Here is a 71657-nt window from a genome sequence, read left to right as displayed (position 1 = left end):
CATGAGGAGAACTCAGGAAGATGGGCTGCTCTGTGTGTGTGTGTGTGTGTGTGTGTGTGTGTGTGTGTGTGTATGTGTGTGTATGTGTGTGTGTGTGAGTGTGTGCTGGGCTGGGGGCAGTGCCTGCTGACGGTGACTTAGGGGGAGGGACAGTGGCCAGAGCCTCTCCTGGCCATCACCCTTGGGACAGTCCCTCCTGGAATGTGCCCAAACCCTGGTCAGGAATAGCCAGGGCTAAACCAGTAGCAACAGAACTCGCCGGAACTTAGTCCTACAGTTGTTCAGTCCTTCCAGGAGCACCTGAGCCTTTGTGGCCCCATTTGAGGTTTTCTTGGCAGAGATCCAGGAGTGGTTGGCCATTTCCTTCTCCAGTTCATTTTACAGATGAGGAAACTGAGGCAAACAGGCTGAAATGACTTGCCCAGAGCCACACAGCTACAAAAGTCTGAGTCTTGGGGGCCCCTAGGTTCCAATCTGGTCTCAGACACTTTCTAGCTGGGTGACCCTAGATAAGTCATTTAACCCCCATTGCCTAACCCTTGCCACTCTTCTGCTTTGGAGCCAATACACAGCACGGATTCTAAGACAGATGGCCAGTGGTTAAAAAAAAAAAACAAAAAAGACTCATAAACAGCAAGTGGTACTTTGTGGATAAAATCTAGAGTTGGAAGACCTGAGTTCAAATATGTCCTTAGATACTTTGCCAGGTGATCTTGGGCAAATCATTTTACCTCTGTCTCTGGGTTTCCTCAGCTAGAAAATGGGACTGGTAACAGCACCTTGTGAGGATCAAGAGGGCGAATATTTGTCACGTTCTTACCAACAGGAATGCATGCTCTACATGGGGGCTCTTGTGACTAGGACTATCAGCAGCGGAGACCCTGCAGGAAATGACTCTTGTGGGGCTCATGTCAAGATTCTCCTTTTCCTCCCAGATTTGATTTCCCCCCTTTGATCCTTTGTTTAAATGGGTGGGAATGGAGACACCGAGGCACCCTCCAGCTCTTTTTCTCATTTTGATCCTTTCGCCCAGCCTCATCCTCGTCCTAATCTTTGGCCTGACCAGTCAGTGGTGAGGTCCGACCGCAGAGAGAGCTGATTCCGGGACAACGCCCACGTCGGGGACACGCCATTTTCTCTCCGTTAAAATCCAATCTGTTTCCTTCGTGGCGGCGCTATTGGACATTCTCCCTGTCTAGTGGACCCCAATTTTGTACTCAAAGATGTCATTCATGACCTCACTCACTCCTCCTTCCCTACCATGATTCTCCTTGGACACACCACATTCTAGCCCAACTGGCCACCTTCCATCTCCCATCTCCATTCCTTTGCTGGTGCCTGCGATTCTCTCTCTTCCTCTCTATCTTTTAGAGAGAACTTCTCGCTTCTCTTAAAGGTGCAATCAAGAACTTCCTACTGTAGAACACTCTTTCCTGCTCCATTTTGGAAGCAAGTACCCTTTCCTTGGAAAATATTTTGTATATTTTCTATATGTATCTGCTCTTTTCTCTTCCTCTCCTCCTCCCCAAAAAAAGAATGTAAACTTTATTTTTTTTAAACCCTCACCTTCTGTCGTAGCATCAATACCGTGTATTGGTTCTAAGGCAGAAGAGCAGTAAGGGCTGGGCAATGGGGGTCAAGTGACTTGCCCAGGGACACACAGCTGGGAAGTGTCTGAGGCCAGATTTGAACGCAGGACCTCCCATCTCTAGTCCTGGCTCTCCATCCACTGAGCCACCCAGCTTCCTCTTTATTATTAACATTTTAGGAAAAGTTACTGGGGCTCAGAAAAATGAATAGGGCAGCCAGATGGCACGGTTGATAGAGAAGTGGACCTGGAGTCAATTCAAATCCAGCCTCAGACATACTGGTTGTGTGAACCTGGGGAAGACACTTCACCTTGTTTGCCTCAGTTTCCTCGTCTGTAAAATGAGCCAGAGAAGGAAATGGCCAACCGCTTGAGTATCTTTGCCAAGAAAACCTCAAATAGAGTCACAAAGAGTCAGACTTGACTGAAAAATGACTAAAAAGAGATTAATTTGTTTCCTATAAAGCAAAGCATGCATACAAGGTAGGATCTGAATCCAAGTCTCTTCCTGACTCCTTCGATGTTTTAAAATGGACAAACCCCTCCTGGAAAAGGCCCAGATGGTGGCAGTGTGGGGTTTGGGCTGAAGGGCTCCACTTTATTAAACTGGATCCACTAAGCATCAGGATGCCAAACGCCGAAGGATCTCTCTCTCCTAGGTGGATCCACGCCCCTCTTTTTTCTTGAGGGTTTGTATCTGCCCTATTTTCCAGTCTGCTTCCAAGGAAGAGAAGCTCTTGTCGGGACTTGAAGCCGAAACCCGAAGAAATGACAGCATCGGCCTTTTCTCCCTCGGAGTTGTGTGTCTGTGCGAGCAGGACACCTCCCCGAGATCTGCGTTGTGGCGGAGAGAATGAGGCAAGGCTCGAGCCGGCTCAGCACTGCTCAGCATCCCAACGGACGGACGGACGGACGGATGGATGGATGGATGGATGGATGGATGGAGCAGAAGAACCGACGAGCTCGCAGGAAATGGGAAGCCGAGCTCCAGGATTTCGGGGGCCTCGTCGAGCTCAGTCGGGGGGCCCATAAATCTGCCAGCCTTTGGCTGCAAACCAGACTCCCAAACTCAGTCATCCTCGACTCTTCCCTCCCTCCCTGAGCCCGTCTCCGGGCAGCGGGTCCATTCGGGCCTTTCTCCCTCCATTCCGTCTCTTCCAGCAGAACCCCCTCGAGACGCCCTCCAGCCACCATGGCCCCGGCCTTCGTGACCTCCCCCCAATGGCCTTCAGCGGGTCCTTTACGTCCATTCTCTGCTGTCACTTCTCCTTCCTCCTGAAGACTGCAAAGATTTTATATCCATGCAATATCATGAATATTATATATAAAGATAGAATCAATAACAGATAATAGCATAGAACATTATTAAGATAATCATTAATATAAATGTGTTACTTATTATATGAATATTATGATATATTCATTATATAATTAAGTATATACACATATATGGCATATAATTATGTTAAAACATACAATAATTATATAATTAATAAAATGATAGCATAATATAAATAGTAATAATGAATGTATAGCATGTATATAATAATTATGTGGTTACTTAATTATATAATGAATATATGTTGTGTATATATTATATAATTCATATAGCATTAATGTGCAAATCATATAATACATGACTCACATGATTTATGCTGTATATATAATATAACCTGCATATCATTAATATGCAAACAACAACATGCTTATCCATACGACACATGCTGCATGTGTTGCATAATTTGCATATCATTAATATACAAATCATAGAACATATAATGATTCCTATATTTGTTCCACGTGCCATATAGTTTACATATCATTAATATGCAAATCATAGAACACACAATGATCCCTATAATATATTGCATGTGCCGTATAATTTGCATATCATTAACATGCAAATTGTAGAATGCATAATGATTCATACGGCGCATGTTGCACACATCATATACTTTGCATGTCACTGATATGCAAATTATATGATATATAATGATCCCTGCAATGGGTGTTGTATGCGTCATATAATTTGCATATCATTCATAGGTAAATTATGGAACATGTAGTGATCCCTGTGATATGCGTTGCATGCATCATATATTTTGCATGTCATTAATATGCAATTCACAGCATGTATAACGATTTCTATGATACATGTGGTGTGCTGTGTAATTTGCATATCATTAACGTGCAGATTATAGAATGCATAATGATTCATGCGGTGCATGTTGCACACATCACATAATTTGCATACCATTTATATGCAAATCACATGATATATAATGATCCCTGAGGTGCATCGTGTATGTGCCATATAATTTGCATATCATCAATATGTAAATTATGAAGCACATAATGATCCCTGTGATATTTGTTGTATGCATAATATAATTTGCATGTCATTAATATGCAAACCACAGCATACATGGCTATTTCTATGATATATGCTGTATGTATTATATAATTTGCATATCACCAATATGCAAATCACACAATATAGTGATTCCTATGACACATGCTGCATGCATTGTATAATTTGCATGTCATTAATATGCAAATTACAGAAGACATAATGATTCGTGCGGTGCATGTTGCATGCAATATATAATTTGCATTTTGGTTTCATGCAAATTATATAGCACACATCATAGGAACCATTACTCATCATGTGCCCCATAATTTACATATTAATGACATGCAAATAGTTATGTATGCTGTGATCTGCATATTAATGACATGCAGATTATATGATGCATGCAACATGTGTCATATGAGTCATTATGCATTCTGTAATTTGCATGTTAATGACATGCAATTTACATGGCACATAGCATATATTATAGGAATCGTGTATTCTATGATTTGCATATTAGTGATATGTAAATTACATGACACATGCAACAAATATCATAGGAATCATATGTTCTATGATTTGTACATTAATGATATGCAAATTATACGATACATGCAGCATTATTTGCATATTAATGATATGAAAATTATAGAATATATGATGACTCATACGATATATGCTGCATGCATTACATAATATGCATGTCATTGACATGCAAATTATATGATATGTAATGATACCTGTGATGCACGCTATATGCATTACATAATTTGCGTGTCATTAATATGCAAATTATAGCATACATACTGGTTCCTATGACATATGCTAAACATGTGTAATTTGCATATCTCTGATATGCAAATTGTGTAATATAATGATTCCCATGGCATGTCACGTGCATCATGTTATTTGCATAGCATTAATATGCAGATTATAGAATAGATAATGATTCACATGATATATGTTGCATGCGTTATATAATTTGCACTTCATTAATATGCAAATTATAGTATATAGTGATCCCCATGACATATGCTGTGTGCATTATATAATTTGCATATTGATGATATGCAAATTACACAGTATATAATATTCATGTGATATATGTTGTATATGGTGTGTAATTTATATTATCATTAATATGCAATTATAGAATAATGATTCGTAAAAAATAAACAATATAATGGATAATTATATATGCATTTTTTACTCGTTACCTTCCATCTTAGAATTAATACTGTGTATTGTTCCAAGGCAGGAGAGCAGGTAAGGGTAGGCAATGAGGTTAAGTGACTTGCCCAGGGTCACATGGCTAGCAAGTGTCTGAGGTCAAATTTGAACCCAGGACCTCCTGTCTGTATACCTAGCCTGGCTCTCCATCCAAGGGGCCACCCAGCTGCCCCCAGAATCATGTTTTTTAAGAATAATAACAATAAAATGAACCACACAAGATCGCAAAGGAAACGGGTTATATTGAAATAAAATTGTCAAAACTTTTTTTAAAACCACCCATTTATAGACTGCAGGGAAGGAGCCCATCATACAGGGAGCCCAAAGAGTCCTGGCACGAGGTCTGGCTCCCATCCTGCCCATGTGGCCATCATGCCCGCTCCGGGCCTCGGTTGCTGTATCTGTAAAATACGGGAGTCGGATTAGAAACATTCTGAAAGAGCCTCCATTGAGTGACTCGATAACGATTCCCACCAACATCTTTCTCCCGAGGAAAGTTAAAAGCAAGTTTGAAATAAAACCCTCGAGAGGCTAAGCCAGCCGGCCCTCCCCCAGCGGAGAGCTCTAAATCTTAGATGAGGGGTGCCCCTCGCGGCCTGCCAGGCGTTGTGTTACAGGAGCAAGAGAAGGGGTGGAAGAACAGGACTAAGACAAGAGACATCTTGGGCGGTTCAGAAGCTGCTTCTTTCAACCTTTCACTTTACAGATGAGGAAACTGAGGCCTGGGGAAATAAAGTGACTTCCGGGATCCCGAAAAGCCCTCTAGTCCCACTCCTTCATTTTACAGATAAGGAAACCGAGGTCTAGGAAGGTCGAGGTTATGTATTCATTGGAGGTGGAATCAGAACCCAAATCCTTTGGTTCCAGAGCCAGAGTATCCCCCCTGAAATGGGACAAAGAAAAGCAGAGTCACCCCCCCTCCCCCATCGTGCCACCTCTGGCCTCCCTTCTTGGGTGTTACCTCCCACGTTCCTCCTCTTTGTTTGAGGCTCGTCTCAGTGCCACTTCCCCAAAGGAGTGAGAAGCCTCCTGGGATCCCCCTGGTTGTTAGTGTTCTCCCCCCCTCAAAGGAGCTTTCGCTTGTTCACCTCAGGACCCTGTTTAGGCTTCCACTTCCCTTACCCCAGAATGGAAAGCAGGCTAGACTTGGGACTCTGAAGACCTGGGTTCAAATCTAGACTAATCCTTATCTGTATGAGGGAAGAGGGAGCTAGGTTGTATAGTAAATAGAGCCCTGAGCTTTGAGTCAGAAAGATCTGAATTAAAATCTGGTCTCAGATAATGACAAACTATAGGACCTTGGGCAAGTCACTTAACCTCTACTTGCCTCAGTTCCTCTTTTGTAGAATGGGGACACACTGGAGAGGGAAATGGCAAACCACTCCAGTATCTTTGCCATGGGAAGGAATGGGTCACGTACAATCAGGCAGCACTACAACCTGTGAGTGTTGCAGTCGATTAGCTTACCTCTATGGGCCTCAGTTTCCTTATTTGTAAAGTGGGGAGATTAGATTAGGTCCCCTTCCTGAACCTCTCGGTAAAATGGAAACCCCTTGAGGACAGGGAGGTGCCCTCCTCGTGTCTCTAGAACTAGAAGCCCAACGTGTCCCTGTGCTCCTAATAGACCTTTCTGGAAATGACTCCTGTAAGGGCACCGAGCCGATCGCAGAGACTATGAACCTGTGCCAAAACAGATGGGAAGGCCAATGAGCCCACCTCTCCGCTCCCACCCACCCAATACATCCAACGAGCATTAATCGAGGGTCCTCGCCAAGCGATAGATAGGCACGCCAAGATGAAAACCAGAAAACTCTTTGTTCTTCAGACATTTTCCTGGGGTCTCTGGGAGGGTTCTTTTGATGGAGACATTTTGTTTTTATTCTCTTCCTACTCTATAAACTAGAGGCTAATAGGTGACACAGAGCATAGGCTAATGCTGGGCTGAGAGTCAGGAGGAAAGGACCCGAGTTCAAATCTTGCCTCAGATAGCTTTGAGACCTTGAGCAAATCACTCAACCTCTGTCTGCCTCGATCCCCTCATCCGTAGAACAAGGATGATGTGAGCACCAGACTCTCAGTGTTATCTTGAAGATCTAATGACCTAATTCTGGAAAAACATTTCTATTCTATGAAAATGCTGGCTATTACGATGGCTTTCTGGACCCTCGAGGAAGGGGAAAGGGGAGAGACCCTTCTGCCCCTCTCTCTTGCTGAGCACGTTCATTTGGGCTCCTCCTCCAGAAGGAAGAGGGGCCAGCTTCATAGATAAGACAAATAATGCGCAGGAGTGGCTCCTTTTCCAAGTAGATTTACAAAGTGCTTTCCACAGAGCAAAGCGGGGAAATGTCTCACCTCTATTGCAAAGGTGAGGAAGTGGAAGGTACGAAGGCTTAAACGACCCGTTCGTGAACCTACGACTAACGGCATGGGTCTCCCACCCACATCCCTTCTCTCCACTGAAGCAGGTAGCCTTTCCTTTGTAGTAGGACAGGAAGAGATCTTCAATGTCTCCAGTCATCCATTACAAAGTTCTTCTTTGGCGATGGGTAGATAGGTCAGGTTTTAAAGCCAGAGGGCTCCAGAAGAGGAACGAGTGTCCTCCCTTCATTTCCCCAGAGTCATCGCGCCACCTGGTGTTCAGAAAGCCCCCGAGCCGCTGACTGCGTGAGGAATGGCCGGATGATGGCATCTCCCAGTCTGAGAGCCAAGGGGAATGGGAGATTCCTACGATTAGAACTGCCCTCATTTTGCAGATGAGGAAACTGAGGCCCGTGGAGGTGGGGTGTCTTTCCCAAGGCACGGGCTACCTTAGGACTCTTCTGGGGGGTTGGTAAGGTAGGAATAGAGGAGGGGGCATCTCTGGATTGGACAGGGCTGGGGAGGGTGGGTGAGGGGCAAGGGAGAAGAACTGCTGCCAAAATGAGCTTTCTACCCACGGGGGCAATACTTTGACTGTGTAGGGGTTACCAGGGGCACGAGGACCTCTTTTTTTGTCCTTATGGCCGGGGAGAGCTACCCGCCTCTCTCTCCTTTCATGGAACGCCCTATCCAAGGCAGAGCAGCACAGACAGCTGACTGCCTCTAAGCTGGAATTCTAAGGATTTCCTAAAGAGATCCTCCCCTGCGCTCCCCTCAGACTCTTCTTCTTGGCGTTGGAGGGTGACTCTGAGCTCTGGAGGCTGAGTGAAGGGAGGCTGTAAGGCAGGAGGTGATAGCCTGGATGGGACAATCTCACTCTCTTGTCTTCTTTCCATGGAGGCAGGAACTTGTGAGAGCTCCAGAGTCAGCTGGTGTGTTCCTGTCTGGGCACCGGAGCAGAGGGGCATCAGCTAGCTACCTGGGCAGATTGGAGGCAGATTGGCCAAGAGGGAGAGAGCCACCCACCGAGAGGGAGAAGAGCTCATCTGGCACAATCAGGTTACTCTCAATAGAGGCAAAGTCCCAGTGGGGCTGGAATAGTCATTAGTTTCTCAGTTGATTATTATAAATCTGTGATTCTTTATTAATCTTCTCTTTTCCTTTTAAAAAAATGGCAAGCCCTCCTCTTCTTAGTATCAGTTCTAAAACAGGAGAGCATCAAGGGCTAGGCAATGGGGCTAGGCAAAGTGACTGGTCTAGAGTCACACAGCTAGGAAGTATCTGAGGTCAGATTTGAACCAAGATCTTCCAGATTCCAGGCCTGGTGTTCTATCTGCTATATTCCCTAACTGCCTGCAACATTTCCCTTTCTGGGTGAGAATAAAACTGCCTGTTCCAAAATGGATTCATGTTGGTACTGGAATTGTTCCTCAAGAATTTGAGGGGTGGTGGGGGACAAGAAGTCCCAGATTCAAATTCAGCCTCAGACATTTCCTAGCTGAGTGACCCTGGGCAAGTCACTTAACTCCCACTGCCTAGCTTTTCTTACCAGACAGGAGGTAACAGTTAAAAAAAAAAAAGAATTTGAGGGATGGGCTGGCAGAATTGAAGCATGGGATGCCTGGTTCCCCCACTGAGGAGACCGAAAACTCAGGAGAAATAAGCTCAGGGCAAACCCAGGAAGGAAAGGATTGAGAAAGGTCCCTCAGACTTCTGGGCTCTGCCTAGCTGTGGTCTAGAGCAGGGGTTCCCAAACTTTTTTGGCCTCCTGCCCCCTTTCCAGAAAAAATATGACTTAGTCCCCTGGAAATTATTTTTTTTTAAAATTTTAATAGCAATTAATAGGAAAGATAAATGCACCTGTGGCCATCACCGCCTCCCTGAATTGCTGCAGCACCCACCAGGGGGCGGTGGCGCCCACTTTGGGAATCCCTGAGCTAGAGGATGTTTATTAAGGTGTACCCCCTGCCTAGGGTAGCATTTTCTGGGCATGCTCTACTGGAGACTTTAAAAATCATTAACCCTTCACCGCAGGCTCCTCCAACCTCCGGAAGGCTCGCTGCTTGGAAGAAGAGATTAAGGCCTCGGCAGAAAGACTCAGGGTGGGGGGCGCCAGAAGCAGGAGGAATGAGCTCTCTGAGAATCAGGCAGTAAGCAGTTATTAAGCACCAGGCGTGAGGAAGGCAGGACCTTTGGGAAGAAAGCTTCTGCCCATGAGCACAAACGGGGACCACCAGCCACCAGCCAGACTGACTCAGGGGCCTTTAGGTGGTCTGCGGGGGGGACCGCTTTGTGTTTTTCCTGGTCTGGTTCTGTCTTTTCTTGCATGGACTCCCCAGCTACCCTCCGCCAGTGGTGGTGAGAGGGATGGAGAGTCTGGAATAGAAGACTTCCAGCCCAGGGAATGCTCAGTGGTCAGCGCCTTCCAGAGTAGTTTAGTGAGTGCGAACGAGATTTAGCTCTCTAGGTCATACATCCAATACGTAAGCAAGGCAGGATTTGAACCCAGGACCTCCGGCTCCAAATTCAGTAGGCTTTCCACAGGCCCGTCAGTCTTGTACTATTTTAGTTGAAGGTAAAATGAGGGCTTTAGAAATATCTTAGAGCTTTTTTCAGACCGCTTGCTGGGGATCACGTGGGCCCCGTGCGCGGAGGGAGGCTCCCTGATCCAGGGTGAAACTGAGCCAAAAGCGATCCACAAACAGGAGAGGAGAATGGGGGGACCAGAAGGGGAGCTCCCCACGGGAGCTGGAACAGGACGTAGAAACACGGCGGATATGTTGGTGGTCACAAGATGGGTTCCAGAAAACCTCTCCTCGTCATAAAATGGAAAACTTGGGAGAGGGAGGTTTAGGGAGGAAAATGGGGGACATCCCCCCCCGGGTTTGCCTTATCGTTCTAGAGTTTCTGAGGTCAACACAGAACCCCCAGCCTGCTCTGCTTCCAAACTGAGCTGACTGAGAAACTGAGGAAAGAACCTTTTCCATGCGCTTTCCGTGGCGGAGGGTCTCGGGGGCCGGGAGGCTCTCCGCTCAGACGGCGCCCTGCCCTTCTCCGGCTTTGGCCTGAGTCACAGAAAGCTCTTTAGCGTTCTGGGTCACCCCTTTCTGGGAAAACACCCAGAAACCATCACATGAGGGAGGACTCAAAGTCCTCCCGCTTGCTTTGGAAGCTTTGCAGGAATGGGCGGGTTTCCTTCTTTTTGAGGCTCCTTCAGGATAAAAACAACAAGAGGCTCAGTGCTAGAGGGGCCTCAGAGGCCAGCCAGACCAAGCCCTTCACTTTATAGCCGAGGTAGCCAAGGTCCAGTGAAGTCGATTCCGCAGTCAGTAAGAGCTAGTGTCAGGATTCGAATCGGATTCTCCGACTCCAAATTTACCGCTCTTTCGATTGGACCACTTTGTTTTTAGAATATTTTCCTTTTAAAAACATCATTGTTGGGGCAGCGAGGCAGTTTGGTGGATAGAGAGCCAGGTCTGGAGATGGGAGGTCCCAGGTTCAAAGCTGGCCTCAGATACTTTCTAGCTGTGTGACCCTGGGCAAGTCATTTCAGCCCCATTGCCCAGCCCTTACTTCTCTTCTGCCCTGGAGCCAATACACAGTATTGATTCTAAGATGGAAGGCAAAGATGAAAAAAACATTCTTGCTAGAGTCCTCCTTAATAGTCTAATCTTTTTTTCCCCTGGAAGATGGCCACATACCTTAGAGCCATGTTGGTGAACCTGTGGCACACGTGCCGCAGTGGGCTAGAGGGGGCTGCCCCTCCCCCTCTCCACGCCAACATCCAAGAGGGAGGCTCTTCTGGAGTCCCCCCTCTGTGCCCTGCCCCAGTGCAGAGAGCTGATGCTCGCATCATGGCTTCCAAGGCTTACTTAGCTCCCACCCTCTCTGCTCAGCCCACCCCAATCCCAGCCTTTTCAACATTCTCTTTCTTCCTGGCTATTTCCTTTAGCTTCCTGAGGCTAAATTCTTTGAATGCTTCAAAACGACTAAAAACGCTCTTTCCCCCCCTTGGTTATCTGATATTTCAGTCACTTTTCTTCCTTTAGCCTTCACGGTCTCCCCGAAATGTTGAGGAGGCTCATGGGAAAGGATGTCGTCCATCCTAAAAGGCTACATTCCAGAAGAGACTCAATACAAAGGATTCCGTATTCTGGATGGAGGACAACCATTGATTCATGAGATTCAATATATTGATGAGATTCAGTGTAAAAAAAATGTATAAAACACCTCGTTCACAAGCACTGGTGATACTCTTTCAACAGCGAGTGGCTCAGCGGGTAGAGTGAGATCTGAGTTCAAATATGACCTCAGACATCCACTAGCTAGGTGACCCTGGGCAAGTCACTTAACCTCTGTGTGCCTTAATCCACCAGAGAAGGAAATGGCAAATCACTCTGATATCCGTGCCAAGAAAACCCACGGCAGCGGTGGCAGGCGATGGTCCGTGGGGGGTCACAGAGGCGGACACAACGGAACAGCAGCTTTAGAGTCAGCCCTGAAAACATCTGAGGCTGCAAAAGGCCAAGGGAGGTGGCGCTCTCTGGAGCAATCAAGTCATGCCTTTTCCTGATTATCTCCCACATGGGTCTACACGGTCCGTATCAGCAGGGCTATGGATGTTCGAGGTAGGTTTTATCCAGGTTTCTCGACCCCAGATCCAGCTTTTTAACCAGGAATATCGGGGTGTTAAGTTCGAGATGTTGTAAAACTGCCCGTCTTCTGCTTCTCTCTCTAATTTCCCTCCCACATCTCCCAGCAGCATCTCGCCAGGGGGCTCCTGAGCCCACCCACTCCAATCTGCTCCCTCTGCAGGCTTCCTGAATTCTGAGTTCGTCTGCTGCGCTGGCTTTTCAGGACTCCACTCAGGTGGGCTCCTTTAGGCAAGGTGCCCTTCCTCCAACGGACCCCCCGGGAGCCGTCAGCAGAGGCATGTGCCTCCTCCTGACCCCCGGGGAGCTCCCCTGAGCAGTGGGCAGGTGCTACGAGGACGGGGGGCTTTCCTGGCAGGAAATAATCCGTGAGGAGCTACTGCTGCCTTTTAACTCGAGGAGCCTCTGCTCAGGGAGGTCTTTAAGCAAAAGCTAGAAGCTGGCTCAGGAAAGTTAAGATGGGGTTCTTTTGCAGGTGTGTTATTGGAAATTTGGGGGTCCTTGAACTCCATTTCCCATGAGCCCACTGGCTTCCCGTCTTGCGTGATGACGTAGACAGGAGGCTAAAATGGAGCGGCTGGCCTTCTTCCTTCTCTTTGCTCTCGGTCCAGCAGCATGGGAGGAGGTCACAGAGCGCTTTCTTTTGCTCCTGGTCCACCCTGGAAGTGGCAGGTAATGGCGAGCCTTTTGAGCAGCCTAAGCCAGCATGGCACGTGGCTTTATTTTCTATTGGCTACTAATAAATCTTCTAAAACCATAATATTTTTAAAGCTATCCTTTTTATATTCATTTTATTTCTTTCACAGGTGGGGTTGGTTTGGATGGGCACAAGATCCCTTTGATGATAAAATTCTGGAGTCCCAGCTTCAGATTTATTATCTGAAGAGCAGATAGGATTTAGTGGCTTTTATAATACCACCCTGCTTTTAACAACAACTACAACAACACGACAGACAACAGACAACAGACAACAACAACAACCTTTTACCTTCCATTTTAGAATCAATACTAAGTTTTGGTTCCAAGGCAGAAAAGTGGTAAAGGCTAGGCATCCGGGGGTAAGTGACTTGTCCAAGGTCACATAGTTAGGAAATATCTGAGTCACATTTGAACCCAGGACCTCCTGTCTCCAGTCCTAGCACTCTATCACCTGAACCACCTAGCTGCCTCCCCACCATGTTGCTTTGAGGGTATGGGATAAGGCAGAGGAACACAGGGACCATCTCTAAGATAAGAGAGGAAAACCAGTTCAATTTAAGTCTGCCTTTCATCAGTGGGATGTGGGCTGGGTGGGAATCTCCACGGCAAAGGAATGAGCTTTATTGAGAGAGGGATGGAAAGGCTCCAGAGGTTTCCAGGAAGGCTTTTTATCCTGATTAGTTACTAAGGAAGGGGTCGTTTGGGGAGGCAGTCGTTGCCCCGCCATTCCCAAAGAGCCGATGTCGCTCACTTTATTTCCTGCGTAGCCTCCAAAGGAAGGAAAGTCCCCGTGGCTGTGCTTGCCGGCCAGTCGCAGAACTCCAGAACTCCTGCCTGTATCCTTAGAGCAACCTATGCTTATCTATAAACCAACCTGTCTGCACGGCAGCCCTCGACAAGCGGCAACTTTCTTTCCTAATGTGACAAAGTACAGGCAGCTTCCCAGCCCCCACGAGTGACCCATAAAGAGACGTGGACAAATGGAACCCCAACTAGCAATCTCTTCCTTTCTTGGAAAAGATAAGTCGCTCTTTTGGGGCCCCGGATTTGAATTAAAGCATGAGAGCCTCTGCCACAGGATGAGGAAACTGGGACCTGGAGACTCCCAGAGGCACAGAGCAGACTGGCATCCCAGCTGGCCACTCTGTCCACTGAGCGACCTGGCTGCCCCTGCATTCCAGAGCTGGGCTGTCGTTCTACCCTTACTGCTTCATTTTACAAATGAGGAAACAGAGGCACAAATCACCCAAGGAGGAAGTAACAAAGCTAGATTTGAATGCAGGTTCCCTGCCTCACAGTCTAGGGCACTTGACACGGTCCCACGCTGAACTGTGCCTCCTTTTTCTTCTGTAGCTTCCACGGTGCCCAGCATGGAGCTTGGCCCAGAGCAGAGGCTCAGGAGTAACCACGTATTGAATTTATTCTTGGGGAAAGGCCAGAAATGTGCCCTTCTAAAGTTAGCGGGAGCCCAAGTCAACGCAGGCTGGCGGTTCTGGGGATGGTGTGACTTTTAACTTGCCATCGACCTTTGCGTGATATTTACTCTCCCTCGTGCTCAAGAGGAGAATTTTTTTCCAAACTCCCAACGAATTCCTCGTCTGGGGAAACGTCCTTCTTGTTGATCCACACGTCCTTTACGATCTTTAGCGAGTTCAGTGAAAGGCGGCTCTCACATAGAGAGGGGCCCGAGGAGGGCAGGCCGGGCACACATCGGTGGGCTTAGATTGTCCTCTTCTGGTGAAACCGAGAGAGGCATCAGGCACGGTGGAAGCTTTGCTGCCCGAGAGGGTGGGCTCCGGTCTCAGCCCCACCATACAATCTGTCTGACCCGGAGCAAGTCATTTCCTGCCTGGGCCTCAGTTTCTTCATCTGTAAAAGAGTAGGATTTGACCAGACAACCTCTAGTTCCAGTCCAGCTCTAAATCTAGGAGCCTCTGCGTGAAATTGCTTCCCATCTCAGGGAGGAGGGAGAGGGAGAGGGAGAACTTGAAACCCAAAATGTCAGAGAACGAATGTTTAAAATGATTTTTGTCTATTACTGGCAAAACCTCCCATAATACTCATACTATTATTGATAGAGTGTTTGGAAGTTTTTGAAGCCCTTCATGTAAGTTAACTCATTTGATCCTCCCAACAGCCCTGGGACGTGGTTACTCTTATTATCTCTATTTTACAGATGAGGAAACTGAGACTGAGAAAGTGATCTCTCCAGGTTCACAAAGCAGTTAATAAGTGTCTAAGGCAGGTTTTGAACCCAGGTCTTCTGGCTTTAAGCCCTATGCTCTATCTCCTGCGCCACCTAACTATTTGGATAACAAATTGATGGTAGCACGGAGAAGGAATGACATCAGACGAAGCTCCTTGAGGGCAGGGATTTTGTCTTCATTTTGTCTTTGTACCTCCAGTACCAAGTACAATGCCGTGTGTAATGGGGCGATAGTGGGGAAAATGACATTTTCTCATCACTTTACGAAGGGCTTTCCTTATAAATATCTGGTAAGGTGTATCGAGAAGGATTGCCTGCCTCCTTTTCCCATCTTGCAGATGAGGAAACTGAGGCTCAGAGAGGTTTCACAACACCAAGTCCAGTGTACTGGAGAAACATTCACCTAACTGTGCCTCTTAGCTTTATACTTAATCTTCAGAGAGCCTGTTTGGACCTCACGTGGACTCTGGCCAAAGCCAAGAGGGGCTTAGAAGGAAGGGTACGAGGACGTATTAGGCTTATGTGAAGAGGGGCTTTGCCTCCTCCAATACTCTTGATTTGATTGAAGCCTGTGCTTATGCTGCTAACTGGATAAAGGAAAGACTTCATGCTACAATCACTGGGCAATTGGCAGCTGAATTGGGCGTGTAAGAGATGCCAAAGGAACAGAATGGCAACCTTTTGTTTTTCTATTTCAATATTTAAGCTCATATTTCTTTAAACCTTGTGCTTTTGACTAGCACAGACTTCTCCATCTCTGTCTCTGTATCTCTCTCTGAAACGCCATCTCTACCTGTCTTTGTCTCTGTTTCTGTGTGTGTCTGTGTCTCTGTCTTTTTCTATTTCTGTCTCCATTTCTAAGTCTCTGTCTGTCTCTCTCTGAAACCCCATTTCTCCCTGTCTGTTTTTCTGTGTCTCTCTGTCTGTCTCTGAAACGCCATCTCTCCCTGTCTTTGTCTATCTCTGTTTTTGTGTCTCTCTGTCTCTTCCATTTCTGTCTCCATCCCTTTGTCTCAGTCTGTCTGTATCTGAAACCCCATCTCTTTCTGTCTTTGTCTCTGTTTTTGTATGTCTCTTTCTATTTGTCGCCATCTCTGTCTGTCTCTGAAACTCCATTTTCCCCTATCTTGGTCTATTTGTTTTTGTGTGTCTCTCTATCTCTTTCTATTTCTGTCTCCATCTCTTCATCTCTGCCTGTCCCTGAAACCCCATCTTTCCCTGTCTTTGTTTATCTCTGTTTTTGTGTCTCTTTGTCTCTTTCTATTTCTGTCTCCATCTCTCTGTCTGTCTGTCTGTCTGTCTGTGAAACCCCATCTCTTCCTGTCTTTGTCTGTCTCTTGTCTCTGTCCATCTGTCTCTGTCTCTGTTTCTGTCTCTGTCTGAAACCTCACCTCTCCCTGTCTTTGTCTCGGTTTTTGTGTGTCTCTTCCTACTTCTGTCTCTGTCTATCTCTGAAACCCCATCTCTCCTTGTCTTTGTCTCTCTGTCTCTGTATGTCTGTCTCTTTTACTGTCTTGCTCTTTCTTCCTCCATCTTTTCCTCCTTAGACTTTCTCATCCATTTCGTGCTTATGGTCAGGCTCCAGGGAATCCTCTTGAGTAGAGAGCTCTGTTGGCATTGTACTGGGGCTAAAGATTCATTTGCAGAGGGGACATTCCACACCGACCCTGTTCCATACACTTGCCCGCATTTCCCCCCAAAGATCCCCCCGGTGGTCCCTTGGTATTTTCCATTACAAACTCCTCATCTAGCCATAAGCATAATTCCAATACTTCACTTAGAAAGAGGCCCCGGAGGGCATCTGCTGGTTTCTGCTTTTTTAAGCCCGCCAGGGGTCGCCCTATCACTCCATTAACTTGATGTGGGACCAGGAGGGAAGAACTGCAAACATTTCTTGAGGCTGGCAGTGCTGGCTCTGAAAGGGGGCAGTTAGCCTTCTCCCAACAGGTCACTTGGGGTTTGGGCCACTCCGCGTTGCCCGCCCTTTACAACTTCTTGAGAATCTTTCTGCCCAATTGTCTGCAAACTCATCACCCATTTCTGATCGGCCATTGCTCGCCCCCAAAGAAGAAGAATATTTAAAATTGACAGAGCACTTCATGGTTTGCAAAGCGATTTACCAACATTATCTCATCAACTCGATCACATTTTACAGATAAGGAAACTGAGGCAGGCAGAGGTGAAGTGATTTGCTTAAATTTATCCAGTAGGTAAGTGTTGGTGGCTGGATCTGAACTCAAGTTTTCTTGCCTCCGAGTCAGTCCCGCAGATTATCCACTGGACCGCCCAGCTGTTATGCTCATAAAAGGAACCGGGATGGCGATGGGGCGAAGGTCTGCGTGATCGTTCCCCACATCGACCAACCTCCCGTGGGGAGCTCTGCTTGGGGGGTTTCCTGCTGGAAGGAAGCCTCGGACGCATTTTCCTTCACCCTGTCCTTCAGCCAGACAAGAATCAGGATGGGGCTGGATGCTGCGAGAGAAAAGAAATCCAAGCTCTGATCCTCACCCTGGAGGAGGCATCGGTTTAGCTGGAGAGATGCTAAGCCCAAAGGAACAGGAGGGCCGCTGAACATGACAGAGACGACCAGCACGTGCAGGAGCAAGGGAGGCTGGAGAGTGAATGGTTTTACACTTCGGAGAAAAAAGATTAGAATGTGGGTTGGGATAGTCTAGGACCGCGATGGAGGGGACTTAAACAGCACCAGAGTGCACACAGTGTGGGGCTTAGTGTCAGGAAGACCAGCCTTAGACACTTACTAGCTGTGTGACCCTGGGCAAGTCACTTAGCCTGTTTGCCTCAGTTTCTTCATTTGTAAAATGAGCTGGAGAAGAGGGCCAACACCAAGAAAACCCCAAATGGGACCACAAAGAGTTGGACGCGACTGAATAACAACAATAATGTAGGAGGTGAGAGTTTAAGCATGAGAAGGATTGAGATAGATGGATTGAAGGAACGTCATGTTGAGCAACAATACTAACAAAAACTCGAATGAGGAATGAACATGGTGTGTGTGGGGGTGAGGGAAGCAGGCGAGAGTGGCAAATAGGGACAGGAGGATGTGTAAAGCTGGAAGGGATGGCAGCGGTCACCAAGCCCAACCCATTCACTTCATTTATTTATTCATCAATTAATTAATTTATTTATTCGCTTATTTATTTATTTATTTATTTATTTATTTATTTATTTATTTNCGGTCACCAAGCCCAACCCATTCACTTCATTTATCTATTCATCAATTTATTTATTTATTTATTCGCCTATTTATTTATTTGTTCATTCATTCATTCATCTATCTATCTCTCCATTTATTTGTTTGTTTGTTTTGATAACAAATTTCCACCTAAGTTTCCCAAAGGAATCTGATCCATATTGTCTCCCTCCCTTCTTTTCCCCTTCCTGGAGCTGACAAGTAATTCAATCTGGGTTATCCATGGATGATCACGCAAAACATACCATTCATTCTACAGAAGAGGAAACTTAGACCCAGAAAAATCAAACAACTTACATAAGGTAAGTAGCAAGAGCTAGGATTCGAACCCAGGTCTTCTAACTGCAAATCAGAATGTTCTTTCCACTTTCCTGGGCAGAGAGGTATAGTTCCAGTTCTAAGAAGCCTTAGAATCATAAAATGAATTGGAACACTATGATTTTTTATTTCTAAAATTTTGTCCTCTCTTGTCTTTAGAGCACTTCTGTTTTCTGATATATCCCTACCGGTTTTCTTTCCCAGAGAGCCATCGCTTCTAATAAAGAAGAGAGAAAAAATGAGTCTAGCAAAACCAATCAATACAACAACCAAGACTGGTGCTATTTGTAGGATTCCATGCCCGAAACACCCCATCTCTGTTAAGAAATGGTGTCCCATGTAGCTCTTGTTTTTGTTTTTTTTAGCCCTTGCTTTCTGTTTTAGTAACCACTCTAAGACAGAAGGGCAAGCAAGGGCTAGGCAAACAGGGATAAGTGACTTGCCCAGGGTCACACAGCTGGGAAGTGTCTGAGGCCGGATTTGAACCCAAGACCTCTCATCTCTGGGCCTGACTCTCTATCCACTGAGCTACCCAGCTGCCCCTTCTTCTGGATTTTTTAAAGGTGAGACCTTTCTCATTCAGGATGTATCTCCTTGGAGCTGATGGTGGTTTGCGGTGTGAGCCATTGATAGCTGCGTTGGAATGGTTGAGCCTTTAAGCCAGGAGCCTCTGGAATGCCGTGGATCTGATTCCAACAGGATATGGTCTCACCTCAAAAGGTGTGCGATTAACTAATTAGAGGATGAGAAGATGGGTCGCATCTCGCCCCCCAGGGGAGCCAGGAGTGGGACTTACTTTTTTTTTTTTAGTTTCTTTATTTTTAAGTCTTTTCCCAGGGGAACATGATTTATGTTGCCTCCCTCCCTTCCTCCTTCCTTCCTCCCTCCCAGAGCTGACAAGCCACTCCTCTGGGTTACACATGGGTTATCACTCAAAACAAGCGATCAATCCTATGTTTTCTTCTGCATTTCTACTCCCACAGTTCTTTATCCAGATGTGGCTAGCATGCTTTGTCCCAAGTTCCTCGGGACTGTCTTGGGTTGTTGCGTTGCTACTAGTAGTAAAGTCTATTACATTTGAGGTTTGGGGCTTCTTTCTGACCCAACCATGGCTGGGCTCGTCCTCACATTCTCTTGTGCAAGCTGCCAGTTTCACTCCTTCTGAGCCTGGCATTGGCCCATCAGGGCTTTCTCCTGCTCCCCTCAGGGGCCATTGTCCATCCCTGTGGGTCACTCGGTGGTTCCCATGGATGCCCCTGGCAGAGCAGACTGGGCCCTGATGGACAAAGACCAGGGAGTGATGCCTCCCCTTTCCCTTTGGGATGGGATGACCATTCATGGATGAATTGTGACGGACCCCACATCTTATTCCATGATCTCATCTGCCAAACTCAAAGCCACCCCTCTTCTCACTGGGACTATTGCACTGGCCTCTGTCTCCAGTCTGGCCATTCTCATCCGTCCTCCACTCAGCTGCTGAAGTTATTGCCCTAAAACTCAAATCTGACCGGGTTATCTTCTACTCAATTAACTCCAAAGGCTTCTTATTGACTCTGGGGCCACATACTATGGAATCTTTATCTCGCCTTCTAAAATCTCCCTCTTTTGCCCAAGTCTTATAATGTGCCTAATAATCAGTACAGTAGTAAAAAAAAGCAAGTTATTCCTATACCAGGGAGGGTTTTTCCCCCTTTTCTCTCTGTTTTTTTAACTAATAAGATATATAATATAATATCATACAGATAAATATTACATATAAGTATTATACATAAGCATTATATATTATATAAGTATATATAAGTATTATCTATTTATGTGTTATATATAAGTATTATGTTTATATATAAGTATATATGCATTATGTATGTATGTTATATGCATATATGTATTATATAAGCATATATCATGTAGTGTATAGTGTATAAGTATATATAATATGTATCTATTATATATGTATAAGTATGCATGCATTATATCAAATATAAACATTATATGTGTATAAGTATATATGTATTACATAAAATGTATAAATATCATATATGTATAAGTATATATATATGTGTGTATGTATATATATATATATATATATATATATAAAATTCAAAAAGTTTGGCGACCACTGCTTTTGGCAACAGAGAATTGGAATTTTTGGAGCAAGGGTATGACCCGATCAAAGTGAACAAGGGTGATTTGTCTGGCAGGGGTGTTCCAGTTGCAGGACAGATTTCACTTTATTTTTCATTATTATCTTCCTCTTCAAGATAATATCTTCAGACAGCTGTGGGTTAGAGATGTATAGATATGGAAGTCTTGTTTGTGCAGAGACTTCATTTTGAATGCACACAAGGTGAAAGGCAAGCACATATATATTCCTCTCAGTAAAAGGTCTCTTCAGAATCTGGAGACACCATCCTTTCTCCCAGGCATGCTTTCAGGAACAAAGGCAGAACAGGCAATTGCTCCAGGACAGAATTGTGCCGGGAGGGTACCCGTTCCTGCTAAGTGAACCCTAATGCTTTGAGGACTGTTAGCAGCAAGTCCCATGGCCCATAATGAATAACTGAAAGGAGAATGTGGCAGGATGTTTGTTCACTAGTGCCAGAGCTGGCTCCCAAAGACCATTCAATTAATTTTGAATCAGAGAGATCATGGCTTAAGCTTTGGGACACAAATGTTGCCTTCGAATGTGCTGGCATGAAAATGCAAGCACTTCAGGGATGAGGGAACATTTGCCTTGATAACAAATGATCATCTCAGGATCTTGTCTCTTTTTTTCCCCAAAGTAGATTCCTTTTTGTAAAGCAACATTGCTTTTCCATTGGGATTGGGGCTGGACATGTGAATTCATTGGTATGGGGGTGGGAATTGGGGGAAGAGAATAAGCACTTTACAAACATAATCTTGATCTTTTTTTTTTTTTTTAAACTCGTATCTCCTGCCTTAGAAGCAAAACTACATATTAGTTCCAAGACAGAAGAGAAATAAGGGCTAGACAATTCAGGGTAAGTGACTTCCCCAAGGGCACCCAGATAGGAAGTTTCTGCAACCAGATTTCAACCCTGGTCCTCCTGGCTTGAAACCTGGCTCTCCATCCACTGAACCACCTGGCTGCCCTGTCATCTGGTCTTCATAGCAACCCTGGGAGGTTGTTGTTGCCCATCTTTCGTTTTCTTAGAGGGCCAATGACATCACGAGGGTGATATCCTGACTTTCTTGCAAAATGGATTGAAAGGAGGTGGAGTTGCCCAAAGTTGCTGGCTTCACTCCCTCTTCCAGTCATTGGAGTCCAGTGTTAAGTCATGGCGACTGGTGATGGTCCGGGATGCAGTGGATGACTTTGGCATCTCTGATATATGACTGAGCTCTAAGTTTTCTGTAGCTCCTGCTTCAGTCATCTTCATGGCCAATGGAAGAAATTGCTCTCATCTGCCCGCTGCACCGGAGGAAGTCTTCACCTGCCTGTGGTAGACACTCCCCTAATTTGTGTGTGAGGTCTATTGATTACCCTCAACTTGGTGTAACCCATCTGCTGAGGCAGTTTTATCTGAGGGGGGCCACTGCACCTGCTACTGCTTCTTGGAGCCATAGGGGAGAGCTGGGTGAAAGGTGGATGAGTCAGGAGGTAGGTGCTGTTGTTATGCCCCATTTTACAGTTGAGGAAATGGAGGCAAAGGGAGATGACTTGCTTAAGATCACACAATGAACATCTCTATGTCATAAGCAGGACTTAACAACAGAGTCTTCTTGGCTCTAAGGCCAGTTCTCTAGTCCTTATGCCATGCTGCATTTCATGAATAATTTTAAATAATTTCATTTATAACTTTTGTAACTAGACCCTCTGCTTTGTATACATCTATAAAGGATACGTATAACAGCACAGATGAAATCCAAATAACTAGAATTCTTTTCCCAATGACTTCTTTGTCGTAAAAACCTTAAAAAAAAGATGAAGATGCTGAGAGAAAATGGCAGGTAGTAAAATGTGTGGCCAGGATGAAAATAAGGAAGGAGTAAAGAATAAGAATTTATTAGGCTCCTATTAGGTACCAGGCACTAGTGTTTTACAGATATCTCATTTTGAGTCAAGAATGAGTGACTAAATACTGAATTAGGGAAGTGTGAGATATTTCCAACATGACTCCTGCAAGTGCTTTATGGATGAATATTGTGAAACTCAAAGATCATCATACTTCAATATTTTACCACCTCATCATGGTGGAGTGATGGCTGGTTTGTAGAAGCTGAACCAGTTTAGTGCAGATGATGGCAGGTTCTTCCATACTGGAAAGGCTTTGAATATGGACTTGGAGACAAGGCTATGTCTGCTTATAAAGGACCAACCATTCTTACCAGTAGGTAGGCCCCTACTTGATGGATTCTTTGGTCAGAGCAAACCTGGCCCAATGTGAAAACCATTATGCAGTGTTTACATAATTTTCTCTTAAATTTTCACCTTACATCTATTTCTGTATCCACTACATTCCTTATACATTTCTCCTCCTAATTGGGAGGAAAATTCCTTTATAACACATACAAAATTAAGCAAAACAAATTCCCTTAATGACCACATACAAAAAAGTAATCTGCTCTCTGAGTTCATCCCCTAGTAGACTTCATGATAAGAATTGGAATTGTGGTTGATAATTGCATTGATCAGAATTCCTAAATCTTCCCAAGTCACCTGTTTCTACGATGTTGGTATTTTATAAATTGTTCATCTGGTTCTGCTTATCTCACTTTGTATTAGTTCATATAAATCATCTTAGGTTTCTTTGAAATGCTCCCCTTCATCATTTCTCATAACATAGTAATATTTCATCACATTTACCATAACTTATTCATCTATTTTACAACTGATGAGTAGTGCCTCCTCAGTTTCCATTTCTTTGTCACCACAAAAAGAGCTGCTAGAAATTTTGTACTTTGGGGGTTTTTGCTTTTTTTTTGGTTTGTTTTTTTAAAAATCTCTTTAGAATGCATGCCCTTTGATCCAGCAATTCCACTACCAGGTTTGTACCCCAACGAGATAATAAAAAAAGGGTTGTATAAAAATATTTATAGCTGTGCTCTTTGTGGTGGCAAAAACTTGGGAAACGAGGAGATGTCTTTCAATTGGGGAATGGCTGAACAAATTGTGGTATATGCTGGTGATGGAATACTATTGTGCTATAAAGAATGACGAACTACTTGATTTCTATATGAACTGGAAAGACCTCCATGAACTGATGCAGAGTGAAAGGAGCAGAACCAGGAGAACATAGTACATAGTAACTCAAACATTGTGGGATGCTCAAATGTAACAATGACCCAGGACAATCCTGAGGGACTTATGAGAAAGAATGCTATTCAGATCAAGAGAAAGAACTATGGGAGCAGAAATGCAGAAGAAAAACACAGGATTGATCACTTGTTTATATGTGTATAGGTTTGGGGTTTTGGTTTTAAAAGATCACCCTGTTACAAAAATGAATAATATGGAAATAGGCTGTGAGTAATAACACATGTCTAATCTAGTGGAATTGCTTGTCAGCTCTGGAAGTGGGGAGGGAAGAGGGGAGGGAGAGAACATGAATCATGTAACCGTGGAAAAATACTTAAAAAGAAAAAGAAAAATCTCTTTAGGGTATTGTAAAGGTTAAATTTAGTGGTTGGACTTAAACTATATGAAATAACGTGGTTGCAAGTCAGAAGCTTACTTACAAAATAGAGGGGAAACAAGAAAGTAGAGAAATGTAGAGAGGTTAGAGAAAATACTTACACTAGTCCTCAGCCAGGTGGGTGGGTAGTGAGTAACTACTCGAGGCCTCCTCCAAGATGGAAGCTAGTCTCTTAGGAAACTAGGAAAGGAGTCAGCCCTTTTCACTCACCCAACGAAGTAGTCCAGGAGTCAGAAGCCACGATCCAAGCCACAGTCTCCAGTGAAGCTCCCTCGAAGACTATCTCCAGGAGACACTCTCCTCCAGACTCAACTTCACCAGACTGCCTCCAGCCCAAGGATTTCCCAGCTTTTATGGTGGCTTCCTGTCCCTGCCCATTTTCACAGGTGCCAATCATAGCCTCCAAATTGTCCAGCCCTGCCCAGAGACAGGGTCTGTGGGATTGACTTCTCATCTCTAAAGGTGTTAATTCTCCTCCTAGGATTCACCTGCTTCTGAGTGTGTGAACTCCCAAAAGAATTCTGTTTGAACTAGAAAAAAAGGGTGGGGCTCTCCAATCATTTTACTGGCCTCCCACCCATCACCAAGCAGGGGGTGAATTCACCAAGTGGTTCTTGAGCTCTTCCACCTAGTTCAAGCTCTTGCATTGATTCAATCAAAAAGATAAGACAAAGGAGAGTTAATCCTGTCTTCACAATCTAGTGAGGTACTAAGTAGGGGTATTTAAGTTATTGTTAACCAAAGTGTTAAAGTTGGCAAAGAGAACAAAGGATTCCTTCTCACAAGTATAAACTCAGAATAGACAAAGAGAACCAAGAATTTCCTTTCAGGGTATAGATTCTTAATGGTATAGCTGAGTCAAAGGGTATGTACAATTTAATTGATTTTGGGTGATAGTTCCAAATATCTTATCAGAATGGCCGGACCAGTTCATGGCTCCAACAATATACCTGTTTTCTCATAACCTATCGAGAATGTAATTTTCTTTTTTGTTTGTCAATTTGATGAATATGAGGTAGAGTCTTAAGAGATATTTTTAATTTACATTCCTCTACTTATTAGTGACTTAGCTTGGATTTCATTGAAAAATATTTGTTCATATCATTTGACCATTTATCAACTGGGGAATGGCTCTTATTCTTATACATGTGAATCCATTCCCAATATATCTTAGAAATGAGATGGATGAATCTGATACTTGGCATTGATTCTAAGACAAAAGTTAAGGGTGATTCCAAGGCAGAGGAGCAGTAAGGGCTAGGCAATTGGGGGTTAAGTGACTTGCCGAGGGTCCTACAGCTGGTAAGTAGTTTTTGTCTTTGTACCTTCAGTCCTGAATGTAAACATCCAGTAACTTACTTAGACAAAGCAAACATTTTATAAATATTTGATGACTCAAACTGAAATTAATTGAATTTCTAAAGGGGAGAGGGAGAGAGTAGGTATGGATAAAGGGGACCAGATAATGTGCTTTATGGGATTCTGAGACCTATGCCCTGGTCTTTTTGTGCCCATAAACATGATGCTCATGAAAAAAGGGGCAGAGACCCAGAGTCAGGAGACTTGGGGTTGAATCATGTCACAGAAACTCACCACTTGGGTGAATCCATGTTGAAAAAAAAATTCTCTTGTCGCCTCTGAGTTTCAGTTTCTTCATCTGTAAAATGGGGATAATTATACTTGCAATATACACCTTAAAGATTTGTGAGGATGATGCCCTTTGGGAACCTTAAAGCCCTGAATATATGTGTATATATTCCCTGTTGCAGAGGCCACACAAAGCCAAGGGCAGTTCATATTTTCTCCAGCTCGGGGCAAACCCAGAATTATAGAGAAGGGATGGGAGAGGAAGAAGCAGAAGGAACTACCCTTTGGGAGGTCAAGTGGGGGAATTAAAGGGTCCTAAATTCCATCTTGCATGAAGGATGGCTTTGGGAAGTTGGTAAAATCTCAAGACTTGGGTCAGGTCTGTGACAACTCTGACATCTTTTATGATTTTACGTGGAAATGACTCCAAACTGACATTAGGCATTTCTATTCCCTACTTGGGAGAGAATAAACAAGAGGGAGACATTTTAGTACTCAAGGTGCTCTAACCACCCAAAGTCCAATAGCAAGGTAGAGGAAGAAGAGGAGTTTCTCACTGTGCGTAGGAGCAGCGTCAGCATCACAGACAATATGGCTCCAAGACAACATGGCCATGTACATCCCCACAGGCCAGGGCTGGACTTGCCATTTCATTCCCAGGTGGAGCTCCCTCTCCCCAGGCCAGCTGCCCAGAATATCGCTGAAAGGCAAAAGGATTTGTCCAGACACACAGCCATGTGTCAGAGGTGGGACTTGAGGCATCCTGGCTCCAAGGCCAGCTTTTTCTCCACTTGGCCATAGCTCCCTCTGTCTTAGATGGACTGGTCTAAAGGAAGACCCGTCCTTCTACGATTCCTTCTCTTTCAAAAGCAAAACTACAGGGGGGCAGCTGGGTAGCTCAGTGGATGGAGAGTCAGGCCTAGAGACGGGAAGTCCTAGGTTCAAATGTGACCTCAGACACTTCCCAGCTGTGTGACCCTGGACAAGTCACTTGACCCCCATTGCCCACGCTTACCACTCTTCTACAAAGGAGCCAATACACAGAAGTCAAGGGTTTAAAAATAAAATTAAATTAAAAAAAAAAAAAAAGCAAAACCACTGAGCTTTTTAGAATTTTTAACATCCTTGGGCCCAGGACTGTTTCTGTCTTTTAAACATGAAATATATATATATTTCCCATCTGGGTTAATGTATAAGGGGAAAATGGGAAGATTATGGTTGAACTGGATATTTAAAGTTTGGTCGACAGGAATCGATTACTCGATTTCAAAATAAGAGACCCAAGTCAGGATGACTTTTATGGTGATTTATTTACAATTAGGAAGATTGAAGTTACGGAAAATGAGAGAGAGAAACTCTGGCCCGGACCAGAGGCCGGAAACAGGTAGGGATTCAGAGGCCCCAGAAGAGGGGCACAGAAGTGAATTAAACAAGGCTTCTAGCCACAAGGCCTCCTCCAAGAAGAGAGGCCTCCCTGAGGCTGGAGCCTCCAGAAACGCCCAGGGAAGAGAAAGAGAGTCAGCCTGACTTACCCACGTGACAATTCAAGGGGAAGCTGTCTGAGGTCTCACTGGAGTTCAAAAGGCAAAAAGCACCTCACAGGAAGTTACCATCATATTTAAAAGAGAGCAGCTTTCGTCACTTCCTGCATCCACCTCCAGTTTTACACGGACAAATGGCAGCCTCAACCCTGTTTTGGACTGCCCAGAGGGCAGTCCCTTGTTTTTGATTTGTCACTTACTATCACGTGTGGGTCACAGACCTCCCCCTCCCCACTTTATTCAAGTTGGGTGGGGTGACATTATTTCTGGTGGCTAAAGTCTAAAGAATGAATGAGGGTGAGCTAATTCCATTACACAGTAACCTGGTGTTAAGACTGAAATTCTCTGGAGACTGTATCTTAATTTATAATTATGACATAAATTAAAAGAGCGAGTCAGAGAAAGAAAAGAGCTCTCACCCACCACGTGTGGCTGGCTGGCCCCTTACCAACCCCCCCAGGGCTCCAGTGCCACTCCTAAGAACACCGTCTCGCTTTAAAAATCCTTGCCAAAAAGAGCACTACTTCCTTTCTGGACCCAAACTAATATTTTCAGTGGCCTCACTTTTCTGAATTCCTCTGACTGGGCCAACTCCAACCTCAGTCTGGATCAGAAGGTCTTCTGGACAGGAGGTGAGCATCTTCTGGGCGCCAGGGAGCCAGGAAGCCTCTGGCATGCCCCCGAGAGTGGGCACGCATCCCCCTTGTCTTTAGTTTGACATAAGCTTCAGCCTTTGTTCTTGAGTCAAAGGTGGGTTTTGGAGAAGGGGCTGTTTCAAGCTCAATATGAAACTTTCCCTTTAAAATCCAAGGCCAATTTTAGGGTACTAGAAGACAGAAAAGGGGCCCCGCTAGTGTTAAATTCTCACACAGTGGCCTTGTGGGGAAGCAGACCACTTGTGCCTAAGGATGCCCTGAGAGTGGGCATGTCGTTCTAGAGACAGTGATGTTAGGGGTCCCTCACGGCCCCCTGCTCTCCTCCTGCCACATGGGAGCCTCTCACCTGCTTTCTCTGGTCTCGGTGCTTCAGGAGAGCTCCCGGAGCCCCAGCAAGCCTCCGAGGCCGCCTCATCCCACCTTCTGCTCTTAAAGAAGGAGAAATCGAGACCGAGAGGAGTCCAGGGCAGGAATGCCGAGCTAAGGCTGGCGCCGAGGCCTTCTGGCTGTTCTCTTCTCCTGGTCATCAGGGAAAGCTAACCAGGAAACTCGAGGGAGTTTGGATGATTTTTTAAAAACAGAAATGGAACAAGGGGACCAGATCAAGTTTGCTGTATGTGCAGAAGCTCCTGGTGGCCCGGCTTGGCTTCACTTGAGCCTGTGGAAACACTGAGCTAAAAGGGCCCCCTCCCAGGGAGAGGAGGCTGCCAAGGGGCTTTCCTCACAAGCCCGAGCAGGGAGGAGGGCGAGGGCTGGTGCTCCTATTTTACAGATGGGGACACGGAGGCGAGAAGGGTCTCCTGGCCATGGAGCCCAGGTCCTTTCCTGGGCCTTGGAGCCTCTGCTGCTCTTCTTCGTCTCCCTGGGCTGAATGGAGGCCTGGGGAGTGGCTTCTCTTCTTTCTGGGCACCGACAGTGAGGAGGCGAAGGCTGAGGAGCACAGCGTGTATTTACTGGACAACAATTCGTTTGTCCTCAGTGCAAAACCTCCGGCTGGGAGGGACGTTGCAAATACTCTCACGAAGGGGCCAGCGGGCTGCTCACTCCTCCTAAAGGACGAAGGTTTTCGGCAGCGCATTTAGCAGGGCTGCTTCCCACGGGACAAAGCGAGCCTTTCTTGGATCCAGGATTACGTTTCCATTCCGTTTCCTTTGTTCTAAATCGAGGCCTTGGAGAGCTTTCTCTGAACCCCGTCTCTCCCTGCCTCATTGTGACAGCCTCCCCAGCCCCCCGTTGGGCATTTCCACAGCAGCGTCCCCGGCACCAGACGGTGAGCTGCCCTCCCAGGGAGGAGGCGCCTGTGGGTGGCAACGAGTTGCCAGGGAGAGCCTGCGGGCCAGGAGAAGCCACAGCGACCCGGAGAGGGGGACACAGCAGGAGGGACCCCAGGCAGGGCTCCTCTGGCCTAGGGTTCGAGTGACGCTGGACCTTGACTCTGTGCGGAGGCCCCCTTCGGGGGGTGGCTGGAGTCTTCCTGAGGGCAGTTTCTCAGGCAGGAAAATGGGCTCACCGACTCCCCGGCCACCAGCATTGGGCTTCTAGTCGATCCTGCCATGATGGCAGCTCCCAGATGGGCTGGAGAGCCTCCAGGAAGGAGGCCTAAGCTGAAGGCCGCCAGAATGTGTCATGCGGGCCCTGTCCCAGCTCAGTGCAAGGCCGATGGTCCAGATCCCTTTTCTCTTTTGGCTTTCTGAAACCCCTCCGGAGAGCTCGGGCCAGTCGGAGCACGCACAAGAAGGGGAGGAGAGCACGCCACTTCGGTTCACAGACATTTATTAAGCGCCTTCTATGTACAGGCCCCGCGGCCGGCCGGCCCCCCAGGAGGCGGCTCAGCTCTTCCAGTTCCAGGGGATGCAGAGGTCGCCATCCTGCATGACCGAGTAGAAGTGGGACACGCACAGGTGCATCCCCTGCAGCGACGGCAGTGACTGCTGCAGGAGCCGTTTGCAGCACTCGATCATCTGCACGCTGGACACGCTAGGCTCCTTGTACAGCCGCTGCAGGGAGAACTTCTGCACCGAAGCCGCCATCAAGTCTTCTTCCATTGTCTTTAACCTGAGACAGGAATGAGAAAGTGGACGTCAGGGATGGGAGGCCAGGCGGGGGACACAGGACTGCTCTGGGGGCCCACGCTTGGGTTGAGCCTAGGTTTGGGATGCTGGATGGAGCCCCAGGCTTGGGGCCTCCACATGGGCCTCCTCTGGACAACAGGGCTCAGGGAGGGCCAGAGAAGACACGGCCAGGTTCCAGGGGCAGAGCCATCAGGTTCCTTTGAACCTTTCCGGTCCTTTAAAGGACGGGACCTTTTCTAATCTTTTTTTTTTTTTTTTTTTAACCTTAATTTGTGTCTTAGAATCGGCTCCAAGGCAGAAGAGTAGTCAGGGCTAGGCCATGGGGATGAAGTGACTTGCCCAGAGTCACTCCGCTAGGAAGTGCCTGAGGCCATACTGGAACCCAGGACCTCCCATCTCGCGGCCCCTTCCATCTCAATCTGGAAAAGGAGCCAAGGCCCAGGCACAAGGTGGTACTCACTCCTCCTTTTTTTTCATGTTTTCTCTGGCCTGGGCTGCTTTGGTGAAAATAAACCACTGGAGGGAGGCGGGATCGCACAGGATGGGGATGTTGAAGTGGCCGAGCTCGTGCAGACTGGGGGTGTACCTGTTGCTGGAATGAGAGGGAAACAACATGGCTGCGGTGTGGCGGATGGAAGGGGGAGCCTCGGGTGAGAAAGCTCAGAGGTGTCTTCCAGAAGGGCGGGCAAGGGCAGGGCAGCGGCAGGACAAGCAGCCGTCAGCCTCCGGCCTCCTGAAGGGGTCCCTGGGGACCAGCCCGCTCCCCACCCAGCCCGCGTAGCCCCAGGACACCCGACGGCCTCACCTGTCCAGGATCATGTGCAGGCCGCGGAGGCTGCGCGGGTGGAAGGGGATCCTGCTCTTGAGGAGGCGGCTGTAGAAGCAGTCCAGGACCGAGTAGTACTCCTCGATGGTCATCGCAGGCTGCAGTTCCTCCAAGTAGACCACCTGGAGGCCTCCCAGAAGGTGGCTGATCTGCTCCTCCAAAAGCACCAGCCTTCTCTGGAGGTCGAAGTAACTGGGCAGGCGCTCAAAGAGCTGCGGCCAGAGAGGAGAGGCGGGCGCTTACTCGGAGCCACGAGGGCCTCGGCTCTCCCCAAGGACGAGGGGACGAGGACTGGGGGGAGGGCAGAAAGTGAACGGAGAGCCCCATCTGAGACACGGGCCATCCCGGGAGCTGAGAGCAAACCTCTCATGCCCCTGAGGACGGAGGAAGGTTCCCCAAACAGCGTGCTGAGCTCAGAACAACTGACAATGGGGAGAAAGAAGGTCCGAGGGAAGGAGAGCCCCGGCCGCAGCCGTCCTCTTTCCAACATCGACTTCCATAAGGGATGCTGAGAAAAGTGTGACTGCAACGGTCCTGGCCTGGCCCGGCCTGGCCCCAAAAAGGAACCCATAACTAGTGTTAGGGATTATCTAGTCCTAAAACATCTCTGGAAAACAAGTCTTCTGTCCCTTTCTATTTAGGCCACTCGTGTACGCTCATGTTCTGCTTCTCCTAAGGATGCTCCGTGGAGGAGTCCAGAAAAGCCCCCTGAAGAGACCAAGACCTGCCCTGGGTAGTCCCTCTATTTACTGTGCCCAAATATCCTTCTATAGAAAAATATGCAATATCAAATTAGTGTTTTTAGCATGGAATTGTCTACATATTTCCCACCACAAAATGGTGGGAAGGCAGAGCCTGGTGTGGTGGGAGGCAAAAAGATCCTTATCATGATCCAGAAAGCACAGAGAAAATCTAAGACTAGAAACCTGCATCTTATGTTATCTTCCCTGATCTTCTGGCATTCGATTTTTTTTTTTAAACTCTTACTTTCTGTCTTGAAATTCCTACAAAGTATTGGGGTAGAAGAGCAGTAAACAATTGGGGTTAAGGGACTTGCCCAAGGGCACACAGCTAGGAAGTGTCTGAGGCCAGATATGAACCCAGGATTGCCTGCCTTTGGGCCTGGCTCAAATCCACCTAGCTGCCCCACATTTTATTTTTTAAAATGTACTCATGGTAGAAAACAGAGAATAGAATGGAACAACCCACCTCTGGCTATAGGTGGGGAAAACGGACAAAATAATTCTGAGTAAATGGCAAGGGATGGGTTATCTTGGCCACCCAGGGTTCTTATGAGTGCAGGTGATCAAGTGATCATGTAAAATATCACTAAATAATGCTTATCTGAACAAATGGGGTAATTGAGGGAGAAAAAGTAAGAAAAAAAATTAAGTTCAACAAAAGGACAAAAATCTAATGGGGAAATGTATTTTGTCATTCATTACTTGGAAAAAAAATGGCAAAATGATGAAAAATCACTTTCTGATAAAGAGAGCTGAAGAAGACAATCTGAGAAAAACAGGTTGAAGGCTTTTAGGCTGTGTTTATAAAATGTAAAATTTTTAAATGAAAAGTGGGAAAAATAAACTGAGTTATTTTCCCCAAATATCCTACCTACTTGTTGCCAAAAACCTGGATATTTTGATAAAGTAAACTTTGGATAATGGTGCTGCAAAGATAGAACCTGGTGGCTAAAATCTAATCATCTTACACTTATGAAGATATTTAGATAAAAATTATATAGATGCTTTTGAAGACACTGAAATAGTCTTGCTTTCAAGATTTTTCTTACTTTTGTCCAGTGGTGATGAACATCCATGGTTCCCAGCATGACATGGCCCAAGGCACTCATGCCCGAGCGGTCTGTGAAGATGACGGTACAACCTGAAAATAAAGAGAAATCCTTTATGACACAAAGAGCAGTGGGCGCCTGCTCTGGTACTTAAGCTCGCTTCCTCATTTACAGTGAACTGCCGCGCCACTTGGGTCTCCTCTTATTCCCATTCCGAGACACGAGGGCTATCTCCCAAGGGCTGGCGAAGGCGGCGTAGACAGCAGAAATGCTTTAGGATGGCGCCCTGCGCCCCCCTCCGAGAAGACGCACCTTTAATGTTCTGCAGGACCTCCAGGTTCTGCTGAGCTAAGCGGCCTAAGCTATGGAGCTGGCTGCAGCGGTGCGCGACTCCCCAGCTCCTCTGCCACCTGCGCAGAGAATAGAGAGAAGGTCAGCGGCACGCTGGGGGACACCAGGCGCGCGGGGCGAGGGCCCGTCAGCGTCGCCCGGAGTGGTCCTCCAGAGCCGAATGAGCATCGACACCAGCACCAGGGAGAGCCTTGGAAAAAGGGAGGAAAGAAGAAACTGCAGCATCTGCTCTGTTTTCCTGAACTGAGAATGTAGCTGGGTTGAAGAGTCTACAAACTTAAAGCTGAGTAAGCAAACTGAACTGCAAAGCTTATGACAGAAGTTTATAAAGTGGGAAACAGGAGAAAAGTACCAACAACACAGCCCGCTTTGTCAAGATGGGGAGGCGGCTGGGGTGGCAGAGAGAGTGCCAGCCTCAGAGCTGGGAACGCCTGCCTGGGTTGTTAAGGGCAGCCGCAAAGCACGTACCAATCTGTACTGGTAGACTTTTCTCACTGGAAATTTCCAGGCCCTCTTCTCTGCCAAGATTATAAAAGCATTATTTCCCTTTTTCTTAATAAAATCCTTTCATCTCTCTAAAAAGTCACCAGCCATTGCATCATGCCACCTTTTAAAAATATTTCTTTGGAGAATTGAGTTTTTAATGTAGAAAATCATTTCTATGTACATCATATGCTGCTTTAGTCCAAAGAAAGGCCAACCTTTTCTCGAAATCAGGGATGTGTAACACTTGTTTGTGGTCAAACGTTAACTGTGATTTTCCTTTTTGCCAGGTATTTCTTTCAGAGATATGATTTGTGATCTTAAAGGTATATGGCTGTGGTGGTGAACCTATGGCACGTGTGCCACAGACGGCAGGCAAAACCCTCTCTGTCGGCACGCCTGCCTGCCTGCCATCACCGCAGCAGAGTCTGTTACTAGAAAGCCAGAGGGAGGTGGGGCCCGGCAGCTCCCCTTCCCCCTCCACGTGCACTTGAGGACATCACCCGCCCCTCTGCCCAGCAGCCAATGGGAGTGCTTCCTCCCTCCCCTGTCTGGGGTAGGTGAGGGGGGGCACTTGGTCTCTAGGGCGGGGGGGGCATGGCACACGGTCTCTTGGGGGGGGGCAGAACATTGACCCTTTATCTCTAAAAGGTTCACCATCATTGGCATATGGTCTTATATTTCATAATTTTCTATACTGAAACCAATATGATGATTTGACTTTTAAAAATTTTTAAATAAAAAAATTTCAAAATTTAGAGGAAAAATTAAATCTGATGTTCCTATATTTTTGATATTACTTGAATGCCCACTGACAATGTTCTTGATCTGCTGAGCTTAGATTTTAATGCTTTATCTGTGAACATTTTTGTTGTTTAATTGTATCTGATTCTTTGTGACTCCGTATGGGCTTTTCTTGGCAAAGATACTGGAGTGTTTTGCCACTTTCTCCAGCTCATTTTTTCCCTATTTTTTAAAAATCAAAGATATTTTATTTTCTAACTACATGTAATAATAATTTTCAATATATGTTTTCTAAAATTATAAGATCCAAGTCATCTCCTTCCCTCCCTTCCCTCTCCCCACTTGGAGATGGCAGCAATTTGAGCTGGGCCTTACATGTATTATCATGCAGAACATACTTCTATCGTGGTCACTTGCAGGAGCACATTCATACAAAACTGAGACCCCCAACTAAAATGGAAAACACACTATATTTTGATCTACATCCATCCAATTCCAACAGTTCTTGCTCTGGAGGTGGGTGGCATTCCCTGTTGTAAGTCCCTCATGTTAAAATGAAACTCTGGGAGCAGAGAGTCTCACTGTTGATTGACAGGTGAAGACCATTGGACATCAGAAAGTTCCCAGAGGCCATGAGGACAGGGGAGAAAGCGGTTGGCCAGGGGGGGTATAAATACCCTGGAAGCCCTGGCTTTAGGTTCATTTCCCTTGGATCTGAGATCTGTAGACCCTGGTCTATTGGGATTTGTGACTTGCTTGACTCAACCTTGCAAGAACTCCTGTCTTGTATCTCATTAACAATGCCAACCTGTATCTAGACCGTGAATTTTCTTATTCTACTGTCCCCTAGATTTAGGAATTCAAACCATCTTTAGATATCTAGGTATCCCACGGTCCAGGAGGGATCCGGGAAGTGGGCAGGAGAAGAAGAGGGCGGAAAAAAAGGGTGGTTCCTGAAGGCTGTAAAGGCATAACATCTAGCAAGAAGAAGAAGCTGAAAGACATCAAACAACAGCTTGCTTGCTCTGGTTTGGCTGTGGCCAGGCTGAGCCAGAGGAGCTAATAACAAGCCAGATTCACTTACCTGCCTATAGCTCTGAGGGATTACTATTATCAAAATTAGTTTAGTGTTTCCCTATTCCTCTTCCCATTTCCTAACATTCCTTCTTTGCTAAATATAGATAAAGCTATTCAAGTGCCTTCCTGGAGTGGTTGTTTCATAACTTCTCTGGGAAGGGAGCAATGCAGTCAGATAACCGTTACCAAGGCTAATAGAGCCCAATATCCATCATCAATCAACCCCAGGTGGGACCTGATGGGATACCATCTACTGACCTGAAGGATCCTGCCTGGGCACTGTTATAAAGGAGGGAGGTGGTAGAACATCTAGCTAGGTGGCAAGACTCAGGTGGTCTTACTCTAGCCACATATCTGAACTACCACTGCTATCACCCAATTAACAGTTTTTTTTAATCATATAGTCCAATAATTTAAAAATTGTTTCTCCTGGATCTATTTTCCAGGTCAGTTGTTTTTCCAATGAAATATTTTATATTTTCTTCTACTTTTTCATTTTAAAAATTTTGTTTTATTGTTTCTTGATGTCTTGTGGAATTATTAGCTTCTATCTGCCCAATTCTAATTTTTAAAGAATGAATTTCTTCCAAGACCTTGTGAAAGAGGATTTAACTCCCTTTGTTCTTTTTAACTTGATCAATCAGGGACTTGGATTCTCTCACCCACCCCTCCTTCCCCTCTCCCCCCCTCCTGTTTTAATTTAATTAATCAGGAATCTGGAGGTCTTTTTACCATTGAGATGTGTAGAGATAGACCAGCTCACATTGAAAGGAAGTAGAAACCAGAGAGAAAGGAAGTGACATGGGAAAAGGGCTTATAAAAGGCAAGACTGGAGAGCTGAACATTCATTCCGTGATGGTGATTCTGTGTTGGAGATTCTGCATTGGTGGCTCTTACTGAGAGAGGAGTTCAGCTTCAGTGACTTGCTTGGGTTGAGGAGACCCTGGCTGGAGACACTGGCTTTTCAGCTTTTTTCCTGTCTTTGGTGGGATGCTCTCTTTAGTGAGACTCTCTTTGGAGGCTCAGTCTTGGTGGAATCACTCTCTTTTGGTTGGTGAAACTCTTGGCTGGAGACACTCATGGGTTGGTGAGATTTGCCTTTGGATTCATACTTGCGGTCTGGAAGAACTCGGATTCAGACTTAGGGTATTTAGCTAGGCAAAATTTTCTACCTCCTTCCTATATTTCCCCTCTCTTTACTATCGCTACTTTGCTGAAATAAAGCTACTAAAGCTAATAACATACTCATAGTTTAATTTTTAATTATTCTAACAGTGACCACAATTTTTAAAACTCTTACAACTTGGACACCCTTTTTAATTCTTACAATTTGACAAAATCTTTTTAACTATTCTATTTTTCTGGAACTCTTTATTCACTGATTTTATTTTTGCCTCTTTTTCCAGTAGGTCAATGCTGTTTTTTAAGAAAGCTTTTTCTTCATTAGATTTTTGTTCCTCTTTTTTCAGTTGACCAATTTTGCTTTTTAAGCTGTTTTCTTTTTGCATTACTTTAATTTCTTTTCCCATTTTCCTTTGACTTGTCTTATTTGACTTTTGAATTTCTTTTTCAACTAGCATTTGAAACTAATTTCCATTTTTCTTTGAAGTTTTGCATGTGGTTGCTTGGATCTCACCATCCCCTAATGACTCTGTGGTTCACTCTTTTGTCTTCATAGAAATTTTCTAGGATTAGATGTTTCTTTTGCTATTTGCTCACTTTCCCAGTTGTTGTTTTTTTTTTTTTTTGGCCTATGGACTGGGAATTTTGAAAGCTGTTGCTTCTGTCTTTCTGGGGCTGGTTTGTAGGGCTCTGTACTGGGAGATATTTTGCCCTGGGGCTAGATCTTCACCACAGTGCAGGCTTGAAAAGGCCAAGTACTATGGACTTCCGGGTCTTACTGAGGAGTGGTACCAGGGCTTGGGACTTCAAGGGGGGGAGGAGTCTAAGGTGCTCTGTTTTTGGTGTAGCTAGGGTCCTGGGATCCCAAACTTGGCCTACGCCAGGCTCAGAACCTGGCACAGTAGCTGGGGGGAGAGGAGGTGGTCGGCCAGCGCTTCTCTGTATGTAGTTTTGCTTCCAGTTCCCCCTTATCCTGTGAAAATCAACTTTCTGCCTACCTTTCAAATTGTGTTCAGTGGGAGAGCTCCCTCACTTCATCTTGCTGTTGGTTCTTGATTCCTGTCATTTTGAGGCACTTTTTTGAAGGATAGTCAGAGTGGTTTGGGCTTTTGCTTGGCTCTGTCCTCCCTCTCTTCTGTTTGTCCAGACCTCTGATGTCTTTAGTATAGGAAACAGCTGCCAAGGAAGAAAAACTCCCTCTAACCACACTAGTCTTAAAGAGTTGCTAGGGTCACTAAGAGCCGTGACTATCAGGAGGTGAACCTGATCCCAAGACTTTTAGATTCATAGAAGAGTCAAACTCTCTACTAGTTTACTCCCTAGAAAAGTTAGACTATCTGACAAATAGTCACTCTTATAGACAAATAGACAAATGGTCTGGGGGAGTAAAACCTACCTACAGAGCACTGTGGTGCACAGAACACTGGGCTTGGAGTCAGGAAGCCCCAAATTCAAATCAGATCTCAGGGAGGGGTATACTTCATTCTACTGTGCTTCACAGATATGGCATTTTTTACAAATTGAAGGTTTGTGGCAACCCTGAGTTGAGCAAGTTTGTTTGCGTCATTTTTCCTACAGCATATGCTCCCATTGTGTTTCTGTGTCACATGTGGCAATTCTCACAGTATTTCAAAGCTATTCATTATTATTATATATGCTGTAGTGGTCTGTGATTGGTGATCTTTGATGTTACTACTGTAACGCTTTTGGGCTGCCATGAATTGTGTCACTACAAGATGGAGACCATAACTGATAAATTCTGTGTACATTCTGACTGTTCCACTAATCAGTTGCTCCCTACTTCTCTCTCCTGGATCTCCACCATTCCCTGAGGCACAATAGTATTAAAATTAGGCCAATTACAGTGGCCTTTAGGTACTCAAGTGAGAGGAAGAGTCAATAGATGAGGCAAATGTCACTGTTTCTTCTAAAGAAATGCTGAATCCACCTTAGCCTTCAGCAACCATCACCCTAATCAGTCAGCAGTTATCAGCATCAAGGCAAGACCTTCCCCCAGCACTGAAGGCTCAGATGATGGTTAGTCTCACAGTCCCTAGATGGCTTTAGGACCCCTGGTTCTGCATCCATAAAAGAAGTCTAACAAGATTGTTTTTAAGGATCATTCCTCCAACTCTAAAACTTTGATCCTACAGGGAGCTCTGAAGAGTACTCGGAAGACCTTTAAGTGCTATTTAAATGTTTAGCTATTATTAGTGAAATAATATTGAAGACAAATAGAAGTTTTAAGATGAAGAGAAGAAAGCTGGACCAGGAGGCAGCACATGCTCAGTTTGACTTCTATATCATTACCTGATGTCTGAGAGCAGGAGCTGATGAGACAGTTCTTCTTTCAAACGGTCCAATTCCCCTCTAAGCGGCAAACTATCGGTCAGCTTCTTAATGGCACTTTTTTCATTATTACCTAACCAGGATCTAGAAAGAGACAGAGATATAACCATTGGAACCATCCTTTTCCCCCCAAAAGAATATAAAGCTGAAACACCTATTGTTAAAAGACAAATGTGACTGGAGAGTTAAAGCTTTCTCAAAATCAACTCAGACCTTGTTAAACATATTTGCATTTCTATAGACTGCCAGACTTTTATGAGTCTCTATTAGTGATGATGAACCCATTAGAGATCATGTGCTGTGTGCCATGTACAGCCGGCTCATGTAGGGGTGGGGAGTGGGGAAGCTGCCCCCTGATGCCACAGGGACCTGCCACTGCATCCAGCTGTGCCAGGGGTGAGCAAGAGGCTGCTGCTGGGCTCTGCTTGGCCAGAGAAGACTAGTAGGGTTGGGAAGGTGGTGGCTTTTTATTACAATGCGGGATGCATATCCTTGTTGAGTCCAATTCAAATACAGCCCCACTGCTTTGTCTAGAGATACAACCTCAGCCCTTTTAGGCTGTTTTCTGCCGGGCTGGGAGTGGGGATGCCTAGTGGGCTGTGACCCACATTGAGGTGGGAGCAGGGAGCAGAGGAAGAGCAGTTAGCCTTTGTGGGGCTGCTAGGGGTGGCAGAGGAGACCCCACTCCCCATGCCCCTGTGGGGAGGAGGGGGAGGAGTAAGCGCAGACAGGTGGGGAAGTACAGCGGAGAGGAGGAGGGGAGCAGCTTTGCCGGGGACAGCGGCTTCCCAGAGAGAGGTCTCTGTGTGCCATCTTTGGCACATGTGCAATAGGTTTGCCATCATAGGTCTATAGTATCATTCTATTTTTCTAGATATTCTTTCCTCCTGTCTATGAAGTGGTTTGCCCCTCAAATACTCCCATGAATTTGCTTCCTCTCTGAAGCGAGTACTGGCCATTAATGTGCATCATCACAGTTTTATTGTTCAGAGTAAAATAATCATTTCTTTGAAAGAATTGCTGTCACTGCTTAAGAAAAGTGGTAGAGGGGTCAGTGGCTAAGTGGCTTGAGAACCAGGCCCAGAGACAGAAGGTTCTGGATTCAAATCTGGCCTCAGACATTTCCTAGCTGGGTGACCTTGAGTAAGTCACTTAACCCCCATTGTCTAGCCCTTACAGCTCTTCTGCCTTAGAACCAATACTCAGCATCAATTCTTTTTTTTAAACCCCTAGGCATGGAGGTTAAGTGACTTGCCCAGGGTCATACAGCTAGGAAGTGTCTGAGGCCACATTTGAACCCAGGACCTCCCATCTCTAGGTCTGGCTCTCAATCCACTGAGCCACCCAGCTGCCCCCTCAGCATCAATTCTAAGACAGAAGGTAAGGGTTTAAAGGGAAAAAAAAAGAAAACTGGGGGGGAGAAAACCACCCTAGTTAAGAAAATGTGTATCTTAAAATCTGTAGATGCTATGATCCCAATGGTCCCCCTGATTTGGGAGAAGTGAGCTTTCACATGTATTTCCAATTGTTGCATTGTTCTTAGTCGTGCTCTCCTTAAGTCATCCTGAATGGACAGGTATTGCATTGTGTACTTCTTTGAAATTTCAACATAGTATGGGGAACAAAATACATAAAATCAATAGTTTGGAAATATCTAAAGCTTGAAGGATAAACCAAGAAGGCTGAATCATGCAGACAAACATCTAAAGTAATGCCTTTCCCAATTTGTCTTGAGATGTCACAAATGTACAGCAAAGGTCACACAGTCACATATAGATGGTAGAGCTCTTTTTCAACTCTGCCATCATTCTTTACCCTGAGCCCCTCAAAAGGCCCATTATGCTGCTTTGTTTATCCTCAGGATGCCAGGCAGCCCCTTATGACCATCACAGTCCATGATTCCTATATTATAATAGCCCCAGGATTCCCAATCCCTACCCCAAATTGCTTAGATAAAAGGAAAAAAAGCTTCAGAAGTCTTCACTTGAAATTTTTTAGCTATGCTGATCTCCAACTGTTAGAGACCATCAAACTTTGGCTGAATAGCTTTCAATTTAATCTTTGATCAATTTTCCAATCAAAAAAACTGAAACAAAATTGGAAACTAGCCAAGGGCCATCTCCACCCAGGAATAAGAAGTTGATGTCAAAAGATCTCAGGAATCACCAAGCCACCATTTAGCTTTGTGCAAATTACACTACTCACCCAGTAAGTAAAACCACAAAAAGCTCCCAATAAGTTATCAAACAATCTTTCTGTTTTGGGGGGAGGAAGGAGAAGGAAGGTGAACTCTGGGAGACAAATATTGCATTAAATCTTTAAACAAAAACAACCAAAAAATACCCAATTAAAACAAATAACTAATTTTTTTAAATGTACAAATGTTCCTATCATTCAGCATATAAAATATTTAAATTCATGGGGCAGCTAGGTGGCTTGGTGGATTGAGGGTCAGGCCTAGAGACAAGAGGTCCTGGGTTCAAATTTGGCCTCAGACACATTCTGTGTGACTCTGGACAAGTCACTTAACCTCAGTTGTCTAGCTCTTATGGCTCTTTGGCCTTGGAACTGATACTTAGTACCAATTCTAAGACAAAAGGTAAGGGTTTAAAAAATAAAAATAAAATGTCTGAATTCTTACCTAGGTTTTGGTAAGCACAGGCCCTGACAAAATCCTTGTCCTCAATTTCCATGGAGACAAACCTTAACTTCCTGCCCTGGATACAAGGAGAATGACATCTCATGTTTAACATTGGGCTTTCTGATTCCATGGGGAAATCATCCCTGTGTATCTATTATACCCTTATATATGGAAATGTGTGTGTATGCCCTTTTATTAAAAGGCATTTTTTCTTGTGTTTAATTTTCACAACTATGGGCACAAATGTCGACATGTTCTTTACTACCCCCACTAGTGGGGTTGTTTTAGTGGACAGAACGAAAGCAGATACTCGAGAGGGTGGGGAGAATCTAAAGAAATGCCTTTAAAAAAAGCAGTTTTTTGAAAAGGAAAAATGAAATCTAATAATTTCAGAGTGATTTAAAACTTATCTATTGTGCTTTAAAAGGGAGCATTAATTTACATAGTCATCTTGGGAAGTCAAAGTACAAGAAAAAGTGATGTTTAAGTGATGTTTAGTATCAGTGTGACAGCAGGCATCCCCCACCTCTCAAAGGGCTACTATAGTGTCTAGGGCTAGGAGTGAGGGGATTCTTCACTGAGAGGGGTTTGCTTTGTGTCCTTCTCTGATAACCTGAGAAGGACCCCTGGAATCGGCTGATCACCTCCAGGAGAACTTGGAGGCCAATTCCTCAAACTGGAAAGGGACTTCACAGCAGCTTCCCAAGGAGTCTCTCCATGAAGGAAGGAGTTAAACCCCGGGAAGTACCTAAAGTCCACCAGTCTTCTTTCTCAAATACCGCACTTATCTCCCCTGGATACTTTTCACACTGAGCCTTTGGAATGTTTCCCCCTTTCAGATTTGTGCAATAAATATCAATAATGTGTAATCTGGGGCACTCAGAGGTTAAGTTGGGGACTTGCCCAAGGTCACATAGCCAGTATGAACCCAGGTCTTCCTGACTCCATGGCCAGCCCTCTATCTAATGTACCATTAGATACTGTTTTAGAAATAAAACAGGCTGTTTTAGAAATAAAACACTACTAGGTAACATAGATCTATGTCTTCACAGAGGATTTCGGGCTAGATATGGAGAATAGCTCAAGATGAGAATGAATGGAGCTGCAACCTTCAGCTGTTCAGATCACCCACAATGATGAGAGCCAAGAGGACCAAATGGGAGCAAGAAAACCTGGGCTGAGGCCTGACCATTTCTGTGATGTGTTTGTCACATCATGATGAATCACCTCCCATTTTATCTGTAAAATCTTCATTTTGTGACCTAAGACTTGAAGCAGCAAAAGACATTCACATCTGTGAACAGCACCTGAATCTTGGAACTAGCAAGACTGTGGGTGACACGGACAGTTCTGGTGAGGCAATGGGGGTGAGTAGGTCACAGAACCCACCTTGGGGAAAGGCTCAGGGGCCATGAACTCCAGGGTTATGTGAAAGGGAATTCTTTATTCTCTTTGTCTATTTGAGTTAATCAATCAAGGAAACCCCCTACTTAACACTTTGTTAGCCATCAAGTAAGAGAATTCACAAGTCACTTACTTGGAGAGCTCCATCCTTTTAACTCAATCAGTCAGAAACTTGTGAATCATTTGATAAGAGTTTACACCCTCAGAGGAAGAGAGGTGGATTCCACAGACACCACCCACCCTGGGCAGTGCTAGGCAATTTGGAAGCTGTGATTGGCTCCTGTGAAGAGGGGAAGGGGCAGGAAGTGATGTGGAAAAAGGACTATAAAAAATCCGGAACGTCCTGTCCTTGAGTCTTTTCCTTTGGATTTCTCTGAAGGACTGTTGCTTGGGATTTCTCCTTTGGACTTCTCAGGAATTCTGGCTTGGAGAGATTCCTGCTTTGGTGGCTCTTCGAGGAGACCCTCTCTGCTCACTGGTGCTTCGGTGGGACACTCCCTTCAGTTTGAGTTCTATGGAGAGATTCTTTTCCTTGGATCCTGCATTGGCTTGCTGGTGACTGACTCAGACTTCCATGTGGAGATTGGAACTTTGTCAGGGAGCAGAGATGAATTTCATTGATCAGCACTTAGGATAGGTTAGACAACTCCTTACCTCTTTTCCTCCTACATTTCATACTTCAACTCTTTTTTCCCCTCATTATAAATAAAAGCTGCTAACAGTTTTTTCTGATTTAGGGATAATATTTTGAATTCAGTGACCACAACATTGAATTTATAACTCTTATTTAGTCAGAACCCCAATTTAACCCTTACAGTTAGATTAGTTCGGATAGACGTTCTGAAGGCAGGGCACTGAGCAGGTCAGGGTCCCAAGCAAACAAATAATCAAACACTCATTTTAAGGGCCACAGGCCCAGTCAATGACAAACATAATCAGAGTTAGAGAGCTGCAGCCAAGTGGGCAAGTACCTCCACCCTGGCCAATTTGGCAGAACCCTTGTTGATTTATGGGAGGGGAGTCACTGACATCTGATGTCCAGGAAGATGTCGGACTCTCCCTAACCCCAGGGAATCTGCTTCCCCAACAAGCAAAGATTCTCAGATGAAAAGATCTCTCAGCCAGCAGTTGTGCCCTGCTTTGGGAATCTTGCTGAGAGAACATTAGCCTATTTATACGTTGCTGGAGAACTCTGCCTGGCTGCCTTCAATAAAAGTGCCATATTGACTTATTTCTGGAGGGGAGGGCTGTGTTTCAGGGGCAGCGTCTCTGCTTATAATCTTGAGGGTGGGTATCCCAGCCTTTTGAGTAGAGCCTCAACAAAGATAGCAACAGGTCCCTAAACAGTAGCCTCAGGGCTTTTCCTATTAGGGGCTTTGCTTTACCTACTTGCCATCTCTAACCTGCCATGCACCTTCTCTTTGGCCTTCACCTCTGACTAGGGGCTTGAGGTCTGGCCCTGGATCCTGGGCTTCTGACTGGTGAGCATTCATTACATCTGGCCCAGACCTACCATGTTTCCCCAAGGGGAAGGAAAGAGAGTGAGTGTTTATATAGCAGCTACTGTGTACTAGACCCTGTGCTAAGTGCTTTACAAATACTGAATCTTCATGCCATTAATGTCACCATTCAGGTCTGATCACCAGTCTTGGTTCATCTCAAGCTGTACTGCTCCAAAAGCAGTGCCACACTTGTGAATTTAGCCTTCATTCCCTGCCTTCTTTTCATCCTCTGTAAGTATTTTTGAATATCTAAAGAGGGTGCACAGTCACATTGGTTTCTTTCATCCCCATCCAAATGCTGTACCCTGGATAAATGACAAACTCCTAACCCTGGCCCTGAAGGCCCTTCTCAATATGGCTTCTGCTGGTCCATCTCTGTTTCATTCCCATTATCTTCCTCTCCATACTCTTCATTCCAGGCACCCTGCTCTACTCACTGCTCCAGGCCTAAAAGTTCTATTTTTCATCTTCAGGCTTTCACGTGAATGATCTCTCCTTGTCTCTGCTTCTCACAACTTTTCCCTTGCTTCAAGGCTCAGTTTAAGTGGGAGCTATGTGAATCTTCTCCTCATATATCCCAGGGTTGGGTTCTCTTCTTCCTCAAACTGTCCCATGCTTTATCCTTTGATGTTTAATCTCCTCGAGGGCTGGCTGAAGTCCCTCCTCATAATGATGTCATGTCTTGCTGCCATGTCTGTTCTCTGTTTCTCTCAGGTCCTCACGGACTTCCTTTGCCTGTGGTGTGTGATCGGGACAACATAGCTTCCATTTTCCTAGCCATGGATATTGATCTGGCTGTTTTCCATCATGTTTCCTACTGTGGGTTCTGGGATTTCTTCCCAAGTGTATCTCCTTAATATACGATGCTACTTCAGCACCTCTTGTCTGTTTTGTTCCCTTTACAAACTGAATGAAGGAAAAGTAATGTGTTCAGACCTTACTATTTGCAAAACACTGTGCTGAGAGCTGGGAATATGAATACCAAAAAAATTAGGAGAGTCCTTGCTCAAGAAGTTCAAATGGGGAAAAACAGGTAGGCTCTGGCTGCCAATCAGATGGAAAGGCCCAGGCTGCAGTGGCAAAGCAGATGGGAATGTTACGTCCCCTGACAACATTATAGCCATTTCCAACACTGATCCACTGATATTATCCTGTGCTTTGATCCTATCAAGAACCTTATCTTCTGAATTTTCAGGGTCCCTGGCTGAAGAAGCAGTGCTCAGGTTGCAATTCCAAGGATAATGGTGGAGGGAGTTGAGCCGGTAGATGGCTATTCCTAATCCTCTGTGACTCCAGGTCTTGAGCAAGCTCTTTTGGTGGTTTGACTCCCCTGGCACATGTCATCTCCTGTCTCTCCCTTCGGTTGTTTTGCTCCTTTTCTGGGCTGGCTCACCAACCATGAGGGTCAAAAAGGAACTGAGCTGTATTCGGTCTGTGCCTTCAGAGTCATATTCTGGTTAAGTGACCAAGTCTGCCAAGTCTCAGTGATACTCATGGAGTAAGGTGCATTAGGCTCTCTACTTCACTCTTTCTTATCCTTACTTGGCAAATTCAAACAGACATCTGAGGCCAGCTCTCTTCTCAGATACCATCTCCTGGGAATTAGCTGTCTCTCTCCGGTTACTCTTCTTCCTATGTTATAGCTAATAAGTTGGACAGAGACAAGTAAGTATTCCTGCTGTTCTTTTGGGGGGGGGGTCAGCCAATTCCAACCTCCTTAATACTCAAGGATCAAACAGAAACTCTGGGCATTTTAAGCCCTCCACAAGCCAGCTCCTTCCTCCTCCTCCCCTCCCATCTCTGTCAGTCTGCCCCCTGTGCCTGCAATTATTTCCTTCTCATCTCCATTCCTTAGCAACCCTATTATCCTTCAAAGCTTATCAGATGACCTTGAAGCCACCTTTTTCGTGAGGCATCTCCTGAACCTCCTTCCCCCACCTCCCAAATTCCTGCCTATTTACCCCTTCGCTCCACTGAGACACACACAACCACTATGTCCTTTCCCCTTGATGACAAGGGCTGCCAGGCACAGTGCTGATGCCCAGCAAAGGCTGCTAATTATCTGACAGTTCCACCTAAAGCTACAGAATGAAATGCCTAACCTTCTTAATAATCAAAGTGTCAAAAAAATCAAAGAGATTTGAACAATCAGCAAACGAGCCTACACTTCTGCTGACCCTTCAGGCACCCAGCCAGACACAGACTTCTTTCATGGATGGCTATTTTCTTCCCAGCTTGGGCTCAGACCTGCAATAGCATCTGTTGCAGACAACTCTCCTGGAGGAAACTCCCTTTTACCAACGTGAACCCTGAAGATCCTCAGGCATGCAGGGATTAGGTGCCTTGCCCAGGGTGATGGAGTAGAGGGGGCACATCACTAACCTGTCCAAATGACCTGTGTTGAACCTATGTTGACCACTATCAATTCTTAGCTCTTGTTTAAAACTGGAAGGAAATTGTAGAAACCAGAAGGCGGACAAGCTAATGGATGCAAAGCCCTTCTAGATCAGATTTCTAGGGTGTCCCCAATATCCTGGAGTGGCTCAAGCCCTTTTGACCACACCAGGATCTTTGGCACCCCTTGAGTTTCTTGCTCTAAACAGAAAATGTTTCAGTCACTGAGAAAGTAACCAACACGCTATCAGGGAGAAGGTTTGTGGATGTTCTGGGCCAGTCACTTCAGTGGTTGTTCCTGTCTATATACCTCAACCTTGGGAAGATCGTCAGCCCCAGAGAACTGTCAGCTTACCCCAAAGGGGCCCCAGCAGCTCATCAGACTAGCGTTTGCTTGGTTAGCCATTCCACATACAAATTCAACTGTGAGGAAATGAATCTTAGGGGAAAAACTATCTTCCAAAGGACAAATTACAGGTCCTGGGCATAGTCAGTGAAAGTCCTCTGAGGGTGAATGGGCTAGAACGGATTCAGCAGTTCTCATCTGTCTCTTCCTCACTTGACTGATTCTTAGCCCTAGTGCTCAGGGTCATGAGTTCTCTCCTGCTGGTCCCACCCCCAGGCAAACTGGCGGATCTCTGAAGTTCTTCCACAGCCTTCTTGAGGCTCTCACTGGAGGTCAGTTTTCATCAGAAATCCCGTTCTAGTTTCCAGACTGTGATGATGAGCTTTTGAGCTCATTCTCTTGGATCCCTGAGGGGTGTGCACTGGTTTCATGGGAGCAGCTCTTGGCCTGCCTGTCCCTTGGCCCTTCCCCAGCTCTGGCCTGGCCCTGAGCCGTGCCTTCCTTCACCCTTCTTCTGTTGACTGCCCATTATCTCCTGGTGCATTGTTATATTCATATTCCATGACCCACATTTTCCTGAACATCTACAGCATAAGGTGGGTGCAATTACAGACCATGTGATGAGAAGGGCCAGGGTTTTTCATGGCAGTGATGCCTGCAGATTCACACAGTTACAAATCTAATCCAAGAGAAGAATGGCAGGCATCATGGGAAATACAAGACTTGGAATTAGGAACATCTGGGTATCAATCCAGCCTCTGAGACTTCCTGATGTTGTGACATTGTGATGTTGGGCAAGTCACTTAACCTCTGCCTGCCTCTGTTTCCTCAACTATAAGATGGGGACAATTATAACACCTACCTTCTAGTACTGTTATGAGAATCAAATGAGAGGATATCTTTAAAGGGCTTAGTACAGGGCCTGGCATATAGTACATGCTTAATAATGCTCATGTCTCCTCCTTCCCCTCCCCATAATAGTTTCACCCCCTTCTTGGATCAGTCTTACTGCTGGTCAGCTGGGACCTGGGAGAAGCAGATCTACAAATATAATCAAAAAAGCAGATAGTCTTTTGGTGGACTATCAATTATCTCCTAAGGTATACTGGGGGGTTTCTGTTTGGTTTTTACCAATTCATTCCTTTTCAACCACATGTAGAACAAGTTTTAACAATTGCTTTCTGACCTTTTGCAATCCAAATTCTCTGCCTCCCTCCTGCAGGATATTCTGTTACAAGTTGAAAGCCTTATTGTCTAACAGAATTCTCCTTTAAGCCAAAGACTATTACAGGGAAATCTCTGTACCAGATTATCTGGAATAGTAATGCATCATGGTAGAGTATCTATGTGCTAATGATTAGTTCCAAAACTAACTTACTCAAACAATATCAATGTTAGACCTATACCCAGAGTCTGCCAAATTGAAAATAGTTACTCTATTTTTTTTCTCATCAAGGAGGCATATTTTAAAAAGTTGGCAGAATCTTTCCCTAGTAACTTAAAAAATTCACCTGGAAAAGAATTATTTGTTAATTAGTCTCTAATACAACATGAGCATTTCTTTTCTTGGGTTTAATGCTGTTAGAGCTACTGTGTTGGTTTTTTTCCCTTTCTTTTTTAATCCTTACTTTCTGTCTTGGTATCAGTTCTAAAATAGAGGAATGGTAAAGGATAGGCAATGGAGTTAAGTGACTTGCCCAGGGTCAGACAGCTAGGATGTATCCGAGGCCAGATGTGAACCCAGGTCCTCCTGACTCCAGGCCTGACACACAGACCATTGTGCTGCCTAGCTGCCATTAAGTTACTGTTTTAAAGGGCCAGTTTAATTTGATTAATCGCTACCCTTTATGTGTTTCATGTGTCCTAAAAATACAGGATTTTCACAAGAACAATATGAAGTTGATTATCAAAAATAATTAAGGTTCAAGAAATGTTCCCCAAATAATCATTGCAAATTGAAGACCAAAGTTTTGAAAGCTAGAGATTGACAAAATATGAATTATAAATCATCTCAAAAACAATGCTGCTAGATGAAGGAACTAGCTTGAGACTATTTTTAGTAGTTTTCTGTAAAAACGAGATTTTAATTTTATATATATATTGCAGTACCAGCTTAATGAAATAAAAGTATTTACATACATAAGAGATGTTTCCATTCTTTGGACTTTTTCCAGTTCTTCTTCAGGGTCCCTGAATCCAGTAAAGGAGTAGTAAGTCTTGTCCCATTTAATAGGTCTGTCAAATGTTCTTTTTGCCCCCTTGGGTGCTTGTGAGGTCACATTAGTGTTCATGCTTTGGATGTGCTCGGTGGATAAGTTACAGGAGTTGAGAATGTCTAAGACAGTGTTCAGCAGGTCTCTGCTATGCAAAGTAAAAGTGACAGCTCGAAACCCTAGAAAACGGAATCCCAGAACAGTTACTATGGGTTCAATCTAATAGTATCTTTGCTTAAAAAAAGTCATCTTTTTCTTTCAAAATTTTTTATAAAATTCATACACATTATATACTCAGTTTCTAAAATCTAAGTGTATAATTAAAAATTCTTCTTTAATACTTCAAAATTATTTTTAATGGCAAAGCACTGTGAAAAAAGAAAACATTTTAACCTCCCCAAATTACACCTGCCTTTGGAAGAATGGACGTTCTATGTCTCGTGGGCAAAAGTGAGGATAAGTAAATCCTTTACAGCTAAAGGGCAGCCATCCAGAGGGTGGCAATTTAGAAATTAAGGGTTATCAATCCCAACCCAGTGGATTAAGTTTGGGGTTTGTCTCTCTAGTCTTAAGTCATGGAAAAACTGTCCTAAGTGTTGGAATGCAGAAAAGACCTTCTAATGGGCCAGCACTGTATGGTGCCAGCATTACTGAAGAACAGAGCCAAGCTCTTTTAGTCAAAAGTTCAGAGAAATTGTTTTGGGGTATACCGAGTATTCTGATTTTGAGAGCCATGGAGACCTAAGCTTTTTTTGTGTGGTGGGACAGTGCTCACCCTGGCTGTAACACTTGCCTACCCATGTGGATGGGGGCTATTTTCATGGTTAATTAATCACCACGACTCTTGAATGTCTGATATATCATCATCTTCTTGGGCCAGTCATTGAGAAATCTAGTTACTGAAGTTACTAAATGATGAACAAGAAGTTTATTTTCTAGAATGGCTATAGAAAAAATGGGGTTCATTTTTACAGTTTTAAAAAACCTAACTATACTCACGGATGCCATTATCCATGGTACCATGCTATGTGCATTACTCCAAGGCCTGGTGGTAAAAGATGGGAATCAAAGGCACACAAGAAGGGCATGTGAAATTGTAATCTTTCATCTACTTTAGAATTACTGTAAGCAATTAGGGCTGCTTTGCTCCACAATACCTGAGGGGGACATTGGGTATCACAGCTGTTCTGAGACTTTCTTCTCATTATTTAAAACCAATTTTTCTTTTCTCTGGGTCTTAGTGATCTCTACTAATGTATAATAGAAGGTCCTAAAGATTCCTCGAAATATGCAGGAGAAAATGAGGTAAGTATTGCCTACTTAAGGGCATGAGGTTCCCTTTCTACGACTTTGATGGTTTTCATCTTGAAGATTTTGAGTAGGGATAAGGGATGGGAAGTTAGGACAGACAATGGCCCATGTTCCCAGAGTATTCTTCCAGGAACCCTTAGATATGAGCCCTGGAATGGAGAATGTCCACTTTTCACTGCCCCACCCCAGCCTACACACACACACACACACACACACACACACACACACTTTCTCTCTCTCTTTCCTTCTCTCCCCCTCATATTATTAATAAGATTAATAAGAATTCGATCACCCTCCTTAATTTACACAGCACTTTTCTTAAAAGAAACCCACATGTAAAACATTTAATGTTGTACAAAGATATTCTTTTGAAAAGATTTACATTTCATGTGGGCTAACCCTGAACTAACTGGGCCAGATCAGGCTTGGAGCAGAGGCAGCAATCAGAGGCTTTTGGATCACTTTTCTTTTTCTACCCTGGCGAAGGAAAGGTAGTAAAGCATGATGCAGCTCTCTTTGTTCATATTCCCCGAATCACCTTTAAATATCAAAATGGCCAATATCCTGCATACAAAATATAAAAGAAAGGCTGTCTTGTATTCCAAGAAATAGAAAATATTCTTTTATTTACCTCAAAACAGTCAAGTATGTGCTGTATATGGTCTAACCTTCCATTTTTCAAAGATATGTTCTTGCTCAAAGCCATCTCTAAAGTTAGCAGAGAATCCGCTCTTGGGATTCTGAGGCTGGTGGCTGCTGAGCTCAAGGACCCTGCTTTTCTAGGACCCAGGCATCTTTCAAAGACTCTTCCCCTCACATTTATGACTATGTGCATGAAACTAGTCAGAAGTATTGTACAAATGGACACAGCACCTAGTGAATTCAATGTTTCGGGGCCCTCCAAGGTTGTCTGCTCGGTTTCTCTCACATAAAAAGTGAGCTGAGTTGGTTTCGAAGTCTTCCAACCCGGTTTCTGGAGGTTCTCCAAGTAGGCACTTAATCTCTTCAGAGAATTCTCATTGATTTCCTGGCGGGAGAAAGAAGGAGTCCCATATACACCTCTACCAAAGGAAACAATACAAGAACTGTATTCCTAGTATGTGATGACATTATTAGAGGGTTTAAATAGTTTTTAAAAATTTATAATATTTGTAATGGGGTATTGAAATTTGAAAATGACTCCAGGAGTTTACTAAAGCACTGACTTCTGCTCTTTTCATGTGTCTATTTGCGTTTAGATAGGATGTTCTGCCTTCTAGAGCCAGCAGCATGGCAAATGGCAGAGCCTATACAGGCCTAGAAATAAAACGTGTCCACCTGGTTCTCTTCCACTGAAAGCACTGGTGAAGAGCCTGCCCTGCCCTAGGCACAGCAGTCCAAGGGGTCTCAGCCACTGGTTATGTGTCTTCATAAACCCTTCCTGGTCACTGTTTCCTTGGAAATTAAATTTCAGAGAATCCACTCTTGGACTTGGAAGCTTTTCCAGCTTCCAAGGTGCAGTGAAATAGGCAAAAACAAAAAAGAACCCCAAGTCCAGGGCTCTGCACATTCTAAGACTTATCATGAGCCAGCAGTTAATAAAGAAGAATATCCAACTAGTGAGCCAAACCCTAACAGTGTACCTAAAGGACCAAGTAATGCCCAGGCAGGCACTTCTGACCTAACAATATGCATCATATGGGGCATCTAGACTGTAATAAACTCAGGAAAGTATAAGAATCTTTTTTGTAAAAGGATTTGTAACACAAGAAATCCACCTGGGTCTAGCTGATTGTGCCCCAATCCTCTAGTGGTCTTGGGAGAACGTGGGAGAAAGTATTAGCTAGAGATCTTAGGGATCTGCTCTCTCTCCTGGTGCAAAGTGTGAATGGAGAATCAAAAAGGAGGACTCAACTAGTGGAGATCCTGAAGAAGGTGAAAGCCTCTTTGGAGGAGACATCCATCAAGACTTTGGACCCATTTAAAAGCCAGCATAAGTTAGGCAGGAGACAGGGCAAGGAGTCACTGACTGGAGGTGTTCCTGGCTTTGTGATATTTGCATGTTCTAATTACAAAATAATAAACCATTTCCAAGAGCACAAATACACACCAATGTTCTGTCTGAGACATTGATTGGCTTTGAATGACAAATCTGCAAGTTAATTAACCATGCTTCTTATTTCATAATAACAAAAGATGTCAAAAACCACATTCGGAACAAAGAGGTGGCTCTGGCTTCTTTTTAACTGGGCATTCTTTTCTCCCCCCCCCCCCTCCCTTTACCTAATGAGGGTTCAAAAATTTCAATGGAGCTGTAAATGGAACAAATTTGCTTCCTTACATAGTCACTCTCAATTAGCCTCACTCAATTGGCAAGCATATATTCTGCGCCTCTGATGGGACAGGCACCAGGTGAGATGCTGGTGGCAACAGAGACAAAAGCGAAATTGTTTTTAGTGCTCGGAGCTCCATCCTAACGGAGGAGACAGCATGGACATATCTGATGATTTTCAGCATAGAAACAAAATGAACACAATGCAGTTTTGGAAGGGATGGGCCTAGCACCTGTGGGGAGCAGGAGAGAGTTTGGAGGTTCAAAGGGCAGAGGTGAGGAAGGGGAGCTCTCCAGGTCTGGGAACCCCCATTCCCAAAGCCCAGAGGAGGAGATGGACCATCTTGTGTAAGAGCTTCCAAAGGTCTGGAAGGCTGGACCTCAGCATGGATGGAGGGGAATGATGCATAAAAGTCTGCAGAGGGCATGGAAGGGTCGTGATGGTCGTGGGGAGAGGTGGCTAGGGTGGGTGGTAGCTATGTGTGTATGTGAATGGAGAAAGGGGGATCTGGTGACCACGGAGTTCAGTTTGGCACCAAGGCTGAGAATGGGGTGCCTACAGGAGTGACAGGGAAGAGTTGGGACATGTGGAGTTAGAGATGCTTCCAGAATATGGAGTCTGAATGTCAAGGAGGCCTCAGGAAAGGCTGAATCGAGGGTATCTGTCACAGGGAGATGCTCTGGCCAAGGAGCCCCAGAAGAATGACTTAAAGCATTTGTATAACTTCTCTCCTCTGATCCCCACCCCACCATATGCCGTCTCCACATCACTTAGGAGGCCTGCCCAGGGTCTAAGGTGCCATTTAAACCCAGGTCTTTTGTATTCCTAGCTTGGAGCTCTCTGTACTGTGCCACCTTATCTCTCAGATGGTATGAGGTTGTATGAAAAGGGGGAAAATATCTTGAGATATTAAAAAACATGCAACAACAACATGTGAAAACGATAGCCCACATAGGTATAATCAAGAATGGACTCTACAGGTGTCCTGAAAATCTTGGTGTGGTTTTAGGCCGATAAAAGCTTTTGACTGCACTGTGTCTTTTGGGACACTTGCACTCGGGAACAATCAATCTAACGGATTTTCAAAATTCTCCATTTTTCTTCTAAAAATCAATCCACAAAATGTATTATGAGAAAGACTTGGGAATTACCTTATTACATCTTAAAGTTCCACTATCATACACTCTCAAATTAGATACAAAAGAATGATTCCAAATCAACAGAAACCCAAACCAACCACCCGTCCAAATCACATTTTACCAGGCCTGGTAACAACCCAACAAACGCTGAGGGGACTCAAGTACAAGGACAAATGCTCACCCTCTCTCTGGGATGCTGTCCAAAGAAATCTGGGTGCACTGCAAAATAGAAAGGTCTCAGAGCATTTACAGCCTCAGCTCCTGAGAGAGTTCTCGAGTGAAGAAGCCAGGGGGGTAATATTTTCTCTAGACACAACCTTATAGGTATATAAAAAAGGTTTTGTTATCCATCAAGGCATAAAGAAGAATACACACCAAAGTAAAGGTACAGAATGATTCAAATGCATATGATTTAAACAGAAAGACTACTTCTGAGGAATATAACCTCCATGTGCAGTCTGAGTAAAGAATGCTCTGTTTCTGAAATCTAGGACGAGCTAGACAAGCCCCTCCAACCTGAGCTGAGCTGACTTTCATCTTGAGGCCCAGAGACTTTCATCAGAAGGCTGGTACCCCAAAAGATGGCATAAAATAGATTGGGAATTCTGGTTTGAGATTAAGAAATAAGAGACAGAAGCTCAAGCCTGTCTCCATCCCTGTCTCCACAAAGAAAGCTGAAAGGCATTGGGTGTAGCAGTGAACAACATCACTGAAACAGGCACAAACAAACCAGCAGTCTGTGTGGCCATGTCACCAGGTAACTATGCTGAAGGCCAAGTTAGCATCAAATGAGAAGTCAGTCCATATAGTTAGGACTACTCCAATTCAAGTTATTCGATGAAGCAGATGACAGAAAAAAAGGGTACAAATCAAGGCACAGATGCTGACTCTGATGATCCCATTTCTCAGATGAGCAAAACTGATATAAAATCCAAGGAGTCCAAAAGTGCCTAGAAACTGCTTTAATCACAATGAGGTGACCTCGTCTCCAAGTGGGGACAGGAGGACTCTCCTTGACAGCAGGGATGGCTTCCTTTTTACCTGGGTAAGTCCTGTCAAGGCAGTGCTCTGTACACAATAGGTACCTAATCAATGCTTGTTCATTCATTCATTCTATTAAAAAGAAACTCAGTTCTCAAACAGAGGGCTGTGGGTAACTCTGGCTTCTATTTCAAACTCGTCAGTTAAAGCGGGATGGAGGGGAGGCCCAATGTTTTAAGTGGGGAGTCCTTAGCAAGATCCCCATTCCCCAAGAGGTCCCAGTCCTATTCACTTTGCTCCATCACATACTCATCTTGCTCTTGGGGCTTCTCTATCCCCTTACCAGCATCAGCTTTTCCACTGTGGAGAAGCTTCCTCTCTCTAGCCCAAACACCATTTTAGGAGGCTTTCCTGCCATGCTCCCTTCATGCCAACTCAATAGCTCTCAGGATTTCTCCTTGCCATGCCTGGGGAGTCTTTCTGCCACCTTCCCTTCCTGGTTTCCTTTTATCTGTTGTCTTCTCCTATTAGAATGCAGAGTCCTTGAAGGTTGGGACTGCTTTGTCTGCTTCTGTTTGTGTCTTGAATCCTTAGCACAGTCCCTGACACATAGTGTTTACTAAATGCTTTATCTGTCTGCCTAGAAGACTATTGGTAACATTTCTTTAACAAAATACTTTTCTTCCCCTTGCTTTTCATGCCCAAGTGTTTTAAGTATCAGGACGTTTCTCCTTGTAGTCCTATGAAAGGCCTTTCTAAGACATGGGTAGTATAAGATGCCATTTCTCTTTTTGCCTTCCATCATTGCTTTCCCATTAGTTTTTCCTCTTAATGAACATTTAAAGAAATTTGATGGCCAATCTTACCTTCTTATAGATCTCATATGGAAAAACATTTCTATATATTGCTGCAAGTCAACTTCCAGGAATCCATTAATCACTAAAAGAATTAAACATAATAGAAAGAGGAGAATATTAAAAATTGATATTGCATGAATTTTTCCATCTCTTTTACAAGTGGAACATTATCTTGAAATAACATTACCTTAGAATGAAATATTATAGTATCAAGCTATGATAATATTAAGGCACTCTAAATAAAACTTCAAAATCACCTCGGAAATTTGATTTCACCAACAGGATAACCTTTTAAACACTCTAACACACTGAAACATTTTACAAAGGTATTTTAATAAAAATTTTAAAAAGATTTTAAAAATTTGTATAATTAATTATGGGAGCCTGTTTATTCATTCAACTTTGAATTCATAATTATCTTACCATTCAAAATTAATGTTACATTTGGAACATGTGACATTAAATTAATGTTAAAGAAATAACATTTTAAGGGTGTCATGAAAAGTGACCATTTTAAAAAACATCTGTAGGGGAATACTTTTTTTAAGAATCAAGTGGGTGTGGGGGGGGGGCAGCTGGATGGCTTAGTGGATTGAGAGCCAGGCCTAGAGACAGGAGGTCCTAGGTTCAAATCTGGCCTCAGACACTTCCTAGCTATGTGACCCTGGGCAAGTCACTTAACCTCCATTGTTAGCCCTGTAACAAATAAAATTAATATATAAGGATATATGGAAGGTAGACATCAAAAAAAAAAAAAAAAAAAAAAAAAAAAGGAATCAAGTCGGGCATACAAAAAGAAACCCAGAAAATCAACTAAAAGACTAATGGAAATAATTCACAATGTTAGCAAAGTTGCAGGGTACAAGATAAACCCACATAAATCATCAGCATTTCTGTATATTTCCAACGAAACTCAGCAGCAGGAGCTAGAAAGAGAAACTCCATTTAAAATCACTCTAGACAATATAAAATATTTAGGAATCTGTCTACCAAGACAAACACAGGAATTACATGAACAACTACAAAACACTTCATACAATTAAAAATAGATCTAAACAATTGGAAAAACATCAATTGCTCCTGGGTAGGACAAGCTAATATAATTAAAATGACAATCCTACCCAAATTAATCTACTTATTCAGTGCCAAACCTATCAAACTACCAAAAAACTTTTTATAGAAGTAGAAAAAATTATAACAAAGTTCATCTGGAAAAACAAAAGAATCAAATCAGCAAGGGGGGTAGCTGAGTGACTCAGTGGATTAAGAGCCAGGCCTAGAGATGGGAGGTCCTGAGTTCAAATCTAGCCTCAGATACTTCCTAGTTGCATGAATCTGGGCAAGTCATTTAACCCCCATTGCCTAATTTTACTACTCTTCTGCCTTGGAACTAATACACGGTATTGACTCAAAGATAGAAGGTAAGGGTTAAAAAAAAAAAATCAAGTTAGCAGATATTAAGTCTTTACTATGTACCAAGCATTGTGCTCTGCCTGGGGGATGATGGTAAGGCAAAAACCAGCTCTCTTTTTCCAGGAGCCCAGAGTCTAAAGGGGCAGAGCATGCAAACAGCTACAGATAAACAAACTCCATTCAGGATAGAGGTGATTTCAAAGGACGGTACTGAGATTTAGGAAGAATGGGAAAGGGCGTCTTGGAGAAGATAGGACTTCAGCTGAGCTCTGAAGAAAGCTGGGGAAGCTAGCAGGTAGAGATGAGGAGGGAAAAATGCCAAGCATGGAAATGTCAAGGGTTGAGAGGGAATGTCTTGGGTGAGGGACAGCAAGGGAGCCAATGTCACTGAGTATTTGAAGAGAGCAGATGTAAGCATCCTGGGAAGATGGGAAGGGACTTTTTAAACCAAACAGAAGAGTTTAAGCTTGATTCTAGGTAGGGAGCCAAGAGTTTACTGACTAAGGGTGACAGTCAGACCTGGGCTTATGGAAGATCAATTTAATGTCTGAGTGGATGATGGAAGGGAAACCAGTCAGATGGCTACTGCAGTGGTCCAGGGGTGAGGTGATGAGGACATGCACCAAGGGGTGGCATATGTGAGAGATGCTGCAAAGAGAGAATTGACAGGACTCAAAGAAGGAGGAATCGAGGCTAACATCTAGGTGTGAGCCTGGGTGACTAAAGGACAATAAAGCCAGGAAGAAAGGAGGGTCTGGGGAGGAAAGAGAGGCAAGTCCTCTCCAACCTGGCTGCCTTCCTGACCTTCCAAAGTCCAGAAGATCAGCAGATCTTTTTGTGAGTTGTCTCCCCTGATAAGACTGTGAGCTCAGGGAGGGTAGAGACTATCATGCCTTTCTTTGGATGCCAAGAGCTAAGCACAGAAGCTGGGATACAGCAGGAGCTTAATACATGTTTAATGGCTCTGACTGACCAAGTCCAGTTTGGGACATGTTGAGGTTAAGAGGTATGTCCAATTGGCAGTGGGAGATGTGAGAATGGAGGACAAGGGGGAGTGCCCATGGGGGTGAATACCTGTTGGACCTGTCTCACAGGGTGGCTGTGAGGCTTACATGAATGATGGAGGAGACAAAGTTCTTTGTAAACTTTAAGGTGCCAAGCACAGATCAGTTATTGTTTATTAATGGATCAAAAAACATTTCATAAGCACTGAGGCTGAGCCGGTGATGGCAAACCTTTTAGAGACCAAGTGCCAGGCCCCACTCCTACCGCCAGACCAAGTGCTGTGCCCCTCCCCAATGAGTGCCAGGGGTGCCCCCCTCTCTTTGGGCCGCTGGGCAGAGGGGCAAGGGAAGCATCCTCAGCGAGTGTAGAGAGGGGGAGGGGAGTGGCCTGAGCTCTCTGCTCCCCTCCATCTCTGCCACCTGTGAGCCACCCACCTTACCCTCTGTGTGATCCCACTAAGCTACTGGGCAGAGGGGCGAGGATGTGAGAAAATGGCATCAGGCATGTTGGGGGCAGGGAGGGAAGCAGCTCTGCCCAAGTCCCTCTGCCTTTCTAGTAATGAGCTCTGGGGGTGGGAGTGAGGAGGGGAGGGTGGCCATGTGCCCACAGAGAGCACTCTGCATGTCATCTTTGGCATTCATGCCATAGGTTTGCCATCACTGTCCTGGGTCCTGAGGATATAAAGAATTAATTTGTTTCCCCTCCCAAAGCATCAGTATTCTATCAGGGGAGATGGCACAGAATAGAGACACAATACATACCAGGTAGTTTGGGAAGGAGGGCACTAGCAGGTGGTGGGATGGCACACAAGGTGGCACATGAGCTCAGTCTTAAAAGAATAGAGATTTCTGAAGTCAGCAGGAAGAGCTTGGCAGAGAGAGAGTCAACCCAAGAGATAGGAGATGGAGTTCCACTGTGATCAGTGTGGCCTGTCTGCCCAGGTGGTGCAGGAGGGGAGGAATATATGAGAAGACTGGACAGAGAGGTGAGGCTCAGGTTGTCAAGACAAGTCAGGAAGCATTTATTAAACTCTAACTATGGGCCAGGCACCATGCTCAGGGCTGAGCACATAAACAGTAGCAAAAGAGAAAGCTCCTACCCTCAAGGAGCTTACACTGAATGGGAAAGCTAACCCATAAAAGGGAATAGAAAAGGCCAGGCGAAGAGAGTCTGGAGAATAAAAGATAATGGTCTGGGCCCTTCCACAAAATGGAGGTACCAGGAAGAACTCATCAATGGGAGGAGAAGGCTGCAGTGGCCTTGAGAAGGCAGAGAAACAAGAAACAAGAGAAACAAGATTTTCAAAAGTCAAATATGAACATTTCTGTTTTAAACTAGAGGGAATTTTATTAAGAAAAATGAAAAACTGTCCTTAACATAGAACTCCTATTGGCATCAGCTCTATTTCCCATTATCAATGGCATCTAGCTGTAAAAGGCCAAGGTGCTCCACAATTAATTTCTTTTGTACAGCAAATGGTTTGTTATATTTTTACATTTTCTGATTAAGATCGCAGAAACATAATAAGCCTCTGATTATCCCGATGACTTCCAAATACCACTTCTAACCAAGTGGAGCAAGGCCAATTTATTCATTCAATAAATACATTATTCATGGAACAATGAAACGGTATTAGAAGACACAAAGAAGAATATGACATGATTCTTAGTCTTAAGGAGCTTCCAGTTTAGAACAAGGATGAGACAAAACTTCTCTTTCATTCACCAAACTCTCAATTCTCCCTGGGCATCCCCTTCTGGGTGACTTAAAAAGGAAAGAGTTTATGCATGAACACTTTGGGCACAAATGGAACTGATCTGAAGTTAATGAACTAAACCAGTGATGGGCAAACTGCAGCTGCCAGATGTGGCCCCCCTGAAATGTTCCATCCAGCCATGTGACATTATTCCTAATCTGATGAATACAATGAGTGAGATACAATACAATGAAACTTCGAAAGAATTGCCTTAGAAACAGACGGACAGAGGAGCATTTCCTTTCCTTTGGCTCCTCTTTAAAAAGTTTGCCCATCACTGAAGTAAAGCATGAAAATGTCTTCAGATACCACCAGAGAATTACCTCTGGCAAGTCATTGATAAGACTAATGGAAGCAGATTCACCTCCTTAATCCCAGACACTCTTCCTTTTTTAATGCAAGTTATGATTACATGAACTTCCTGGGCTGTTCTAACACTTTCACAGACTGCCATGAAACAAAGGCTCACTTGCCAACAGCAATATTTTTCCTCTAATGCCATTTAGCTATGAAACATGTAATACAACAGACTCTGAAAATTTAAAATTTAGGGTCATCTAAAGGGCACAAGGGAAGTACATGGTTGGCATGAGTAGGCAGAAACCCATTAAACACATTACTATTCAAGGACTGTGCAAGAGAAAGGACCTAGCAGAGGTCACACAAGAGATGTGAGACCAGAAAAAAAGGTAAATTGGTCATGTGGCTTGAGTGTGGACTCTGCTGAGATCCAGAGAACTTGAGGCTGACTCCAGCATGGTGACTATTTATTTCTAGGAGGGTCTAGGCAAAGGTCACCATGGATGACTGTGAACCATTCATCCCTGGAGAGCACACTCAAACTGAGGAGCTTACAGCTCCATCCAAGTCAAACATTATTGTCTCATGTTGAGCTTATGGTTCACTAAAACCTCCAGATTTTTTTTTTCAAACTGCTTTATGGTTGCACCTCTCCCAATTTAGACTTAAATCTCTCTTTATGAACTAGTTCCTTTCTTCCTGACTTCACATATGTCCAAGTGTCTTCCATCCTTAAAAACCCTTCAATATACCCCAAATCTCCTTAAACTATTCTTCCTACCCCCACAACCTCCCATTTTCTCTTCTTTTACTCATTCAATTCTCTCCAATCTGGCTTCAGATCAGCTCTCAACTGAACCCGCTCTCTCCAAAGTTCCCGAGGATCTCTTAATTGCCCAATTTGATGGTCTTTTCTTAGTCTGATTCTTTTTAACCTGTCTGTTACATTTGACATGGTTTACCATTCTCCTGGATACTCACTCCTCTCTCCTGGCTCATCTCCTACAGATCTGGCCACATTGTTGGCTCATCAACCCCCAGTTTCTGGGTTCTCTATATTCCCTTTCTCTCTCAGTGATGATCATCTCTACACAGATGATGCCTGGATTTCTATTTCCAGTCCCAATTGTAATAGGGAAAAATTTAGATATTATATAGATATATATTTAAGGTACGGTCGCCAAGAATCAATCAGATCTAGATTGATTCCATAATTAAAACAGACCCAAGTCAGGATGGGTTTATGGTAGTTTATTTACAATTAGGAAGGTTAGGAAGGTTGAAGGTAAGGAGAGAGAGAGAGAGAGAGAGAGAGAGAGAGAGAGAGAGAGAGAGAGAGAGAGTTTCTCTCTCTGGTCCAGACCAGCAGAGGTCCAGACCGTGACTCTGGAAAATGCCAAGGTAGGCCCAAGGAAGTCAGCCTAACTTACCCACGTGACAATTCAGAGGGGAAGCTACCTGAGGTCTCAGCCAAGATCCTTCAGCACCAATTTCAAAGCGCGAACTGCCCAACAGGAAGTTTACCATCGTATTTGAAAGATTGCAGCTTTCGTCACTTCCTGGAGGTCCACCTCTAATTCAAGTGGACAAATGGCAGCCTCAACACTGTTTTGGACTGCCCAAAGGGCCGTCCCTTGTTCTTGATTTGTTACTTATTGTCACATGTGGGTAACTCGTCTCCCCTCCCCACTAAGGGGGGTGGGGATGACATTATCTCTGGTGGCTAGAGTTTTAACTATGAATGGGGGTTGAGCTAATTCATTTACACACAATCACTTCCCTGTGCTTTTAGTCCTAAATCACCAATTGCCTATTAGACATTTTAAACTGGATGCCCTAGAGTTCTTAAACTCAACTTGGCTAAACCCAAACTCTTTATCTTTCCTCCTAAATTTCATCTCCTTCAAACTTTTTTTCTGTTTCTACTGAATGTAACCATGTTTCTAATATCTCTCAGATTTGTGATTTTGGCATTATTCTAGACTTATTCACCTTCATTCCTCATTTCTAGTCTTCCCAAATCTTGTTATTTCTACATTGCAACAGCTCATCTACCTATACAACCTTTTGTCCACGTTAGTTCGGGCTCTCAGTACCTCCTAACTGATCTCCTTGGCCTCAGGTTTCTCACTATTCCTAGTCACCCTACATGTAGCTGCCAAAATAATTTTGGCTCTGATCAGATGACTCCCCTCCTCAATCAATGGTTTTCTACTGCCTCTAGAATAACCTGACACAATCTGACCTCAACCTCTCCTTCCAGTCTTGGAGGAAATGACTGAACTCTTTTATTCTTTGGTCCAGTTCACTGACCTTCTCTCTGTGTCCCTCTCCATTCCTTATTCCTGGAATGCATTCCCTTGTTCCTGCTGCTTCCCTCCCTCCTAGAATCCCTCTCTTCCCTTAAGATGCAGGTCAGGCACTATCTTTGTGGGAAGCCTTTCCTGATCCCTCTCAGTCTTATATTTAACTCACTGCATGTGTATCTGTTACTTGAGACACCTGTGTATATGTATCTATTATCTCCAAGTTCTTTCCAAATTGGGATTTGTATTCTCAGGGCTGGCCCAGAGCAGGCTTGTACTTGTTGATTGAATGAACTTAAGTAGTTTTTAAAATGACCCTAAATAGAATCTAATTGGATTCACACCCAATTCTAGGCTGCCAACTCTTTCTGAATCCTGCCTCTATCATTCAATGTTTTTTTTTAGCTCTTTTTTTACCATCTGCAAATCGTATAAGTGCATCATTCACACCTTTGTCCAAGATGTGGATAAAAATGTTAAACAGCAAAGGGCTGATCCCTGATCAGGAGCTCTGGAAAGGGTTATACACCTTGAAATTTCTAATTGGACCCCATCCTGCCATATTGCTACATCTTGCACACAAAACAAGCATTGGAGAATCATCAAATGTTTTGCTAAAATCAAAGTAAACTTGAGCATAACTCCAGCACTCCCTACATTTACCAGTCTAATAATAATCCTACCAGTAAAAATGATAAAGAGAGTTTGGCAGGACTTGATCTGGATGAAGGCACACTAACTCTCTGGGACTACTATTGCTTTGTCTAGATTTCCACAATCTATTTCTTTAATAATATCTTATAGATTTTTGCCAGAAATTTTGGCCAAATTAGTTAATCTCTGATTGCTTCCTTCCTTCTCACCCTCCGATCAATACATATGTGTTCCTCTAATCCTGAATTTTCCAAAGATCTTTCCAATGACAGTGGCTTTTTTCAGTTATAGATGTTAGTTCTTTCAGAGCTCTGAGACCTACTCAGTCCTTTTGGGTGCCTTTAATTTGGTTTTTTTTTTTTTAAACCCTTAACTTCTGTGTATTGGCTCATAGGTGGAAGAGTGGTAAGGGTGGGCGATAGGGGTCAAGTGACTTGCCCAGGGTCACACAGCTGGGAAGTGTCTGAGGCCAGATTTGAACCTAGGACCTCCTGTCTCTAGGCCTGACTCTCAATCCACTGGGCTACCCAGCTGCCCCACAGTCCTTTCTAAAGAAAGACTGCAGCCAGTGTACTTAAATATTTAAAGAACAGAATTCTCTTGAAGTTTCCCAAAGGAGAAGACTGAATATAATGTGGATCTCTATCACTCTAACAAGCACGTTACTGACTGCTGCTACTCACCATCTCATGTCCTCAACAAGAACGCTCAGGTACAAATACTCAGCACCTCTCCCTTTCTTGCATCTGTTTTGTTATGTAAATGAAACTGCCTCTAATTAATTTCAGGGAGATATAAACTAAACTCACTTCAGAGTCCTGACATAATGGAAAGAGCGCTCTTCAGAATTCTTCCTAGCTTTGTCTTAGACAAAGCCTCTTATCTGAGCCTCAGTTTGTCTGAAAAAATGATATCATGAAACATGCAGTATTATTAATGATTCACACACTATTTGTTAACCTATTGATTAATTTACGCTGTAAATTAATTAAATTAGGGGCATCTAAACTGCTCTGTAACATTCCATGGGGAGTCTCAAAACTAGGACATGGTAGGTTAGTCAACTGAATGGAACCAAAAGAAGGAAAAGGCAGTAAAGTCTGTTTTCTCTTTGAGGAAGGGAAAGAAAGAGAAAAGAATGAGAAACAAACTGATGATTATGTCTTTAGAAAATGTAAAAATGTCCTAATGAATTCTAGCAAAAGATGAAGGATCTATGATTTCTTGATCTGAATCTAGTCCTCTATGGACTGCCAGGGATTGAGTGTCAGAAGGGCTTTGAAGTGGGCTCTTGTTGGTCTCAAGCCTCAGGTTATCTATGCCATACTGTCTATAAAGACCCTTCAAAGGCCCCATAAGATCTGACTTCTTTTCCTTTTTATCTGTGAATGGAAAAGTGCCTGCATACCTGGACCCCCTGGCCTCCTGGATCCCTCCCTCGACTTTTCCCGGAGCAGTCTCACAACGGGAGTAGGTGGGCAGTAAGCTCTCTGGCCTTCCTTAATGCAGATGATGGCCAGACACTGATACCTAGTGAGGTCTGGGAAGTGAATGTGATGGGGGCAAAAGGCTTTAGTCCTCGAGGAGTGCGGGGCACCCGTTTCCCAATTATTTCAGGATCCCCTCACCACACTGCTGTCTCCCCCTACCCCTCCTTGGCCCTTCCTCCCGAATCTATGCTGTCCATGGACACATGTGACCAGGAGCTCCAAACACCCGGGCCTCAGATTCCCCGTCTATCCCGCGGAGGCGGAGCGGGTTGGCGTGGTCCATGGATCTGGGACAGCTGGAGGGCAGAGACGAGTCAGGGGACGCCTTGGTCACCAGAGGCCGGGGCGGGGGTCAAGGTCAGGGCGATGACCCCCACCCCTACCCTCTGATTTCTGGAGGTAGCAGCGGGAGCTCACCTGGGCCGGAAGCTCGGGCTGTCCGAGGTGACACAGCTGGGGGCTCATTTGGGATCTAGGCTCGGCCTCTACCTTTGGCCTTAGTCTCCAGCAAAAGGCGGTGACAAGGAAGGAGCCTCCATGCCGCGTACTGATTGGCTAATCCGCGCCACGCCTCGCTCCCAGTCCCTAGTCCCGCCCCATTCCGCAGTATCCCTGGTTGGGGGGGGAGGGGGAGACAGCGAAAAGTGCCTGGGGATAGAAGGAATAAAGACAGCGGGGCGAGGCCCAACCGGGCACTCCTATTGGCTGATACGTGCTAGACCCCGCCCTGTCCCATCCAGGCTAGGAGGACCAGGCGGAGGGGGCAGAGAAGTATCCCTTGCATTTCTATTGGCCGAGCTCCATCAGGCCCCGCCCTAGATCGCTCAGGGTCAAGGAAGGACAAGGCGGTTGGAGTGGGAAGCCGCCTTTCTGCGCTCCCATTGGCTGAGTTGTTCCAGACCCCGTCCTATCCTGCTCTAGGGTCGAGAGGACGCTACTGCAGGAGCCGCGCGCCCATTGGCTGAGCCGTGCCAGGCCTTGCTCCTAGGCGCGCGCTGCCCGAGACCCGTTAAAGTCACTCTCAGTGGCCCTCTCTCCTCAGCCAGTCTGTCCTAACCCACCGACTCTAAAGGATGCTTGGTGGGCTTCCTCTCGCCCCTCACCCTGTGCTCCTTCCCCAAAAGAAGAGCTGGTGCTACCCGCAGCCCTCGGCCCGTTCCTACCCAGCTCCCTTACCAGCCTATCCCAGGACAGCTTCGCCTACTCCCGCCGTCTGGTTTAAGGGAGAGCGAGCCCGCGGGGAGGGAGAGGAGACAGGGACACGCGGGACGGCCCCGCGCGAGGCGGGAGAGGGGGAGCCAAGCCGGCAGGTGGCAGAGCACGGGGTTGGGGAGGGAGGAGTGTAGCACCCGCGCATGCGCTTTCAGCCTACCGAGGTTGGCTGCTCGCATTGGTTGGCCGGCCTTCACCTTGGCCCAAGGCAGCTGCGTCTGCGCAGTAGTGGGGTCGAGTGCGCATGTGCTAGGCAAGGCGTGGAGCCGGTTTCTGGGCAACCTACTGTCCTGCATTCTGCTTCGGCTTGCTGCTCCAAAAATGATGACCCCAGCCCCGCCAGCTCCTTGAGCAATGCATTCACCAAACAGCCGGGCTGCACCCCTTTGGGGACTCCCTGTCTGTTGGAGTGTATGCTCCTCTGGCACCCACCAGGGGCTTAATAAATACTGGCGCCTCCAAGAAAAGAGAAGCTCCCCGGGCAGGGACAGCGTTTGCATTTGTATCCTTAGCATACACTAGGTGATTAATAAATGCTCCTGGACTTTAGTAGGCCACAACAAGCCTCTGTGCTGTCTCTCTCCTTGAATGTAAGTTGTTTGAAGGGGTTAAGTGGGGAAAAATTTTTTTGGGGGGGTATCCTCAGTATTTATCAAAAGACTTGGTATTTATTAAAAATACTTTTTCATTCATAAAATACATCTTAATAATACAGTTTGAGGCTGACCAAGCCTGCCAAGGCTGCGAGCTCATTCCTTCCCATGCTTATTTACATGATAGAAGTTTCTGAGGTCCTTCCTAGCAGCCTGGCGGAGCAGCTTTTCCACAGTAAGCATCTCTTGGCTGTTACTCTCAGTGAAGAGTCAGGACCAAAAGCCAAGTTCCGCTCTTCCCTCAGAGGTCCATCCAGGGCAGCCCTGCTCACTTCTCTCCCTCCCACCCCACACTCTTTGCATTCTTCTGCCTCTGTGCCAGGAAACTTTTCCTCCTGAAGATGCCTTTGCTGTGGAGGTCCCCTTCTTGATGTGGCCAGTTTCTCCCTGGGCCCACCATTCCAACAAGGGGCCAAGTCATCTCCATCCATTTTGGCTTCTCTCCTGTCTCCACTCCTGAGTCTCTGAACTTTTCTCTCACAAGGAAACGCTTCCCTTGTCCCCCTCCCTACTTCTGGCTCTTTCGTTTTTAATGTGTTGTCTTCCTCCATTAGAATGCAAGCTCTTGGAGAGCAGGGACTGCCTTTTTTGGCTTTTATGTGCACAGTGCTTGGCACATAGTAAGCATTTTCTAAATGCAAACTTTCTCTGGGTCTCTGTATTTCTCTGCCTCTAAATGCAGTTTGCCTATGTAAAACATTTCAGTGCAATCTATTTCTTATGAGGAATTCAGCTTCCCATTTTTTTTGTGAAGCTTTCCTCATTTTGAATGGTTAACAAATGCTTTAAACACTACACAAGCTCTTATGGCTATTAACTGAAGAGTGATGCTGACCATTTGCACTCTGCAGTACAAAGAGAGAACAATAGACAAGTAAATAAAATGGTTGAAAAGTAGGTATTTTGCCATATCAGCTAACAACAATTATTCCTGGAAAGATCATTACTTCTATTGAATTAACATTTTAGGTACAGCACCAACCCCAAACTCAATTCTATGACAAAATAATAAGATAACACAGAAATAGAGAAGCCATCATTTTAAAACACTGTAACATTTTCTTCATTAATTGAATTCCAAACGATTAAAAAAAAATAAAATTTGAAAGCTAAGGTTTCGATCTAATTCTTGGATGGCTGTGATTTCACTGATCTGGATATCCCTTCCACAAGGTCAGGTGGGAATCCCCTCCACTTCCATCTTTCCCAAACTGGATCATAATAAGGTACCACCTAACACGCTGGAGACTTTCTGGCTCTTTTAAATTCTAGACACCAACAGAGCAGCTGAAATCTCTGCTATCTTTCATTTTCATGTGACTGCCTTGCCTGTCTTTTTTCTCAGTCATAAGTGTCCTTTTTCATGTCTTTTATGCTACTTATTTAACCAGAATCATCTCTGGAGATACACTGCAGCCTACTTATTTCTTATGTCCACCATATATATATCTTGCTAATGTCCTTTAAGTTCCTTGACATTTTGTTTTTTCTGAATGTCTTTTGAAGATGAAGGAGATGAGCTTTTGTAGTATTGCACAGTTTTGGACCATTGGAAAAGCCCTTTACAATTTCCTAAATAAGATCAAACCCAATATCCATCCATTCCAGTCCAGCTCATTGCAGTGTCATTAGCACTTGTCCCAGATACATCCTTTCTCTGACTCTCCCCTTCTTTTGTCTCTCCACCTCCCAAGTAGGGGCTTGGTATGTGACTCTAAGGGTAGCTGTTATCTGAAGGCTGGATTACCACCTATCACCAGGGTGGCTGGAGGATGAGTTTTTTTGGTCACCACAACTTCCAAAGATTTTTCACTAAGTCCTAGAGGCAAGTGAAGCCATATATTTATTAGCATTCAAGTACTGTAGCACCCCCCACCTCCCACCCCACCCCCCAAGGGAGAGGGTTAGCTCTCTTTTGCATTTCTATGGATTTCTCTGAGGAAATTCTACAGTTTCTGGAGCTCTATTCCATTAGGACCATGGAAAACTTCACCATTAACAGAGAATCCCTCCTCTGGAACCTTCAGAGAACCTTTTCAATGACCAGCTAGGGGCCCCAAAGGTCTGAGGCAGAGTGGTCATTATCAGAGGAAGGTTGTTGAAAAGGTGGTATGAGGGCTAGCATAAAACCCGACATACTAGAAAGTTCAAGAATTTCACTTGGAAATTATGGCTTCTTTTTTTTAAAAATAGGAAATAAAAACAATAGAGCAGCTTTTTTTGTGCATGGCTTTAGGACTGTACATTTAGCACTGAGTGAGTAATGTATCCATTATTACCTCTTTTTTTTTCCTGTTTCAGAAGGAAAGGTATCACTTACTATCCCTAAGTTCACTCCCTCTACTTAACCCTTTGATCTATTCCCTCTCATGATAGATACATTGCCAATTTCTCCCTCTTTACTGATTCTTTCCTGTCAAGGTACAAATATACTCAAATTTATACAGTCCTGGGAGCAGCTGGGTAGCTCAGTGGATATAGAGAGTAGTCCTGGGTTCAAATATGATCTCAGACACTTACCCCTATTGCCTAGCCCTTACCACTCTTCTGCCTCAGAAGCAATAAATAGTATTGATTCTAAGATGGAACGTAAGGGCTTAAAAAAAGTTTCATCAATCCTCAGAAAGTCTTTCCTTGATTATCAAACCTTAACCAAATGCTCTTCTTGTTTCCTCCCTTTCATGACTAATTCTTTTTTTAAAGTTTATTTTTTTCAGTTAACAAGCATGTAAAAAATTAATTAGTCCTTTCTACCCCATCCATTGAGACAACTAAAAAACAAAAAAGCACAAATCCCTAGATACACAAGTAGTCAGAAAAAAACAAGTTTCCACATCAGCCATGTCCAAAAATGTACATCTCTGCATTTTAAAATTCTTTACCTCTCTGGTCAGAAGTGTGGAGGTGGAAAATTTGCTACACCTGAGCTAAATACCCAGCATCCTCTTAAGTGTGTCCTTGTTTGATGTACAGGGGCTTGGGAGATAAATTTGGCCGAGACCCACGCCGGGGGGCTCTTTTTTGGGAGCTTGAGCTTTGCTTTGGTTAGGGTGTGGGTCTCTGGCTCTGCTCTGCTCACTTAACTGAAGGAAACCCTTTCCTTCTTTTTACTATCTCTCTTTTGCTGTAATAAAGCTACTAAAAAGCTACTAATCAGCCTCATAATTAAAATTGTAATTTATTACAGAAGTAAGTGGCATGTTTTGTCTTCATTTTTTCTTTTCTTTTAGATTCATTGTTTATCATTTCATGTTATTAGCATTCTAAAATTTTTCAAAGTGGCTTGTGTCTATGTAATGTTGCTTCACTGTTCTGCTCACTTTGCTATGCATGAGTCATAAAAGGTCTTCCCACTTTCCTCTGAAATCCATTTCATCATTTCTTACAGCACAATAATATTCTATCAAAAGCATACATCAAAATTTGGTTTGTCATTTTCCAGGAAGAAGATATTTCCTTAGTTTCTAATTTTTGGCCACCACAAAAAGAGCTGCTATAAATATTTTTGAAGATGTAGAAACTTTTCCTCTTTCTTTGATTTGTTAGGGTTTAGGCTTGGTAGTGAGTATACACTGGCTCAAAGGGTTTATGCATTTGAGTAATTTTCAGGGCTAAGTCCCAAATTGCTCTCTAGAATGGTTTGACTAATTCATAGCTCCACCAGCACTGCATTAGGGAAGATATTTCCTTACTGCCCTCCAATATTTGAAAGTTTTCTCTTTTCTCTTTGTTAGTCTGAGAGATGATGCAGAACCCCAGAGTTGCTTTAATTTGCATTTCTCTACTTGTGAGAGATACAGAACATTAAAAAAAGGTATTATTGATGGCCTAGATTACTTCCTTTGAAAACAGACTTACTTGATCTGGTAATGACTCTTTATCTTACAAATTTGAATCAGATTTTTATAAATACACCAGATTTAAGACCTTTATCAAAGAAACTTGTTTCAAACATTTTTATCTAGTTATCTGTTCATTTTCTAATTTTTACATTAGATTTGTATAATAACCTTTTTTCCACAGTCAAAATTGACCATTTTATCTTGTGAGACCCTATTACTTATTTAGTCACAAACTCCCCTATCCGTAAATGTGGAAGGCAGTTTCTTCCTTCCCTCTCTAATTTATGTGACCTTTTATATCTAGGTCATATGTCCATTTGGAGTTTTTCTTGGTGCATAGTATGAGGTACTGGTTTAAATCTTAATTTCTGTAAGACTGCTTCTAGTTTCTCCTTTAGTTTTTATAAAATATGGAAGTCTTCTCCCTGTAACTGGGGTTTTTGGGTTTATCAAACAGTAGGCTATTGTTTTACTCTATTCCACTGATCAATATCTTTTATAATCAGTACCAAATCATTTTAATGATCACTACTTTGTAGCAGTTTGAGATCTAGTACTGAGACACACCATGTCCCCCCATTATTTCTCTTGAGATTCTTTTTGTTCCTCCATATGAATTTTATTACTATTTCTTTCTAGGCCTATAAAATATTCTTTTGAGAGTTAGGCACAACACTGGATAAGTAAATTAATTTAGATTTCTTTTTAAGTTTTTAAATCTTAAATTTTAAATTAAATTAAAATTTTCTCCAATTACATATAAAAACAGTTCCCAACATTTTTCAAAGAATAGTGTTTTTAATTCTCTCTCTTCATCCCTCTCTACCCTTCCTCATCCTTTCTCTTGAGATAAGCAATCTCATATAGATTTTACATGTGCAATCATGTAAAACATTTTCCCATATTCATCCTTTTGTGGAAGGAAATGCTAATAAAAGATTAAGAAAGAAAATGAAAAAAAGTTTGCTTTGGTCTGAATTCAGACTCAGTTCTTTTTCTCAAAAGCAGTTGGCATTTTTTAATTTTTTAATTTTTTAATGAGTTCTAGATCACT

At 44.4% G+C, this 71657-nt stretch overlaps 1 protein-coding gene across 3 annotated transcripts; it reads right to left on the bottom strand.

Moving 5' to 3' along the window:
* Positions 1-29812: 29812 nt before the first annotated feature.
* TCAIM (T cell activation inhibitor, mitochondrial) lies at positions 29813-66146 on the bottom strand. 3 transcript variants are annotated; one of them, XM_044679744.1, is made up of 11 exons: positions 66073-66146; positions 55982-56054; positions 54316-54451; positions 51557-51710; positions 49299-49551; positions 38834-38956; positions 33059-33156; positions 32747-32838; positions 30934-31166; positions 30589-30720; positions 29813-30111 (listed from the first exon to the last, which is right to left on the bottom strand). In XM_044679744.1, exons 2-11 carry the CDS (start codon positions 56008-56010, stop codon positions 29886-29888), a joined length of 1476 nt encoding a protein of 491 aa, XP_044535679.1. In that variant the 5' UTR covers positions 56011-56054; positions 66073-66146; the 3' UTR covers positions 29813-29885. The 3 variants fall into 3 exon arrangements, with proteins under 3 accessions (XP_044535679.1, XP_044535680.1, XP_044535678.1); XM_044679745.1 differs by lacking the exon at positions 66073-66146 and adding an exon at positions 65314-65464 and having other exon boundaries at positions 30589-30714; XM_044679743.1 differs by lacking the exon at positions 66073-66146 and adding an exon at positions 65314-65452.
* Positions 66147-71657: the final 5511 nt, after the last annotated feature.

The sequence above is a fragment of the Gracilinanus agilis genome, chromosome 5 (genome assembly GCF_016433145.1).
Source record: "Gracilinanus agilis isolate LMUSP501 chromosome 5, AgileGrace, whole genome shotgun sequence".
NCBI classification, from domain to species: Eukaryota; Metazoa; Chordata; class Mammalia; order Didelphimorphia; family Didelphidae; genus Gracilinanus; species Gracilinanus agilis.
The sequence above is the reverse complement of the archived record's forward strand: the minus strand, read 5'-3'. Positions and strand labels throughout refer to the sequence as shown.

Excerpts from the sequence above, each read along its gene's own strand:
- TCAIM (XM_044679744.1), bottom strand. The coding sequence starts at position 56,010 with ATGTTTTTCCATATGAGATCTATAAGAAG. Across the intron at positions 38,957-49,298 it reads AGAATGGAAACATCTCTTAT|ATCCTGGTTAGGTAATAATG; the intron begins GTATGTAAATAC and ends GTCTCTTTCTAG. Across the intron at positions 30,721-30,933 it reads CTGCACATGATCCTGGACAG|CAACAGGTACACCCCCAGTC; the intron begins GTGAGGCCGTCG and ends CTCTCATTCCAG.